The sequence below is a fragment of the Monodon monoceros genome, unplaced genomic scaffold (genome assembly GCF_005190385.1).
Source record: "Monodon monoceros isolate NGI ecotype Baffin Bay Population unplaced genomic scaffold, NGI_Narwhal_1 Super_Scaffold_12, whole genome shotgun sequence".
In the NCBI taxonomy this organism is placed as follows: Eukaryota; Metazoa; Chordata; class Mammalia; order Artiodactyla; family Monodontidae; genus Monodon; species Monodon monoceros.
The window spans coordinates 94,960,903-95,032,991 of NW_021703768.1; the positions used below are offsets into that span (position 1 = coordinate 94,960,903).

Sequence of the window (72,089 nt, forward strand, 5' to 3'; positions counted from 1 at the left end):
CTGACACTGACACACAAAAGATCATGAGAGATTACTACAATCAACTCTATGCCAATAAAATGGACAACCTGGAAGAAATGGACAAATTCTTAGAAATGTACAACCTGCCAAGGCTGAATCAGGAAGCAATAGAAAATATGAACAGACCAATCACAAGCACTGAAATTGAAACTGTGATTAACAATCTTCCAACAAACAAAAGCCCAGGACCAGATGGCTTCACAGGCGAATTCTATCAAACATTTAGAGAAGAGCTATCACCTAACCTTCTCAAACTCTTCCAAAATATAGCAGAGGGAGGAACACCCCCCAACTCATTCTATGAGGCCACCATCACCCTGATACCAAACCAGACAAAGATGTCACAAAAAAAGAAAACTACAGACCAATATCACTGATGAACATAGATGCAAAAATCCTCAACAAAATACTAGCAAACAGAATCCAACAGCACATTAAAAGGATCATACACCATGATCAAGTGGGGTTTATTCCAGGAATGCAAGGATTCTTCAATATATGCAAATCAATCAATGTGATACACCATATTAACAAACTGAAGGAGAAAAACCATATGTCATCTCAATAGATGCAGACAAAGCTTTTGACAAAATTCAACACCTATTCATGATAAAAACCCTCCAGAAAGTAGGCATAGAGGGAACTTTCCTCAACATAATAAAGGCCATATATGACAAACCCACAGCCAACATTGTCCTCAACGGTGAAAAACTGAAAGCATTTCCACTAAGATCAGGAACAAGACAAGGTTGCCCACTCTCACCACTCTTATTCAACATAGTATTGGAAGTTTTAGCCACAGCAATCAGAGAAAAAAAGGAAATAAAAGGAATCCAAATCGGAAAAGTAAAACTGTCACTGTTTGCAGATGACATGATACTATACACAGAGAATCCTAAAGATGCTACCAGAAAACTACTAGAGCTAATCAATGAATTTGGTAAGGTAGCAGGATACAAAATTAATGCACAGAAATCTCTGGCATTCCTATACACTAATGATGAAAAATCTGTAAGTGAAATCAAGAAAACACTCCCATTTACCATTGCAACAAAAAGAATAAAATATCTAGGAATAAACCTACCTAAGGAGACAAAAGACCTGTATGCAGAAAATTATAAGACACTGATGAAAGAAATTAAAGATGATACAAATAGATGGAGAGATATACCATGTTCTTGGATTGGAAGAATCAACATTGTGAAAATGACTCTACTACCCAAAGCAATCTACAGATTCAATGCAATCCCTATCAAACTACCAATGGCATTTTTCACAGAACTAGAATAAAAAATTTCACAATATGTATGGAAACACAAAAGACCCCGAATAGCCAAAGCAATCTTGAGAACGAAAAACGGAGCTGGAGGAATCAGGCTCCCTGACTTCAGACTATACTACAAAGCTACAGTCATCAAGACAGTATAGTACTGGCACAAAAACAGAAATATAGATCAATGGAACAGCATAGAAAGCCCACAGATAAACCCACGCACATATGGTCACCTTATCTTTGATAAAGGAGGCAGGAATGTACAGTGGAGAAAGGACAGCCTCTTCAATAAGTGGTGCTGGGAAAACTGGACAGGTACATGTACAAGTATGAGATTAGATCACTCCCTAACACCATACACAAAAATAAGCTCAAAATGGATTAAAGACCTAAATGTAAGGCCAGAAACTATCAAACTCTTAGAGGAAACCATAGGCAGAACACTCTATGACATAAATCACAGCAAGATCTTTTTTGACCCACCTCCTAGAGAAATGGAAATAAAAACAAAAATAAACAAATGGGACCTAATGAAACTTCAAAGCTTTTGCACAGCAAAGGAAACCATAAACAAGACCAAAAGACAACCCTCAGAATGGAAGAAAATATTTGCAAATGAAGCAACTGACAAAGGATTAATCTCCAAAATTTATAAGCAGCTCTTGCAGCTCAATAACAAAAAAACAAACGACCCAATCCAAAAATGGGCAGAAGACCTAAATAGACATTTCTCCAAAGAAGACATACAGACTGCGAACAAACACATGAAAGAATGTTCAACATCATTAATCATTAGAGAAATGCAAATCAAAACTACAATGAGATATCATCTCACACCAGTCAGAAAAGCCATCATCAAAAAATCTAGAAACAATAAATTCTGGAGAGGGTGTGGAGAAAAGGGAACACTCTTGCACTGCTAGTGGGAATGTGAATTGGTACAGCCACTATGGAGAACAGTATGGAGGTTTCTTAAAAAACTGCAAATAGAACTACCATATGACCCAGCAATCTCACTACTGGGCATATATCCTGAGAAAACCATAATTCAAAAAGAGTCATGTACCAAAATGTTCATTGCAGCTCTATTTACAATAGCCCAGAGATGGCAACAACCTAAGTGTCCACCATCAGATAAATGGATAAAGAAGATGTGGCACATATATACAATGAAATATTACTCAGCCATAAAAAGAAATGAAATTGAGCTATTTGTAATGAGGTGGATGGACCTAGAGTCTGTCATAAACAGTGAAGTAAGTCAGAAAGAGAAAGACAAATACTGTATGCTAACACATATATATGGAATTTAAGAAAAAAAAATGTCATGAAGAACCTAGGGGTAAGACAGGAATAAAGACACAGACCTACTAGAGAATGGACTTGAGGATATGGGGAGGGGGAAGGGTAAGCTGGGACAAAGTGAGAGAGTGGCATGGACATATATACACTACCAAAGGTAAAACAGCTAGTGGGAAGCAGCCACATAGCACAGGGAGATCAGCTCGGTGCTTTGCGACCACCTAGAGGGGTGGGATAGGGAGGGTGGGAGGGAGGGAGACGCAAGAGGGAAGAGATATGGGAACATATGTATATGTATAACTGATTCACTTTGTTATAAAGCAAAAACTAACATATCATTGTAAAGCAATTATACTCCAATAAAGATATAAAAAATAATAATAAAAATAAATAATAAAAATTTAAAAAAAATAAAAGAGGAAAAAATATTTCTTTTCTAAAATCCAAAAAAAAACAAAAAACAAAAACGTCAAGGTCTAGGAAAACAAGACTGAGAGACTGTTAACAGACTAAGGGAACACAATGACTATATGCAATGTGGTGGCTTAGATTTCATGCAGGAACAGAGAAAGGACATTAGTGGAAAACTGTGAACTCCAAATAAAATCTATAGTTCGGTTAATTGTTTTATACTAAAGTTAATTTCTTGGTTTTGACAAACTAAGTTTTGATAAACAGGTACCGTGTATGTGAGACGTTAACATTAGGGGAAGCTAGATGAAGGGTATACAGGAACTCTCTGTACTATCTTTGCAACTTTTCTATAAATCTAAAATTACTCCAAAATTTTTTAAAGTTTTGGAGTATTCATAGAAATAAAAATATTCTACAACTCTTACTAGTTTGTATAATTCATCTGTAAAATAAAATTTTCATAATTCAAATATATCAAGACTTGTTCAAAGTCAGTGATGTAGAAAAAGAACTAAATATGAGAAATATCAGCTTATTTTTAAGATTATAGAAAAATCAGAAAGGTTTACATGTATTATATAAGCTCTTTATGTGTAACTAAAGCTTCCATAATTTCTTTAATAAGTTGTATTTAGATGAATAGAAGCTATCCTAACATCAGCTATTTCAGAGATAAACAGGAAGGAATTGTTACCTACTGACAATGCATGTGGACTTATTTTGCTAATTGATTTTTTCGCGAAGATTACCCTGAAAGAGCATGGAGAATATGCTTAATTTTCCCTTAACACTCCATTATAAACAGGTCACACTCATCTAAATTCATTCTTGACCTAATTCTATTTTTCGAATTTTAGCTACCACCTATTGCTTTAAGAATTTGTCTTGAAAGAACTTAAGGTTTAAAACAGAACAAAAAAAAAAAAAAGAAAAGAAAACATACCTAAGCATTAACCATGTATAACTGAGAGGTATGAGATAGGTGGTTTTCTTTTACTTTCGAAAAGCTTCTACAGTGAATAGTATAATCATTTGACACAGTGTCTGTTACTGCAGGAATTCAATATTATTGACTGAATACTGAACTGGTATTACTTCTGCTATTAAAGAATCAAGGTGATCGATCGGAGCCGCCCTTAAAGGAGTGGGACGTACCCGAGCTGGGGCGCCGAAAGCCTGTGGGCAAGAGGCTCCCGTGGGGGCATCCCTGGTGGCGCAGTTGTTGAGAGTCCGCCTGCCGATGCAGGGGACACGGGTTCGTGCCCCGGTCCGGGAAGATCCCACATGCCGCGGAGCGGCTGGTCCCATGAGCCATGGCCGCTGAGCCTGCGCGTCCGGAGCCTGTGCTCCGCAACGGGAGAGGCCACAACAGTGAGAGGCCCGCGTACCGCCAAAAAAAAAAAAAAGAGGCTCCAGTAGGAGCTGGTGACCCCCAGGAAGTCTAGGGACAAGGGAATTTCTGCCTACCCTGAGTCAGTCCTTTCCACATGGGTGAGGTCCATCCACGGAGCAGCGGGAACAGTCTGCGAAGACCTGAGGTCTGTCTCTGCGGTTCTGGGTGGCTTCCATCGCAGCGCGTGCGCAGTGAAGCTCCTCAGCCCTGTACCAGCGCCACGTGGATGCGAGGCTCACGTCGGCCTGGACATCTCCGAGAACAAGTGGGCCCACCTGTGTGACATCAGGACCACCTGTTCTCCGTGCAGAACCGACTAGAACCCAACCTCGACAGCTCTCTGAACACACATGCTCCTAAGTTCTAGAAATACCCACAACCTGTAAGTACCTGCAAGAAAGTCTAGTTAAAGCAGGTCTCCTTGTGAGAACCCTGACTCCAGCTGTCCAGCCTCTTTCACTGTTGCCTTGGTTTTTCCTTAGATGGTCTGTCCTTTCTTTGTTATCTTAAGCTGTGGTGTCATTTTAGTTTTGTTTTTCAATTGTCTTTAGTTAATCCCTTGTAATGAATATGTTAACTACATTTTGTTTAGAAAAAGAAAAATCAGGTGCCAAGTTTTTGAACTAGGTATTATCACAAGTATCCTTTATAACTTTATAATCTACAAACCCATTCGTTTATATGGATGAAAGGATTTTAGAAATAAGTATCAATCCTAGGATCAATTGGTACTATAATGTAAACAAGAGGGGAACCTGCTATGAACAAAATTTTCTTTTGGAAAAGGAAAAAATTAAATTAATAAAATAAGGCTCAAATTATGTCTAAAATAAATCAAGTAGACCTCACTTTAGAAGAGACATTACTGGGAAGTTTTGTTAATGTTTTTATAATAGACTATCTTTTTTTAATTCATCTTTGGCAATGTGAAATACTTTAAACCACTCCACTCCTTGACTTACAAATCCCTCTTTAATGTGAACATATGTATCTGAAGTGTATCCCATTTTAAAGTTTAAATTTTCAATTTTTTAAGGCATGGAACTGTATTGTTTTATTTTTAAATCAGACATTCTATATTAAGAAACTAAATTGAGATAATTATTAAAAGCTGAGTTAATTTAGGGAGAGAAAATCTTATTTAAAAGAGCCTTATAATAAACAGAACGTAACATGGCACACAGGAACCAATTCACAATTCCCACAACCCCATATTACTCATGAAAGAACATTCTAAATGTGCAGAAATGGAGGGGAAAAAAAGGATATAATAACTTTTTTTTTTTGCTCAAATCCTTAAAAATATTCTTAGCCTTATATATTTGCTAAGATTTCCTTTTAAATATTGGTGGTGGTAGTTGGGAACAACCATAGCACCAAGGGTAAAGAAGACTAACGCTTCAAAGGGTCCTGTGAAAACTATGACAAAGCCTGTATTTGTTATGGATAAGTTAATGATTCAAAAGGGGAAAGCCCATACAATTGAATATTTCAATTTATGCCTGGAGTTTAGAAATTATGCATTTTCTGGATCTGTTAAAGCTTCTTATATTAGGAAACTTACAGATAAGGAAAAGACAAGGACTACTTACATTTTGCAATTTAAAAGTGATGAAAATAAATTTATAAAATTTACCTTCATAGTAATATATTTATGATATACTTCTGATACTTAATATCAAACTCAGTTAAAAAACTGAGTTAGACCAGTTAAAAAACAAGAGTTAAAAGCAGTCCCTCTCCCATGCATCCCACAACAAAAATCTTCCTGTATCTTTACTTTCTGTGCTCTTTACTGGAAAAAAAAATTAGAATAAACTACATAAATCATCTTTGTTTTTTACATACTAGTATAATAATAAATGCTAACTCGTGAGTTCTAACTGACTATAAATTACCAGTAGGTGTTTTTGAGAAAGGAGTCCACTATCATATGCCTTAAGATAACATCAGTCAAGTATTGAGTTAATAAGAATACACTAGTATTTGGCGCAAATTGAATTTTATTAAACCTTACAATGAATGTTGTGGCATATCATTTTCCATTGTGTGACAGTTTATTGGCTGGCATCTGAATACAGTACTTTTTGGAAAAATACACAATGGGAATTGACAAAAGGGAGAGAAACTAGTTGCTTAGTGATGTATGAGGGCAAAAAGAAAAAGATGACAATCAATTAATTTTAGTTTTCTTAGTAACTAAAATGGTTAAAGTTCCAAGCAATAATGCTGCTGTTACAATGCACAAGAATATGGTTATTATCTCATCCGGCCCCCACAATTCTGGGGAAATTAAAAGGATTATTATACCTGTAAAATTCAACCTAAGGCTTCTGCTGGGTAATATTATTTTAAAGAGCTACTTTTTCAAATATAACCTCAACAGTTTTCCCAAGTCACAGGAGATGGGGGCCTCGAAAACATTATACATTAAGTCACTTTACAAGTGAGCAATCACTTAACTGCAAAATCATAATGGGCACCAAATTACCTTTGGTTGATTTGGGCTAATGTCCCTGTCAGATTTATGGATAAGAAAATGACTATTTTTAAAATCTGTAATCCACTTGTCTTTATAATGTAGACTGGCATCTAAATAAAATGACCATTTCTTTTACAGAAATGATCAAGAGTGGAACATCTAAAATTCAGCAGGCCTTAACAGGGGATTTTTATGGAAATGCAACCAAAACTTATACATTAGCTCCAGCCAACATTACCATACTACAGTGTACAGCTGAGAGTACAATTAGCTCATTATTAAATTACTCATCTGTTGGTTAAAAAAAATAACACAAACTTAAGTTTTTTTAAAAATTCAGTCTCACAATTTTGTGAATACTTCCTGACAAAGGCCTTAAACAGTGTCTGAGGGCACATTTATGAAACAACCTCCTCTAAAATAAAATGGACAATTTTGAGCTTTTAAACTAAGTGATTTTTCAAGAGCTCCTAACATCATTTGGGGAGATGGCAAATAGAGAACTGTATCTTAATTGAAATAAGGCATTTCAGTTATCAAGACTGAGGAATAGTTCTAAGTTATCTATATTCAGTGGTGGGAAAATGCTATGTAAAGAAATCCTTATTTTATACTAGAGTTGCACAATTCAAATTCACCTATAAAATAGTGTGAGATGTGCCTTACTATAAGAGCATGTAAGCCCTCCTACACCCTCCCAAAAAAAGAAATATTATATCACTTAAAATCCAATTGCTCACCATTCACCCCAAAATTATTGAGATCAACTAATGTAGATTTACTGTACTTGCAAAATTTTCCTTTCTTTAAAAAAAAAAGGCTGTTCACGCATATAATTCTTATTCCAGAAGGTCAGAGGCAAATGATTTCAAAAATTGATATCTGATATTTCTAGAATAATTATCTAAATCACAAACTATTCTTAATTTATGTGGCAGTTCAAATATTTCATCAAATTTTCCTATAGTAAACAAGATATTAAAATCTCTTCATCAAAAGGTTGCAGAGCAACCATTTATATCCAAATCACCTTTTTCAATGGTGAAATTAAATATACAACCTAGTAAAATGAGTAAGGATATCTTTTAAAAAATTAAACTTCAATTATTTAACCAGAAAGTAAGTCTAATGCTTTGTTGTTTATTTACTATTCTTCATTACAAGTTTTTTACTGAGTAAAGATGAAATAAACCTAATGTGACTGTTTGCAATGATGACTCCTTAAATACCCCTACATCAACCCTCAGAATAAAATGTTAACACAAAAATCCAAGTGATCAGGCTCATTAAACTCACAGGTAAACTGAGTTTTTCCTCAAACCAATAAGGAGCTTTTTATTCAGAACAATTTCATTAAGACATTTGCAGGGCAAATATGCCATCATAAATTTTATTCTGAATAACAATAAAGTGCTGAATGATAATTACCTGAATCTTTTTTAGTACTTTTCACTTATTTTTTCTTAAGTTAAAAGAGCCCTTTCTGTGGCATTAGCAAAGCTGTGAAAAAAAAAATCCAAAAAAAAAAAAGAAAACAAAGAAGGGAGGGAGAGAGGAAAGAAAGAAAAGAAAGGAAGAGAGAAAGAGAAAGAAAAAGAAAGAGAAAAGAAAAGCTAATTTTCAGTAAGGGAAGAGGAAGCACTGCAACCTTTTGTGTTTAATTAGGGTGACAAATAATTGAGACCAAAGTAATTCATGCAAGTTATCTTCAAAGGTATACTTAAGCTTGAAGAAAGAAGGAACACTGTTACTGACCTCTGATACTATGGCAGTAAATTGCGTACTAAAAATACCTTAATTATCCTAGATGCCTAGATCTGGCTTGGCAAGCATCATGCCACTGACATGCTTCAGCTCTTTTTTGTAAATAAAAGTGATTTGCAGTTCAATTACTGAATATTTCAGTGTGACTCATTAAGCTGTGTGATAAAACTTTGAGGTTAAATTTAAGCAAGTTCTCTACACCTAATCACATCATCAGCACAAGCAGGACAATGCTGGCGCAGCATGAAAGGTGGGTCACTTTATAAAGATTCTTCCTTTTACTGCATGATATATTAAGACGACAGACCTAAATTTCAACTGGGTTAATGAGTTAGAATAGCTTTGTTTCCCAAATTTAGCACACAATAATTTCAGTGGATTAGAGAAAGAAACTTCAGATGTAAAGAAAAAAACAACAAAAAAGCTTGAGCTCTGGTAGCTAACCTGTAGCTCTAAAAATTGTCATGCTACAAGAGTACTTTCGTAAAATGAACTTTGTAACATACTTAGCAGTGTTTCAGAGTTGAAGGTGACCAACTGCTGCATAGAAAATATGCTAACATACAACAGTCAAGTTGAAGCCAGTGCATAGAAAAGATAAAGCACTTATGGTAACTGCAAATGGTAACAAGTCCATAAAGTTTGTACAACCTAACATGGATCCATAAGGGGAAAGAAATTGATAAGTAGAAATGGTTAAGTTAAAAATGAGGTGGAAACAGGGGAGAAGCTCAGAGAAGAGAAGGAAGAAGCACAAAAAAGACATTCAATTGTATAAAATTCACAAACCAGAAAAGTATAAAGACACCACTGAAAAATGGTTAACTCTGTTCCAAACACCCAACAGCAAACAAAACCAGAATGGATAAGCCTTTGGCAGACAATTTTAGAAATCTGAATATGAGATTACATTTCTCAATAATTCACAAACAATATATTATATGGTATATTTATATTAAATACTGGGAAACCAATCCTGTAAATTTGATGCTTACAATGCTTTAGCCAATGAGAGCACGATGAAATCAAGCTAAATGAATGCTGGTGTTACCACAACAGTGCTCATTTATGAAACAACTGTTACCAAGTCGTGCTTCAACAGTCAAATTATCATCTATGAAGTGAAACGAAGGTCTCTAGCTTTTCTGGGATATGCCCTTTATAGTATATTCTATGATTCACTATGACACGAGCAGCTAGACACTGCAATGTGGTATGATTTATAGGCTGGATCAAATTTTTAGCTATTTCCTTCTCGTCCAGCAAGTCACTAGCAGTTTGTTTGTGCAAGTTTGTGGCATCAAAATGTGCACCTGATTTAATAAGGAGATTCATGATGTCTGGATGGTTGTTCAGAGCAGCGATATGGAGGGGACTGTTGTCATCCGAGTCTCTGACGTTCACATCAGCACCACATTCTATCAGTATCGCAGTAACTTGCAGAGATGGAAATTTACAAACAGGGTACTGCCCTACACAGGTAGTATTCTTGTCCACAGCCAGATGAAGAGGGCTGAAGTTATTCTTCCCCCTTGGATGCAGCTTAAGAAACCTGTATATAGTTTGCTTTTTGAAATGATCCTGTTCTAGAGTACAAGGAACTTTTTCTAATATGCAAATCAAGTGCAAAATAATGGAAAGAGCCTTATTTAACTGTAATGGGTCTGCTGGACACTGAGTTTGTTTGATCGCTCGCTCTATTTCAAGGACACTTTTGCACAGTATGCCCATAAGATCATCAAATGTAACAGTGGTTCCCAGACCTTTAGCCCTATACTGTAGCATAAAAGAGAACAGTTCTGCAAAAGATAATAAGCTGCTGGCGGTCATCGGGCTTAGAGGGTCCAAATTGTTCTGCTGCATATCCAAAGCATACTTCCATAGGTTGATGCATCGTTTGAAATTTCCAGAGTCTGCATAGACAGCACCTCTATATCTAATATAGTAAGAGGTGTCAGGATGAGAAGGACCGAGAATACGTTCTCTAATTAATAGTGCCTGCATTCTCATCTCATCAGGATCAGCAATAAGACCTTCTAGCTCTTCTGCACTGTTTACCTCCTTGGCATAATCATAAGCCATTATTAGTGTCTGTGGTACTGGTTTGCTAATTATATTAGTCCTATCACTGTACCTCATGTTCATTGCCTTTTTCCAGTATTTCAAAGCCCCAAGGAGATCTCTTTTTTTGTCTACAAATGTGGCTCCCAGAAGCTCTAGAGCATTGATCCTTTCTGTCTTGCTGGTCTGTGCATGGTGAGTCAGGAAATCCACAATATTTGTGTGACCAGTCACACTTGCTGAGAGAAGGGGAGTCATTCCATAACCATCCTTTTCCATCTTGGCACAATACATAAGAAGCATCTTCATGATGTCCAAACTTCCAGATTCTGCGCAATCATGCAATGCAGTATTACCTTAAGGAGGAGGAAAAAAAGAGATAACATATTTGAGGGACCAGGATATAATGTAATACATATGTATACTTTAGAGTCTAAAGAAAAGCAGGCAGCTCCAAGCTGCCCTCAATGGGACATACTTTAATTTGATTACAAATAAGAAAAAATGATCCCCAGCACCTAAAGCTAATGTCTGACACACAGCAGGGGGAAAAAATATTGGTTAAATTCTTTGAATAAACGAAATGACAAAATAAGGCATGAAAAGATATTCAAAGTCACTAAATGAAATTCAAAATTAATCCACGGCCTCTTGATATTTTTCAGTAATGTTTTCAAGTGTATATTCTACAACTAAAAACTGATGAAATGAAATTAACCAGCTATTTACAGTTTTGCTGACAGTCACTTAACTTTCTGGGTCAGACTCCACATTTATAAATAAGAAATCTAGTCTGTAACACCTAAGAGTCTCCAATTTGATTCTAAGAGCCAGAAATTATTTTTTCAGTATTTCTGATTGCCAAGTGGACCTCAGCTGTTTTAGTCAAAAATCTTGGTAACAAAGTACAATACTTTCTTCAAAAAACTCACGTAAGAAAAACAAGTCCACTGAAACCTAAAAAATATGCGGGTGGTTCAACATGAACTTTAAAAGGAGACATCTGAAGTGTCCTTTCATAATGGATTATTTCCCACTGTAATTTAATTTTCTTAAACATTCTTTTTAAATGTACTAAATGTTCTAACACCGTCCGATTCTTCCCACACATGCATTAAAACTGACAATAGACACTGGCACATTAGTAAAAGGCTGTGTGGATGGAACATACTAAGACATAATCACTCATTTTAGCTACCTAAATTTAATCTAAACATTCTACTAATGATCAAAGCAGAAATTATCATGCAGACCTTTGATATCTACATACAATGTTTACAGAAAATTTCAACAGTCTTTTTAGGCATGTGTGTGAAAAATAACTAATATAGCTGGCTGAGACAGCTATCTTTAGAAAGACCTGCTTGCAAGGATGGCCCTGGGCTGGCATCTGGAATGTTGTCTGGTAAACAGTTCCAAGATATAAAACTTTCCCTAAATGATAAGGGTGGCTTTTGTGCTGACTACCTGCTTTCCTTCTGGGACTCTGGAATTTTGCGTATGTGCTCAGCAGAGGGTGCCTTTGTGACCAGTGCCCAATAAAAACCTGGACATTGAGTCTCTAACCATTCTCTAATCAACCAAAATGGGTTCCCCTGGGCAGGAATATTGCACACATGCATTTATGTTGCTAGGGGAAGACAGCTCTTTGTGACCTCACAGGAAGGACACAGCATAAAAAAGCCTGCACAAAGATTCCTCTAGGCCCCAACTGTGCCTTTCCTCTTATGATCCAGGTACATGTCCTTATTATACCACTGTAATAACTCTTAGCCATGAGTACAACTGTATGCTAAGTTACCTGCAAACATGGGGGTGGCCTTGAGGACCCCTGACATAGGATGTGTACTAGAAAGTTGTTTAAACCTGAATACTTCATGTAACAGATCTACAGATAAAATTCCAAAAAGCACAAGTTGTAATACATTAGGACTTTAAATCTCTTCACAAGTTTATCCTGTTTATTAGTTTTCCATGATATCTATAGGGATTATATTAAAAAATCTGGATATGTTGTGACCCAGGATTCCAATGGTCTACAATGGAAGGGTGTCTGATAGAATGTTTTAGCAATGTGTACGGTAACCTACCACTAAGAGAGCCCAGAACTTCTGACTACTAATGTTCATTTGCTCAAAATAATTTCAATTAAACATGACTACTACTAAGTATATTTTTAAAACTCTTTTGAATTATGGATCCCTAATATTCCCATTTTCTCTAAGAAATAGACAATATAATAGAAATATAAAGAGAAGGCTTAGATGGCATTCTTCTCTATTCAGAATAATAAAATCAAGAAAAAGAATGCAGCAAAAGCCAGTTTTTTAAGTAACTGAATTGACATATTAGAAAAATGCAGAATATATATATTTTGAATACACCATATACTGAAAAAATGTTGTTTTGTTTTGTTTTTTGTTTTAAAGGAATAAGAGACTCTCACATCTAGTATTGGCAGAGGTAGCATGATTACCCTCCCAATCAGAACCAGAAAAGCTGAAAACTGCATATAAAAAAAATCTGTATGACCGCCTGTAAGAGCTCACAGGGAGACAACATCCAGGAGAATAAAGAAAATTAGTTAAGTAAAGTCCAGAATTTGGGGAAGCTTTCCCCAACGACCTCTACTGATTCTGGAATAGGCAGCTAAAAAACTGGGCAGAGCTTTTGACCTTTCAGAGCTAGAGGAGAAAACTGGAGTCCAAAGCCCATTAAGAAATCCCTATACACTTTAGGTTATAGCTCTGAAGGGCTGCTCTCTAGGAGTTAAGGTGAAGTGCAAAGAAACCAGCGTTCACAGGCACTGAAATGCAAGTTAAAATCATCTTTATATTGAATTAAAGTAATCCAGAACTGCTAGTATATATGTAATCAAAAGCCAGAAGCAAATACAAATACTACTTAGATGAAGATATTATCATACAAGAGCTCAAATTATTTTTATATATTCTTCGTATATAATGTTTGGTATCCAATCAAAAATAATGGACAGAAGAGAAAACAAGGAACCACAACACAAAAACCAAGGATAAGAGCTAAGAGAAAAGCCCAACAGAAGATCTAGATAATACAGTTATCAGACACAGACTTTAAAGTAATAATTATGCTTAGAGTATTCAGATATTTTTTAAAAATTTGAGAATTAGACAGAAAACTGTAAACTACAAAAAAGAACCAAACGGACATTCTAGAACTGAAAAACTCAATGGGTGGCTTTAAAAGCAGACTACACACAGCTGAATAGAGAATTAGTGAACTAGAAAATTAAGTCAGATGAAAATACATAGAAAGAAGCATGCAAGTGAAAGAATGGAAAAACAGGAGACTATAGAGACAGAGGAAACGATGTCAGAAGGGATAACATGCTTAAAACCAGAATTATAGACTAAGAAAATAGGCCCAAAGCAATATTTAAAGAGACAAAGTCTGAGAATCTTCTGAAGCTGATGAAAGATTAAGCATAAATTTAATAAGTTTTATAAACAACAAGGATAGACAAAAAGAAAGCCACACTGAGGCACTCTACAGCAGAACCGTTAAAAACTAGGGACAAAGAGAAAAATCTTAAAACCAAAGAATAGGTGGACATGACCTGCCAAAGAACAACAATTAGACTGACAGCAAAGTTCTAATCAGAAACAAGAGAAGCCTTAAAGCACTAAAGGAAAATAAATGCCAACTTAGAATTCTGTGAAGTAAAGGACCGTTTCAGGTGAGAAAGAAAAGATGAGCCACATGGAAGCCTGGAAAGGAGAGTATCAACATTGACAGAAAGGGTAAATTTGTGAGATATCTAAATAAATATTGACGTTAAAAATAATATCTTGTAACAGGGTTTGAAACACATATAGAAGAAAAATGCTTGACAGCAATAGCATAAAAGTAAAGAGGGTCATTGGAGTTGAAGTATTCTAAGATTTCTGCCTTACTTGGAAAGAGGTAAAATAAGAAATTTATGTTAGCCTTTGATAAGTCAAAGTACTACTATCTAGAGTAACCACTAAAATAATGGAGGGTATGCATGCATATAATTACTATATCCTCTAATATAGAGAAAAAATGAAAAATAATCCAAACAAAGACAGAAACAAAGCAAAACAGGTAGACAAATAAAAATCAGTAAGTAGCTAGGAGATTAAAGCCCAAATATATAAGTAGTTATATTAAATACAAGCAAACTAAATGTTCCATTAAAAGACAAAAACTGTCAGACTGAAAATACAAACACACATAGAACTCGACTACATGCTGCTTACAAGAGAAATACCTTAAATGTAAGGATAGAAAAAGGTTTAAGTGAAAAGATGAAAAAATATATATACTTTATGCAAAAATTAACCATAAGAAAGCTGTCTGATATTAAAATATCAGATTAAGTAGACTTTAAAACAAAATACATGATTACAGATAAACATTTTATAATGACATAAAATTCAAAACAACAGAAAGATATAATTCTAAATTTGTTTTCACCTAAAAACAGCAAAATAAATAAAGCAAAAATCAACAGAACTACAAGGAAAATCAGATAAATCCACTCATGATACATTTGAACACACCTTTTTCAGTTTAGGAGACCAAAACCAATAAGGATATTGAAAATTAAATGAACACTATAGAATTTAATTTTTTTCTAAGGACACATGGAGCATATACAAATGCTGACTACATTCTGGGCCATAAAATGAGACTCACACTAATGTCAAGGGACTGAAATCACTGAGTATGTTCTAAGTCCACAATACAAGTTAGATTAAAAACAAGCGGAAAAAAAAAAAAACCTAGAAAAATCTCCACATATTTGAAATTTAAAAATATACTTTTAAATAGCCCACAGGTCAAAGAAGGAATCCCAATGGAAAGCAGAAAATATTTTTATCTGGATGGTAATAAAAATGTTAAATAAAAAATCTTGTGGGATATGGCTAAAACTATGCTTAAATGTACATTAGAAAAGAATGGCTTTTTGAAAAAACAGCTAAGTTTCCATCTCAAGAACTTACAGGGGAAAAACAATATATTAAACCTAGAGAGACTAGAAGCAAATAATAAAAAACAGAAATAAATGAAGAGAAAAGGTACCAATATGCTAGCATGGCATTTTTCCCCTAAATTGTATTAACTATTGCGAACTTATATTAATAACTATGCAAAGTAGAGAAGATAAACTTGTTCTACAAACAGAAACCAGAGAAACTGGTAGTAAAATAAAAACCCGTGTCTCCCAATTGCCATTTCAGTGTATTGCTCATTACTAAGGTCATATTTTAAATGCTAGTCATACTACACTCCAGTGAATAAGTTATTTCTAATATAAACCAAGCATCATAATAAAACTTCCACCAATCATATTACTTTCCAGCTCAAAAGCTTTCATGCTTCCTCTAAAGAAATAGCTGAAAATCTTTAAGATTTCAAAATTCTACAGCATTGATTCTCAAAGCACTATCTGTGTGAGGATGAGAAAGCAACAAGGCAGAAATCTATAGTTTTAGAAGGCATGTCATGTGAAGTAAAGCTTAATCTTGGTAGTGGGAACACACATAAGAAGATATACTCTGGGAAATAGATTTTTAAAAAGAGAAATATTTCCCTAACCTACCTCTCTAGCCTCATTCGTTGTCATCTCCAGTATGAATGCTGCTCTGTGAATCTAGCCCAGGAGCCAGCAAACTTCTTCTGTAAAGGGTTAGATAGTATTCCAGCTTTTGCAGTCCATAAGGTCTCTGTTGTAATCACTCAACTCTACCATATAACAAAAAGTATCCATAGGCAATTGGTTAAATTAATGGACATGGCTGTTTTCCAACAAAACTTTACTTATGGACATTGAAATGTAGCTTTTGTGTAATTTTCACATGTCATGATATATTACTCTTCATTTGATTTTTTTTTCAACCATTAAAAAATATAAAAAATATATCTTAGTTCTCAGGCAGTACAAAAACACGGGGTGGGCAGGATTTGACCTCTGGGCCAGAGTTTGCCAACACCTTCTCTAACCCAAAAGACATCATCAATACCAGCCACACACAAGGCAAAGAAACTGCTTAGGCTTCCCATCACTGTATTCTAAGTTACCTCTCCCAGTTCCTGGAATAGTCCCGCTTACTTCCACCTCCATGCCTCTTCTCTTAATTTTCCTGTCAATATACTCTTTATTCTTTGCCTTTTTAACTTCTCCTCCAAGTTGCACCAGAAATTTCAGCTGCTCAAAGAGGCCTTCTTGGTTATACTATGTCAATTTATCATTTTGAGAATGCCTGGTGAATAAATGTTTCATTCATCCTGGTAAGTACTCATGTTATATCTATCTACTATTATAATCTTACGTAATACCTTACATAATATGTTAGTGCTTCACAAATAGGTTTTCTTACCTAAACTGTCTATTCCTAAAGTACACAGGGCCTATGTTATATTTCCTTTATATCCCAGATAGCAGTTAGCACAATATCAAAGCTAAGGTAGATTCTTAAATTTTTAATACTTGATATCACAAAAAATGATTCAAATAAGGACAAAATAACTTTAAAAACTAAAATCTTAGGGCTTCCCTGGTGGCATAGTGGTTAAGAATCCACCTGCCAATGCAGGGGACACAGGTTCGAGCCCTGGTCCAGGAAGATCCCACGTGCTGCAGAGCAACTAAGCCCGTGCACCACAACTACTGAGCCTGCGCTCTAGAGCCCATGTGCCAAACTACTGAAGCCCGCATGCCTAGAGCCCATGCTCCGCAACAAGAAAAGCCACCGCAATGAGAAGGCTGTGCACCACAATGAAGAGTAGCCCCTGCTCGCCACAACTAGAGAAAGCCTGCACACAGCAACGAAGACAAAACGCAGCCAAAAATAAATAAATAAAATAAATACATTTAAAAAAAAAAAAGTAAAATCTTAGCAGGAGGGGATCACCTTTATTATTCTAACAGGTTAAGTATATAACCGCCACACTTTCATGCCCTGGAAGCCCTAAAAAATTTCTGAATTATAACCTAGACCATTACTTAAAAGTTAAGAAAACAGAGGTCAAAAAAACACCCCAATACAAAAGCATAATTTTACAGCAACTATGTCATGTCTCCAAGTGTCTTTACATAGTATATTTTGATAAAGTTGTAATCAGAAAATATACAACTGTTTCCTGCTTTTCACCTACATCTTAGTCATTTTGTCATGTTCCATGTATATAGTCTACATGAACTATTTACACAGATAGTACATAATCACTCTTAATGGCTTCATGGTTAAAGTTCAAGTAAGGAGGCATGTCATAATTTACATAAACACTTCTCTGTTGATGGACATCTGCATTCCTTCAGAATTTTCACTATTAAAATCAATGCCTAAAAAACTATAAGGACAGATAACAGACCAGTGATTGCCAGAGGGTGGGTGCTGAGAGAATGGTTAACTGCAAAGGGGCATACAGGAAGTTTTCATTCCACCTCTATTGTAGTGGTGGTTAAATTACAGTTTATGTTTTTCAAAACTTAGGGAACTGGGCTTCCCTGATGGCGCAGTGGTTGAGAATCCGCCTGCCAATGCAGGGGCACGGGTTCAAGCCCCGGTCCAGGAGGATCCCACATGCCGCAGAGCAACTAAGCCCACGCGCCACAACTACTGAGCCTGTGCTCTAGAGCCCGCGAGCCACAGCTACTGAACCCGTGTGCCACAATTACTGAAGCCCGCACGCCTAGATCCCATGCTCTGCAACAAGAGAAGCCACCGCAATAAGAAGCCTGCGCACCTTAACGAAGAGTAGTTCCCACTCACCGCAACTACAGAAAGCCCACGCGTAGCAACGAAGACCCAACACAACCAAAAAAAAAAAAAAAAAAGTAATTGTGGTGATGGCTGCACAAATCTGTGACCATACTAGAAATCAATGATGGGTGGTTTTTAAATGCGTGAATGGTATGTGAATTATGTCTCAAATTTGTTTTAAAATCAAAGTATTTGTTTTTAGTAAAGTATAAGTTTTGACTGATAGAAACAGCAATTAAAAGGTTTTTTATCATAACAGATTTGTCTGGAAATGCACAAAAACAGTACTTATTGTAACAGGGAACAGCCAATTTTGACTCCATGTTGGATTTCTTTGACTTTAGCCTTTGCTTTTCGTTGCTTTTGTTTTTATAATCATACATAATTGCCTGCCTCAGGGAACCCTACCCACCTGTGAATGGCTGCAAGAAAAAAGAAATTAACACATCCCCTCCGGGAGGCTGGCCATTCCAGGAGATGTTCTCCAAGACTGATGGCCCTTTTTACTTTACTTCCTCCCCACCTCTCCCTCTCTATTCTGCCTTTTTACTTTACTTCCGATTCTGTAAAACAAAACTGGCATCCAGACCCCATAAGGTGGTTTTTTTGGGGACCCTAGTCTGCCATCTTTCCGAATAAAGTGGTACTCCTTGCCTCAACACCTTGTCTCCCGATTTGCTGGCCTGTCGTGCGGCGAGCAGAGCCAGCTTACACGACAGCTCCAGCTCGCTCATCATCTCTCCTCTTTAGCCTGCTGTGCTTGGCATCCATTCTTCTACCTTGCAGCGGGGGCTAAGCCGAGTCTTTAAGAGAGGTCCACCTATAAACATGGGGGCCGGGGGGGAGGGGTGCAGTTCAACTGCATAACAAGGCTGATTCCAAACATTTTACTCCTGGAATAGCTAATTGGTATGTGTTAAGGGAGCAGGCGGGAAGGGGTAAAGAGGAAAACTTTAGGATATCAAAGGAGCACTAGAAGATTCCTCTGCTCAGAATATTTTCCTTCCCCATGTATGCTGTAACACCAGAGATACTCAAGGACAAGAGTTTGAAAAAAAAAAAAAAGAATCAAAAATAGGATAGGGGGCTTCCCTGGTGGCGCAGTGGTTGAGAGTCCGCCTGCCGATGCAGGGGATACGGGTTCGTGCCCCGGTCCGGGAAGATTCCACATGCCTCGGAGCGGCTAGGCCCGTGAGCCATGGCCGCTGAGCCTACGCGTCCGGAGCCTGTGCTCCGCAACGGGAGAGGCCACAACAGTGAGAGGCCCGCGTACCGCAAAAAAAAAAAAAAAAAAAAAAAGATAAAAAACTACTGGTATCAAGATTACCACGTGCCTTCCCCTCATTAATTCTTTATATAAGGCAGTGAGCTAGGAACACAGAGAAATTTAACAATACAGGTCCTTGAGCTCAATACAAAGTTAAATGCTAATAAATGCTCAAGATGCATTCATGTGACTCAAGCGGGATGAGGACTTGCCTTTGAAATGGGTCTTGATAGCAAGCAGTAATATCTGAGCTAAGGGATCAGGACTAAATTCAACTAATAATAGTATAATTTGATGAAAATTACACAACATAAGTTGATGAAAACATCAACATTACAATTCAGACTTACATTCTAGTTCAGACTCTCTATTCAACTGCAGCTCTACCCAAAGGTAGGGAAAAAAGAGGAAAAGAGATATTTTAATCAAATTTGCATCCATGTGACTTCTTTACCTGGGCCTCTCCACAACTCTTCCACCTCTATCTTCCAACACATGCATTCCCGATGTCTCAGTAGCATACATCTTTAGAATGCCATGGGCTTCCTAAATTTTCTTTTAAACAAATTTAATTTAATCAATGTGATTAAAATCTCATAAAGATGAACTCAGTGAGGGAACTACATGTAGCTAAAAGATCGATAAGTAAAACTTAACCACTGCCTTAAGTTTGTGTTGCTGGGGATGACTCTGAAATAGCAGTAGTGTTCAGGATCTACTCATTTTCACCATCTTCAGTTGAATCTTGTGAGGACACAGTCTACAATCCAATCTTCAGGGATAGAGGAACACAATAGATATTTCCCTACTGCACTCAACAGACACATCATCTACAGCTTAGCTTCCCCAACTAGGATGCCAAGTTTCCCTGAAGACACAGAGAAAGTGTGCCAGGAGATACAGGAGGGAAAAGGGTGAACAAGAAACAACTTGCAGGAGCAACTTGATCTGGGATTAAAATGTTAATGAATTCAACTAGTTAAACATTATTATTATAACAAAATAAGTATGGAATGTTACAGAGTAGAAAGAAATTTTAAATCCCTCTCTTTCACTCTTCTCTGCTACTAAGTGTGTTCTGAGGTAACCAAGAGCTGAGCTAGAGTTCTCAAAGAAGAAAAACAGAATATCAGCTTCCAACACTCTCAGTCCTGAAGTATACAAATAAACTACCTACATGACAATAGTCATTATCTTTGTCCATTCTCTTAATACCAGCCATTCTTAATTTACAGTGGAGATTTTCTTACATGAAATTCCTTCGGATTTACAGTGGATAAGAGAAAAAAAGGATTGCTTTTTTTTAACATTCTCTTGATTGAAATACATCTATACCCTAAACTGCCTATACTGTAGGAGAGAAAGAATGCCTGGGGTTTGCTTCAAGCTACTGCAGAGAACAAAAGGAGGGAGAAACATATTTTTTAACATATATTAGCAAATGTGGATAAATGTTGAAGCAAGGTGATAAATACATAATGGTTCAAAGTATTCTTCTCTCTTTCTCCACTTACATATAAGTTAGAAAACTTCCATAATAAAGAGGCAAATAGGGGCTTCCCTGGTGGCACAGTAGTTAAGAATCCGCCTGGTGGGCTTCCCTGGTGGTGCAGTGGTTAAGAATCCACCTGCCAATGCAGGGGACAGGGGTTCGAGCCCTGGTCTGGGAAGATCCCACATGCCGCGGAGCAACTAAGCCCTGTGTGCCACAACTACTGAGCCCGCGTGCCTAGAGCCTGTGTTCTGCTACAAGAGAAGCCACCGAAAGGAGAAGCCCGCACACCACAAAGAAGAGTAGCCCCTGCTTGCCACAACTAGAGAAAGCCCGCACACAGCAATGAAGACCCAATGCAGCCAAAAATAAAGATTTAAACTAAATTAATATAAATAAATAAATAAAACCAAGGTTTCTTTTTTAAAAAAGAATCCATCTGCCAATGCAGGAGACACGGGTTCGAGTCCTGGTCCAGGAAGATCCCACATACCATGGAGCAACTAAGTCCATGTGCCACAACTACTGAGCCTGTGCTCTAGAGCCCATGAGCCACAACTACTGAGCCCGCGTGCCACAACTACTGAAGCCCGCACGCCTAGAGCCCGTGCTCGCAACAAGAGAAGCCACTGCACTGCAACAAAGAGTAGCCCCCACTCGCCACAACTAGAGAAAGCCTGTATGCAGCAACGAAGACCCAGTGCAGCCATAAATAAATAAATAAAAGATTTATTTATTTTTAAAAACGAGGCAAAAAACTGCCTGATCTAGCTCTCTCAAACCCTTTTAAAGCTAACCATACTTACGAGCCTACATGGTTTTCTCCCTTTTCTAAACTCCTATAGAGTTCTACCTGTACCACTCACTTTTCACAATCACTGTCTTAATGTCTTCATGTACGTATTTCTGTACTACAAGGACCAGAAAACACAGTCCTTGCCATCCAAGAGCTTATAATCTTTCCTCTCCTAAATGCAACACATTCATTCAACAAACTCATTTACCAATTGCCCCCTGTGGGCCAGATTACTCTTTCTAACACATGGATACAAACACCAGGTCTCTAGCCTCACTGAGCTCACAATGTAACAGAATTAGAATGTACTACGATGGGTTTCTCTAAAAAAAACAAACAAACACCTCAGTCATTCCTCTGCTGAAAACATTCACCGACTTACCTACCACTGCATAAAGAATAAAGTCAAACTCCTTTACCTGGAAGTCAATGTCCTTTTATACTCTAGCCCTGACTGCCCTTTGGTCCAAATATGCTACTTTCCAATTTCTGTACCCTCCAAGCATATTTCTCAATGTGCCTTTCCTTATACCATTTCCTAAGCCTTAAAAACTGGATCAAATCCCTTCTGCAGATCTCAACTCCAACAATCCTTTCAAAGCCCAGTTAACTCCATGAGGCCTTTCCAGTCAGTACACTCTTCCAAAATCCTATATAATGAATTTATACCATTCCTTTAGCGGTGAACAAATGTGATGTGCTGTATCTTTTCAGAGCCTCCACAATGTCCAACACACTATCTGGCCTACAGAAAATGCACAGGAATTATCCTATTACTGATTTACTTAATTACCTTGGTATCTAAAATAACTGACCCATGCGTGAGGATAGCCTGTCCTCTGGGGCCAGTCTCCCCAATCCCAACTCAAAGAGCTGTTCTATATAGGTCTGTAGTACTCAACCAATCACTTTCAGGTGCTCAATTTCCAGTCGAATTTGGGTGTAAAAGCAGAATTGAGGGTTTAAGTAACTTTTCCATAGATATGCAAAGTCCTATTATTAGTCAAAACATAAACAAACAAACAAAAAAACCCTCAAATATAAAAGAACCAGGGCTTCCCTGGTGGCGCAGTGGTGGACAGTCCGCCTGCCGATGCAAGGGACACAGGTTCGTGCCGCGGTCCGGGAGGATCCCGCATGCCGCGGAGCGGCTGGGCCCGTGCGCCGTGGCCACTGGGCCTGCGCGTCCGGAGCCTGTGCTCCGCAACAGGAGAGGCCACATCAGTGGGAGGCCCGCGTACCACAAAAAAAAAAAAAAAAAACAACAACAAAGAAAGCCAAAGATGACTATAGCCGTGAAGTACTGAGATCAGTGTTATGGCCCTAAGATGGGCTTGTCTAATCACTCCTGAATAGCAACCAACTTTCCTGTCTCAAAAATGAACTGTTGTGTTAAACTGCAGCAGCATTTCTAAATATCTCAGTTTTTCTCCCCCTTTTGAATGGCATGGGAAAAAATGGAACCCACTGTCCCCTCAGGTAATGAGTTAGTTGGGGATAAAGCATTTCCAAAAATCTAAAACAAGAAAGCACTACTGCTGCATTTACCACAGTGTGGTTTAAGTATCTGCTTATGAACCTGTCTCTCCAAACAAGCCATGAGCTCCTGAAGAGCAGGGAATCAAGGACTGGAGATCTTGTCTTACTCATCTTTGTATATCCTAAGTCAAACAGTCTGGCACACTCAAGGGACTCAATAAGTGCTCTCTCGATTAATGAATGAATTCCACCTTAGGTTAAAACATGTTCAAAATGCCAATAGCCTGTTAAAAAGTAATGGAAAGAGGTTAGATAATATATTCAAATGTCAACTGCCTGTTAAAAAGTAATGGAAGGTAGAAGTCACATGCATTTTATATTTAAGCAAACCAAGCATAATATACTGACATTTTCCTTCTTCAGAACCATTTCCAACAGTTTACATATAAAATTTCCTAAGAAATTATTCCATTTTATCCATCATCTTATCAGTCTTTTCCATTTTTTGCATGGGGGTAAAAATGTGGGGGAAAAAAAAAATCCTTTCTTGACACTCTACCAGATCCTTCTCCAGTGTTCCTGCCTCAGTTTCAAATAGTTCCTGTTTTTTTATTACCCCCCAAACCCATAAAATAAAAAAAAAAATCTGAAAAGTCGATGAGGGAGTAATTATCAAAGAATGGAAGCTTCAGGACCAGAGTGGGGGAGGTACATACGTACTTTAATCTGCCCCCAATATTCTTTAAGACTCACTGTCAAATTTAAAAGGCACTATGCAAAAGTTAAAGTACTGCACACAAAGTGATATATTATATATACATATACTACACACGTATGTATTATGTGTATATATGTATGTATATAAAACTGAAGCTGTATGAAAACAATTTTTGGTATAAAATTGTTTTCTCTTATGTGTACTTCTTTAAACAGCATAAATACTAGATATTGATACTGAGGTTAAAAAAAAAAAAACTCTAGAATTAGCCAGAAGAGGGAGTATACACATCCTCAAGTACAAAACTATATGATGATGGTGTTAAAAGGTTTTATTACCTCTGAAATAGCAAAGGTAATCAAGTTAAATATTGTTCACAGTTTACTAAGGGAAAATGCTCACTAAAATATGGGCTATTTACAGTATAGTTCTCCCATATATTATATCTCTAGAAGTATAAAGAACTTTGAAAAAGAGAAGGAAAAATAGTACCAGTACTAATCTCTCCAGTGACCTAAGTTTAAAACATGCCCCAATTTGATTTAAATACGTGAGTTTATCAACAATCTCTACATCATTAGGCTGATGAATAAAAAGCCCAAAACAAACTAAAAATTCAACAAGCCTAAACATGCAGCCATACCTTTTAACCCTTTCTCTTCTAGGTATGATTTCAAAGCATTCCCAATACTAACATGGTCAATTAAGCAGTAATTTGTTCTTTTAAAACAAACATTCTTTAAAAGAATGGTGATTGTTTAAAAAAAAGAAAGTCATGCTGTCCTTTTACCCAACACCTACATCAAAGATTATCAGAAACAATAAATCATTCATAAGAATGTTTACAGAAACATTTCTTATAGTGAGAAGGCAGAAGCAATGTAAAACTCCATTAGTAGAAGAGTATGCAGCTACTGAAATTAAAGAGCTATCATTAATGACATTAAGGATAACATTTATTAAGCTAAAAAACAAGTACAGAAGAGCATATAAAATAAAATTTCATACATATATCTAAATGCAAAATTCAGTATCTTTGGGAGGATTATCTCTAAGTGCTGGAATTTTGTGAGATTTTATATTTCCTCAGGAAAAAAATTTACCAAAAAAATCACAATGTGGCTGTATCATTTTTATGACAAACCTTTTTTAAAAAGATTATACTAACTTCAGTAAATATGTCCAATAACTATGTGGTGCCCCATAATTGTGTGGTTTAGCCACTCTGAGAGGCAATCAGTCACTATCACAATGATAAATTGCACATTCACTTTGATTTAGCAATTATACTTCCAGGTATTTATAATACAATTATTTTCACACAAGTGTGCAAAGCCACAGATTTGTTCAAGAATATTCACAGCAGCATTGTTTATTTTGGATGTGACCTGTCTGTCAACAGGGACTAGATAAATTATGCACACTCATACAATGAAATACTGTGTAGCCATGAAACAGAATGAGGTAGCACGTGTGTTGGAGCTGAATGACATTCAAGATAAATTAAAGTGAAAAAAAAAAGAAAGAACAGTATGCATCAACTAACAAAGAAGAAAGAAGGAGAGATATATACAGACAAGTATACTTGTATTTGCATAGACTATCTTGAGGACACACAAAACACTGTAAACAATGGTAGCTGGTGGGTTGGAGGTCTAGAAATGAAGGGTGTTAAGACTTACTTTTCATACTAAACACTGTAAACCAATTTGTATTGTGTGATTTTTTTTACCATGTATGTATGCTCCTTTAAGTTTTATAGTTTTTTAATATTATGCAGTGAATTACTTTGCTGTTGTATAAACAAATATGTTTAAGGAAAATAATGTTAATGCTAAGTATTAATATTATACTATCAAAACACTTGTTTTTAAGGGTTAAAAAAATCCTAAACTATCATCTGAACAGTATACATGACCATAAACCTGAACTCTTCTTCTGGACAAAGAAGTTTACATTGTTGCTAGTCAGCAAATCCACATCTGCTTAACCTAGTCCTTGTTTTGCTCTGGGCATTGTAGCAGTTTAAAAAAATCTGTTCTCTCTTGCTATATTTAATGAAAGGATTTTCTATTGGCCACACAGTAAGTATGGAATAAGGGAACAGATTTTCTCCTTTTCATGGATATTAATCCTCCCGGGTCAGTATGGCCTAGCCATCCCTGACAGAATAACAAATGAAATGCCTACATAAGACAAACGTGACAACGACTCACTAAATATAGTAGTTTCTACTCCAAGGGTATTCTAAGAAAATAAAACTAAGAAAAATATATTAAATCAAAGTATATTCTTAAGTAAACACAAGTCTAATGGCTCAGATCAACTGCCACTAACATGCTCTAAACTTTGGGGAACCCACTTCCCATAAATTGGAAGTTACTCCAAATAAAGAGAGAAAATGCTGCTTAACACAGTGATAGAGGGTGTTTTTTTTATCACATTTGTCCCATGTACTATCAAATACCAAAGAAACAATCAACAAGGTTATACTGGAAGGGATACCTAATCAAAATAGGCCTGTCAGTGTTGGCTTACTCAACACCACTGCTTATAATTATGTATCAAACTTCCTGAAAATAAGTGGTAAACACTTAAAAAATTAAAATGAATATGAACTCACCTTTAACACTTTTTCTATTAACATCTGCCCCCTTTTCAAGTAAATACTGAGCAATCTCTTTGTGTCCTTTGTAACATGAGATCATCAAGCATGTATGCCCATGTCGGTTTGACACTTCCAAATCAGCTTTGTGTTCTACCAGGTACTTGACTATTTCCAAATGGCCATCGAAACAGGCAGCTCGAAGAGGAGTTGAATTGGTTAAAGTCGTGTTGTTGACAGACGCTCCATGATTTAACAAAGACTGAACCACCTTCAGATGTCCTGCTGCAGAAGCGGCCCACAAAGGGGGAGCCCCCTCAATGGTTTCGCCATCAAAATTGACCGAGCCCCCGACTTCTATGGAGGCACTGCACTGCTCTAGGAGAAATTCCACCATGTCAAGGTGCCCATACCTGGCGGCCATCAAGAGTGGGGTGGCCCCATTTGTTTTTTCAGAGATCAAGGAGGAAACCTCCTCTTTAGATTTGCTTGCCAACAATTTGGTGAGAAGCCTGAGTTTGCCATCTCGAGCTGCATTAAATACTGCTGTCTTTAGATCCATTTATGTCCAGTTGAGAGGCTGTGCTTTATTTATCCTTCAAAGCAAAGCTCCAGCTTAACTCTATTGACACAGGCAAGGGTTACAGGAAACAAAGTTCAATGTTAATCACGGCGCCCCAGAACGGATGTATGTTCTGTCTATTGCCGTCCAACATATGACAACCAGAGCGCCAAACTAGAGAAAGAAAAAAAAAAAAAGTAGCGGTTTTGAAATTTCCATAGGTAAAGGCGAAAACACTAGGTTTTCTTAATTTTTACTCCTGGGGGCGGGGGGAGCCACACTTTAGGGACTACTCAAAAAAAGGTGGGAAAGAAGAATACAAAAAAGATACACACAGAGACCCAAATGTTATGGTGGGAGACAGTCTCTTCTCTGTATACGGTAAATTTAAACACTACAGGCAACCGGTTTTCTCGCCTCCTAACCAGCCAAGCTTTGGGCTAGTTTTGCTTTGCACACGCCCAGAGAGAGTACAACCCAAAGAGTCAGGAGACGCGGGTGCAGAAATGTTTCCCCTTCTCACATCTGCAGAGGAGAGCGGGCCAAGGGCGCGAGGCTGCAAGGCCTCGCTGTGGCCAGGATGGCTTTCGAGAAGGAACAAAAAAGGTCGGACCCAACAAACCGCGGCCAGCTAACGCCAAAACCCTCACCCAAAAGGTTCTCTCTCCTTTAAAACTACTCGAGGCTCTCAGGAAATCCGGCTGCCTTTTAGCTAACTTCGCCCGCCCCATTCTGATCCCCCCCCCGCCCCGCAAAGGGGTCCGTATGTTCCCCAAACCACAGCCACCCCTACACAACCTTCACCTCTACCTTTTCCCGATAGGGGCAGCCCCCTCCCCAAGCTCCTCCATCAACCACGACCCCCTCCTGCAGGCCGATCAGCCTGTGGCCTCCAGCCCGCTGCCCGCCTTCCGTTCCTGAGAGCGCCCTCCTTCCCCTTCCCGCCCAGGCCTCCCCGCGGGAGCCTCAGGCCGCGGCCCGGGCTCGGCCGACCGCCGCCGCCGCCGCCGCCGCCTCCACTACCTGCCACGCGGCTAGTCCTCCCCGCCGCCGCCGGCCGCTCGAGCTCGGGCTGCCTCCTCAAAATGAGACCGCTATCCGCGCCACCGTCCAGACCGCCCAGCTCCGCCTGCGGCCGCACAGCTTCTCCATACCCCGCGCCCCACAGTAATGAATCCGGCCGCGCCGCTCGCCCCGCCCCGCCCCGCCCCGCCCCGCCCCGCCCCGCCCCGCGCCGACGAACTGCCTCCCGCCCTCCCAGTCTGCGCGGGCTGCAGCGGCTACAGCAGCAGCCGCGGCGGATGGTGTAATGGACTGCGGGACGGGGGCCGGACGTGCCAGAGCACTGCTTCACATCACCGACGCGGCAGCCTCGCCATTGGGCCGGGGGAGGGCGGCGGCTGCCGCGAGCAGCCGCCTAGGGGCGGGGCGGGGCGGGGCGGGGCGTGGCCACGCTGGAAGCGGCCGCCGAAGGTTGACGGAGAGGCTGCCGAGGTGTCGGGGGCTGCTCCGCGCTCCACCTTTCGGGCTCTGGTTTCGGGTACCTTTGGGTCCCAAGGCCATAACCCCCCAGAGGGGTGGTAGCCATTCTTTCTTTCTCGCAGACATCAACTCTCTCAAACTAGTCTCTTCTAAGGCTCCTTCCTTTGGTGGGCCCTGGAATATACCGAGCTCGTTGTGAGGCCTCAAAAAAGCAAAACAAGAAAAACGCAACAAACTTGAGAAAAAGCTTAGTTTTGGAAGCTGCCAAACATGGCTTAGTTTATAAAAATATGAACTCTAAGAAAATATAAAGCTACAAGGAATGATAAAGCTTAACAGCAGTGTAAGTCATCGAGTTCTTCACTCTGAACAGTAAAACCAGGAAATGAGAGGAAGCTAAAAAGTTAATATAAATGAAAAGAATTACTACTTTGTACAGCAGGAAATAAACTTGTGGAATTCATGACGTTAACACATGGGATGTTTTAAACTAGGTTGAGGAAGAGTTTAAATATGTTTGGAGACTTAACACCCATAGTGAATCATGATGAGAAAATAGTTTTGAAAAACGTGGTTTTCATTCTCTTGAACACTTTATTTTGGGGGACTTAAACTCACACACAGTTTTTTGGTACCGTTAAGAGAAAGAGAATGTTAGATTAGACATTATCTGACCCCCAGCATCATAAGTGTAATTAGCATTATTACTTAAAAAGTAATGCAACATTAAAGACATTTTATTTAAAAATCACTTCATTTTTGCATATTTACTTATAGTATTGTCCAGAATTTTATGTAGTTTTGTATAATTGAAATAATAATTTTCATACAACTACATATTTTGCTTTTTTACCTTACTATACTCTAAAGATTTCTCATTTTTTATGGTCTTAATAATCATTTTTAAGTGGGGCATTATATTTGCCTCAGGCAGTCAGTATATAGGCTCAACATCAGTACTCCAAAATTGAAGTTAAGGTTACTACCACTGAGAAGAAAATAAAGAAGGGCAGAATAGAAAGGATGAGGGTAGCAATCTATAAAAATCAAACAACCAAGAGGAATTGGCTGTTTTATCCCTAGTGTTAAAGGTCACAGTTCTACACTCCCAAGGTGTAAACACCAGAGTACAGTTTCCCAACCAAGGCCTAATGTGAGCTGACCTATCTCTCTTATCAAATTCAATAAGATGATGTAAAAATTTACATCAGTGGTCTTCAAATGGACATGAGCATCCCCCAGGGGATTTTCAAGGGGTAGGTGCACACTTAATTTTAAGGCCACCAGTTTCTGAATCTTCAGCTTGCATCTGTATCACTTCCTAAAACTGATCTGCTGGTAAAGGAATGCAGTATGGCATCTCCCTGTTTCGTTTCCCAACTCTTTTACAATAGCCATATATTTCCCAAATTGCAAAAATAAAGGACGTAACTTTCACTCACTGAGAATCTTCAAATGGTGCATTGTTCCAGGGTATAAAACCTCAGGCAGGGCTTCCCTGGTGGCGCAGTGGTTGAGAGTCCGCCTGCCGATGCAGGGGTCACGGGTTCGTGCCCCGGTCCGGGAAGATCCCACATGCCACGGAGCGGCTGCGCCCGTGAGCCATGGCCGCTGAGGCTGCGCGTCCGGAGCCTGTTGCTCCGCAACGGGAGAGGCCACAACAGTGAGAGGCCCGCGTACCGCAAAAAAACCCCAAGAAACCTCAGGCAACCTTTGTCAGTTCTTTATCAATTTAAAATATTGGACTGTACAGAGAAAGTATACTCCTAATGACTGAATAACAAATTCTTTTGCAAGCTAGGTGATTTCCAAATAATTACTTTCAACAAAGTATGACCTCAAGATCACTAAGTGAGTTTATAAATTGGAAGGAGTTCAAAGAATTGAGTGAATTGATGTGACAACACTTCTTACAGCCCCATATACTTATTAGTGTAAAAAAATTTTCTTAGAATTTGTAAAAATGAAAAATTGAGAAAAACATTGACGCTTAACTCTGTCTCATTCTTGTAAGATGTAGTATTTAACAACAAATGTATGCACTAATTGTAAAAAATTACATGTTTAGTAATTATAAACATTTGTAATATATTTTGCATTGTTTAGAATACCTGATCGTTTCTAATAAATATAATAATATCTTAATCTAGAAGAAAATGTTCTAGCACATAGTCTTTCAGTCATAGGAAATTTTAAAATTAAATATATTTATATTTTCATCACAGATAAATATAATAGGATGATCAATAAAATACATTCAAACATAAAAATACATTAAACTAGGATATGATCCTGAGGGATGGGGAAGTGGAATGGAGCTATAAGTGTGAAAAGAAAAATAAATTACATAAAATATACTGAAGGTAAAGAAGAGTTTGTTCATATATTTTGTAAATAGCTGATAATAGGCATAATTGCTATGGTATTTAGATTTCATTGGATTCACTTAAAAGAGTGACTATTCTAGCTTAAAATGTCATTTTTACAGTATGCAGGAAATTGTATCCTTTGCAACTGCTTAAACTTACGACGAAAAAATTTTAGATGTTAACCTAGAAATATGCAAGAGGGTAAATAATATTTCATGTATGTGAACAAAAATATTTGAAGACTACTGATTTACTCATTAACCTCCTATTGGAGGTTGTCTCCGTTCCTACAGATTTTGGCAGTATTTGTTCTTCCAATCTTTGTTTTTAGTTTTTTTATTTTCTTAAATAGAAACTCAACTAAAATTCCGTTTTCTGTTTTGCTGAAAGATCTTACATTGTGTTTCTAAACACCCATCTCCTAGGGCACCTTTTGTGATTGGGGAGGAAAAGTTTTTCGTTTGGCTTGCTTGGTTCGACTTGGATTGGTTTGGTTGCTAAGGCTTTGGACTCTGGTTTAATCAGCAATTACTGTGGTCCTGAAAGCCTCAGAATATTTTGGGGGATATAACAAGGAGAACCATGGACTCAAGGTCAAGGAGTCTGCAGGTGGTACAGGTGGGAACTAGAGAGGTAGAAAAGGGGGAAAGGACCAGAGGGAGCCTCTGAATAACCCATTCTGGTAAGTGCCCAGGGGATGGCAGGCAAAAGACGAGCCACTTTCAGGAGCCAAGGCCAACACCCAGTCTACCTCTGAGGGGAAGCCTTGTGTCACTGCATTCACAGCTCTGACTCATTGGGCTTCCCTGAGACCCAAGGCACTACAAGTCCCTAGGAGGGCACCTCTCTGCAAGGCCCCCAAGACACTGTAAGCCCAGAGGGGTCACTACCCCTTACCTGAAAGGGTGGTGGGAAGGAACTGGACTAGCAGAGACGGGGCACCCTTATTACTAGAACAACAAACATTTTCAAGTTGTCTAAGTTGTTTTCTTCTTTTCATGTATTGCTTTGGGAAAAATTTCCAGGAGTTGGATTATGGAACATCTTTCTGGCTTCTCATACATATTGTATCACTTTCCCAAAGAGTTAGGCCAATCTGCTTATACTAGTGGCAAGAGAGTGTGCTGAATTCGCCGAAACTTGTACCCACTAGATATTATATTTTTTAAATTCTTGCTACTTTGGTATGTGTAAAATAGTACATCAAAATTTCCCAAATTTGCCTGACCACCTTGTGATTTTTTGGCGTCCATATAATCTCCTATAATTAGTAAACTATTCCTTCTTAAGTTTTCCTTCTGGGGATTTTTCAATGTTTTATCCTTGCTGGTCTCTTCTTAAACCAGAAACCTCAATGAAAGATACTGCTTGCACAGTTTTGGTAAACTTTGTTAACTTCATCTAACTTCAGGAAAGGATAGGATGAATGAAAAAATACTTCTTGGGGCTTCCCTGATGGCGCAGTGGTTGAGAGTCCGCCTGCCGATGCAGGGGACACGGGTTCGTGCCCCGGTCTGGGAAGATCCCACATGCTGCGGAGTGGCTGGGCCCATAAGCCATGGCTGCTGAGCCTGCGCGTCCGGAGCCTGTGCTCCGCAACGGGAGAGGCCACAACAGGGAGAGGCCCGCATACCGCAAAAAAAAAAAGAAAAAATACTTCTTGTTTTTAGTAACTAACTGAGCACTGGTTTAATTTTATAAAGCGTGAAAGGAACCTACTTTAATGACTATAACACAAAAATAGTATAGCAGTGTGTATGCTTCCCAAGCTATTTAGAAATGCCTTTCTTATAAAAGAAATCTATTTTATTAACACTGATAATTTGTTTTGCCAAAGTAGTTTTTCATAAATTCATTCATCATGTCAATAGTTACTGAATCCTATTGTGTACTATGTTAGACGCTAAATGGATATGATCCCTGCTTTCAAGGAATTCATGGTCTGTGGGAGAAATGTAGCAATAAACGGATCAAAGTGAAATACATATATAAACAATTGTGAGAGCTCAAACGATAGAGCCACTAACTCTCCTTGGGCAAGCCTGGAAAGGAGGTGATGTTTAAACTGGATCTTCAAGGATTACTGGAAGGACAGCCAGCCAAAAGGCAGTGGGAGAGAGCAGAAGCCCCATCAAGAAACAAAGAGCTGAAAAAACACAAGAGGTGGCCCTTTCTTTCTTTCTTCCCCACTTCCCACCCAGGTACAGAGTGGAAAACTAGGCGACCTTCTGAATGTACAAAGATTTCACCCAATCCCCATAAGATGAAAAATCCATCTCCACTTGCTGCAGCAGAATGAGCCTCTACATTATTGTTTCTTATAATGTGGCCCACAAACCTCAGGAATAAGAATCACCTAGGAAACTTGTTTAAAATGAGGATTTCTGGGACACACTCTCAGAAATTCAGATTCACTAAGTTTAAATGTGAAGCACAAGAGTCTGCATTTTAAACAAATCCTAGAAATCATTTTATGCCCATAAAGCTTGAGAACCAGTCTTATAAGTCCCTGTCATCCAACTTTCTAAAGCGAAGGTGAGGGAGATTGGTTCAACATGGCAGAGTAGAAGGACGTGGGCTCATTCCCTCTTGTGACAGCACCGGAATCACAACTAACTGCTGAACAGTCATAGGAAGACACGGGAACTCACCAAAAAAGATACCCCATATCCAAAGACAAAGGAGAAGACACAATGAGACAGCAGGAGGGGCGCAATCACAATAAAATCAAATCCCATAAGCGCTGGGTGGGTGACTCACAAACTGGAGAACAATTATACCACAGAAGTCCACCCACTGGAGTGAAGGTTCTGAGCCCCGTGTCAGGCTCCTCAAACTGGAGGTCCGGCAACGGGAAGAGGAATTCCCAGAGAATCAGACTTTGAAGGCTAGTGGGATTTGATTGCAGGACTTAGACAGGACTGAAGGTAACAAACACTCCACTCTTGGAGGGCACACACAAGGTAGTGTGTGGATCAGGACCGAGGGGAAAGGTGCAGTGACCCCACAGGAGACTGAACCAGACGTACCTGGTAGTGTTGGAGGGTCTCCTGCAGAGGCGGAGCGGGGGGTGGGGGGCAGCTGTGGCTCACCTCAGGGACAAGGACACTGGCAGCAGAAGTTCTGGGAAGTACTCCTTGGCATGAGCCCTCCCGGAGTCCAAACATTAGCCCCACCAAAGAGCCTGTAGCCTCCAGTGCTGGGTTGCCTCAGGCCGAAAAAACAACAGGGAGGGAACTCAGCCCCACCCATCAGCAGAAAAGCAGATTGAAGTTTTACTGAGCTCTGCACACCAGAGCAACACCCAGCTCTACCCACCACCAGTCCCTCCTATCAGGAAGCTTGCACAGACTCTTAGATAGCCTCATCCACTAGAAGGCAAAGAGCAGAAGCAAGAACTACAATCCTGCAGCCTGTGGAACAAAAACCACATTCACAGAAAAATAGGCAAAATAAAAAAGGCAGAGGACTATGTACCAGATGAAGGAACAAGATAAAACCCTAGAAAATCAACTAAATGAAGTGGAGATAGGCAACCTTCCAGAAAAAGAATTCAGAATGATAGTGAAGATGATCCAGGACCTCAGAGAAGATGCAAGAAATGTTTAACAAAGGCCCAGAAGAATTAAAGAACAAACAGAGATGAACAATACAATAACTGAAATGAAAAATACACTAGAAGGAATCAATAGCAGAATAACTGAGGCAGAAGAACGGATAAGTGACCTGGAAGACAGAATGGTGGAATTCACTACCACAGAACAGAATAAAGAAAAAAGAATGAAAAGAAATGAAAACAGCCTAAGAGACCTCTGGGACAACATTAAACGCAACAACATTCACATTATAGGGGTCCCAGAAGGAGAAGACAGAGAGGAAGGACCTGAGAAAATATTTGAAGAGATTATAGTTGAAAACTTCCCTAACATGGGAAAGGAAATAGCCACCCAAGTCCAGGAAGTGCAGAGACTCCCAGGCAGGATAAACCCAAGAAGAAACAAGCTGAGGCACATAGTAGTCAAACTGCCAAAAATTAAAGACAAAGAAAAACTATTAAAAGCAACAAGGGATGAATGACAAATAACATACAAGGGAACTCCCATAAGGTTAACAGCCAATTTCTCAACAGAAACTCTACAAGCCAGAAGGGAGTGGCACGATATATTTAAAGTGATGAAAGGGTAGAACCTACAACCAAGATTACTCTACCAGGCAAGTATCTCATTTAGATTCGACAGACAAATCAAAAGCTTTACAAACAAGCAAAAACTAAGAGAATTCAGCACCACCAAACCAGCTCTAAGACACATGCTAAAGGAGCTTATTTAAGTCAGAAACAGAAGAGAAGAAAAGGACCTACAAAAACAAACACGAAACAATTAAGAAAATGGTAATAGGAACATACATATCAATAATTACCTTAAGTGTGAATGGATTAAATGCTCCATCCAAAAGACACAGGCTGGCTGAATAGATACAAAAACAAGACCCGTATATATGTTGTCTACAAGAGACCCACTTCAGAGCTAGGGACACATACAGACTGAAAGTGAGGGGATGGAAAAAGATATTCCATGCAAATGGAAATTAAAAGAAAGCTGGAGTAGCAATACTCATATGAGATAAAATAGACTTTAAAATAAGGAATGTAGGGCTTCCCTGGTGGCGCAGTGGTTGAGAGTCCGCCGGCCAATGCAGGGGACACGGGTTCATGCCCCGGTCCGGGAAGATCCCACATGCCGCGGAGCAGTTGGGCCCGTGAGCCATGGCCGCTGAGCCTGCGCGTCTGGAGCCTGTGCTCCACGGCGGGAGAGACCACAACAGTGAGAGGTCCGCGTACCGCAAAAAATAAATAAATAAATAAGGAATGCTACAAGAGACAAGGAAGGATACTACATAATGATCAAGGAATCAATCCAAGAAGAAGATATAACAATTATAAATATATATGCACCCAACATAGGAGCACCTTAATACATAAGGCAAATGCTAACAGCTATAAAATAGGAAATCGATAGTAACACAATAATAGTGGGGGACTTTAACACCTCACTTACACCAATGGACAGATCATCCAGACAGAAAATAAGGAAACACAAGCTTTAAATGACACCATAGACCAGATAGATTTAATTGATATTTATAGGACATTCCATCTGAAAACAGCAGATTACCCTTTCTTTCTTCTCAAGTGCACATGAAATATTCTCCAGGATAGATCACATCCTAGGTCACAAATCAAGCCTTGGTAAATTTAAGAAAATTGAAATCATATCAAGCATCTCTTCCGACCACAACACTAGGAGATTAGAAATAAATTACAGGGAAAATAATGAAACACAAACACATGGAGGCTAAACAATATGTTACTAAATAACTAAGAGATCACTGAAGAAGTTAAAGAGGAAATCAAAAAATACCTAAAGACAAATGACAAACATGACAATTTAAAGCCCATGGGAGGCAGCAAAAGCAGTTCTAAGAGGGAAGTTTATAGCAATACAATCCTACCTCAAGAAACAAGAAAAATCTCAAATAAACAATCTAACCTTACACCTAAATAAACTAGAGAAAGAAGAACAAACAAAACCCAAAGTTAGTAAAAGGAAAGAAATCATAAAGATCAGAGCAGAAATAAATGAAATAGAAACAAAGAAAACAACAGCGAAGATCAATGAAACTAAAAGCTGGTTCTTTGAGAAGATAAACAAAACTGATAAACCATTAGCCAGACTCATCAAGAAAAAAGGGAGAGGACTCAAATCAATAAAACTAGAAATGAAAAGGGAGAAGTTACAAAGGACACTGCAGAAATACAAAACATCATAAAAGACTACTACAAGCAACTCTATTCCAATAAAATGGACAACCTGGAAGAAATGGACAAATTCTTAGAAAGGTATCGTGTTCCAAGACTGAACCAGGAAGAAATAGAAAATATTAATAGAAAATATTAACCAATCACAAGTAATGAAATTGAAACTGTGATTAAAAATCTTCCAACAAAAATCCAGGACCAGATGGCTTCACAGGTGAATTCTATCAAACATTTAGAGAAGAGCTAACACCCATCCTTGTCAAACTCTTCCAAAAAATTGCAGAGGAAGGAACACTCCCAAACTCATTCTATGAGGCCACCATCACCCTGACACCAAAACCAGACAAAGATACTACAAGAAAAGAAAATTAAAGGCCAATATCACTGATGAATATAGACTCAAAAATCCTCAACAAAATACTAGCAAACAGAATCCAACAGTACATTAAAAGGATCATACACCATGATCAAGTGGGATTTATCCCAGGGATGCAAGGATTCTTTAATATACACAAATCAATCAATGTGATACACCATATTAGCAAATTGAAGAACAAAAACAATATGATCATCTCAATAGATGCAGAAAAAGCTTCTGACAAAATTCAACACCCATTTAGGATAAAAACTCTCCAGAAAGTGGGCAAAGAGGGAACCTACCTCAACATAATAAAGGCCATATATGACAAACCCACAGCAAACATCATTCTCAATGGTGAAAAACTGAAAGCACTTCCTCTAAGATCAGGAACAGACAAGGATGTCCACTCTCGCCACTATTATTCAACATAGTTTTGGAAGTCCTAGCCATGGCAATCAGAGAAGAAAAAGAAATAAAAGGAATCCAAATCGGAAAAGAAGAAGTAAAACTGTCACTATTTGCAGATGACATGATACACTATACATAGAAAATCCTAATGATGTCACCAGAAAACTACTAGAGCTAATCAGTGAATTTCGTAAAGTTGTAGGATACAAAATTAATTCACAGAAATCTCTTGCATTCCTATACACTAAGAACAAAAGATCAGAAAGAGAAATTAAGGAAACAATCTCATTCACCATTGCAAAAAAAAGAATAAAATACCTAGGAATAAACCTACCTAAGGAGGTAAAAGACCTGTACTCAGAAAACTATAAGACACTGATGAAAGAAATCAAAGATGACACAAACAGATGGAGAGATATACCATGTTCTTGGATTGGAAGAATAAATGTTGTGAAAATGACTCTACTACCCAAAGCAATCCACAGATTCAATGCAATTCCTATCAAATTACCAATGGCATTTTTTACAGAACTAGAACGAAAAGTCTTAAAATCTGTAAGGAAACAGAAAAGACCTGGAACAGCCAAAGCAATCTTGAGGGAAAAAAACAGAGCTGGAGGAATCAGGCTCCCTTACTTCAGTCGATACTACAAAGTTACAGTAATCAAGACAGTATGGTACTGGCACAAAAACAGAAATATAGATCAATGCAACAGGATAGAAAGCCCAGAGATAAACCCACTCACCTAACGTCAACTAATCTATGACAAAGGAGGCAAGGATATACAATGGAGAAAAGACAGTCTCTTCAATAAATGGTGCTGGGAAAACTGGACAGCTACATGTAAAAGAATGAAATTAGGGGCTTCCCTGGTGGCGCAGTGGTTGAGAGTCCGCCTGCTGATGCAGGGGACACAGGTTCATGCCCCGGTCCAGGAAGATCCCACATGCCGCGGAGCAGCTGGGCCCGTGAGCCATGGCCACTGTGCGACCGGAGCCTGTGCTCTGCAACGGGAGAGGCCACAGCAGTGAAACTTCCGCGTACCGCAAAAAAAAAAAAAAAAAAAAAAAAGAATGAAATTAGAATGCTCCCTAACACCATATACAAAAATAAACTCAAAATGAATTGAAGACCTAAATGTAAGACCAGACGCTATAAAACTCTTAGAGGAAAACATAGGAAGTATACTCTTTGATGTAAATCACAGCAAGATCTTTTTTGACCGACCTCCTAGAGTAATGGAAATAAAAACAAAAATAAACAAATGGGACCTGATGAAACTTAAAAGCTTTTGCACAACAAAGCAAACTATCAACAAGACGAAAAGACAACCCTCAGAATGGGAGAAAATATTTGCAAACGAATCAACGGACAAAGTATTAATCTCCAAAATATATAAACAGCTCATGCAGCTCAATATCAAAAAAACAAACAACCCAATGAAAAACTGGGCAGAAGACCTAAATAGACATGTCTCCATAGAAGACATACAGATGGCCAAGAGGCACATGAAAAGCTGCTCAACATCCCTAATTACTAGAGAAATGCAAATCAAAACTACAATGAGGTATCACGTCACACCAGTTAGAATGGGCGTCATCAGAAAGTCTACAAATGCTGGAGAGGGTGTGGAGAAAAGGGAACCCTCTTGCACTGTTGGTGGGAATGTAAACTGATACAGCTCCTATGGAGAACAGTATGGAGGTTCCTTAAAAAACTAAAAATAGAATTACCATATGACCCAGCAATCCCACTACTGGGCATATACCCAGAGAAAACCATAATTCAAAAAGACACATGCACCCCAATGTTCATTGCAGCACTATTTACAATAGTCAGTTCAGGGAAGCAACCTAAATGCCCACTGACAGATGAATGGATAAAGAAGATGTGGTATATATATACAATGGAATATTACTCGGCCATAAAAAGGAATGAAATTGGGTCATTTGTAGAGACATGGATGAACAAAGAGACTGTCATGCAGTGTGAAGTAAGTCAGAAAGAGAAAAACCAATATCGTATATTAACGCATATATGTGGAATCTAGAAAAATGGTACAGATGAATCGGTTTGCCAGGCAGAAACACAGACACAGATGTAGAGAACAAACGTATGGACACCAAGGGGGGAAAGTGTGTGTGGTGGGTGGTGGTGGTGGGATGAACTGGGAGATTGGGATTGACATGTATACACTACTATGTATAAAATAGATAACTAATAAGAAAAATAAAAATAAAAAGGAATCTTTTCTTAACCAGAAAATTCAGAAAAAATAAATAAAAAGATAAAATAAAGAGAAGGTGACATCACAGGTGTGGGTCTCAGCCATGTTTCCTCCAATTACAGCAGTGTATTCTCAGTAGGACCCATTGAGCAGAAAACCCAAAACTGCTATAGAATTCTTTAGCCCAGGCGTAAGGATATGGCTTTATGGTTGATGGATTACCCCAGCAGTGTTTCGAGAATGGCTTATTGGGGAATTTTCCAACCTGGTTTACAGCCCGATAAGCCCCACCCTAAGTGAAGAACCCCATTGTTGAGTCCTCTGTCACCACCCAGACTGGTATCAGACAGGCCAGGTTCTTGTCAGTTTCAAGCATATGAGACCCCACCCAAGTCTTAGGAGCCACACTTCATTGGAAAGGGAGGAATCAGATGGCTTCTAACCCTGTAGTCCACCTAGGTCCCCTGTTGCCACACAACCTGAGTCTAGGGCACTCCTGCCCTCTCTCCCAGCCCTGGGAACAGTGCCTCAGACATCACTCCAAAGTCCCTGTTGGCCAGGCCCTAAACACGCAAATGATCTTCTGGTGCCTTACTTCTCACAGAGCCCAGGAAATGAATTTTGCTTTCACAACCCTCACTCCTTTGGTGTTTTCACAACCTGCATCAGTTCCAGACCCTTACTTCAAAGCTGCCTTCTTTCATGCCCACCTTCCCCACTCAGGAGCTCCCAGCCACCTCCTTGGATGCTCAGCTTAAAGGACCTTTTTGCTCCATCGGTTGGGATAAATCATTACTGATGATTCTACATCTGCCAAGGTGTTGACCCCAAATTCCAGAGCTCCTTCAACACCTCCCTGGTATTTACAGTCCTAGGAACTTCATGCCATCAGCCCTCCCAGTGGAATCCACTATGTCCTAGTGTAGAATTCTGGAAGGTGATTCTGCTCTAGGTTCAGCTCCACCTCATTTACTTTCCTTCTGACTTCCTGTGCAGCTAGTGACTGTCTGCTGATTCTGTGCCTCCCACTCCACCTTTAGCTCCTTTCTACGTGGGCCCAGTGTGTTCTACTGCCGACCCTCTCTGAAGAGGCCAGTGCCACAGCAGAGTCACTTTCCCTGTCTCCAATCCTACCTGTTTCTGTCTTCTTTCTCCTGCCACCAACTGGCAGGCCCACCATGTTTGGGGCCTGCCCCCACCCTGAACTCAACCCTGATGGTGAGGACCCTGTCACTTTGACTCTTTCTTGTTAAAGCCGCTCAACACACCTTCAACCTTTCAATACTTCTGATTGGAAACCCCCTTGCAAGTCGCTGCCCCAGTTGTGACTGAGGCCGAGATATTCCTTGGTAATAGTGGCTCCTGTCTGGTTCCTCTACTGGCATTATTCTCCACAGCTAAATTGGTTCTTCAAAGCCAGTCCCCCACTAGTAGGTAGGTCTCATGCTAAGTCTCAGTCTCTCTTCCTGCCCTGTAAGGCCAGAGTACCCCACCATACTTACAATCCAATCTTGAGTTATGATTCCTAGTCAGAAGGGGATAAGGCCTTTAGCATCAGTTTTGTAAGTTCAGTACTCTTGTGGAGCACCCCTGAGAAACTGTCTGAAGACCCACATTGGTGGTAGATCTGTGTTACAGACATAAGGTTCTCCCCTTAAGAAATATAGATGCAATCCTCAGGAGAAGGCTGGCAGATGTGTCCTTGAAGCTGAGTACTGCTGTGCATCCATCCTATTGAGGCTCAGTACAATCAATCAGTTTACCGTGATTTATTTTATTTTGGCTAAGTCAATTTACTATTTTATTTATTTTATCATTTTACTTAAGTGTTTTCCCATGCCTTGGGACAGGTTTCAATTCTTTATTCTACCATACCCAATCCAAGAACACCAAAAGCATCCCTCGCCTTCTAGGTCCCTATTCAAAACAGCCCTCTGTTGGTCATTTGCGGAGGACAGGCATATTTTGTCCATCCATTCATTCACTGATTCACTCATTCTTTTTTTTTTTTTAACTTATTTGTTTTTATTTATTTTTGGCTGCGTTGGGTCTTTGTTGTTGCATGCAGGCTTTCTCTAGTTGCGGCGAGCAGGGGCTACTCTTTGTTGCAGTGTGCGGGCTTCTCATTGCGGTGGCTTCTCTTGTTGCGGAGCATGGGCTCTAGGTGTGCGGGCTTCAGTAGTTGTGGCACTCGGGCTTCAGTAGTTGTGGATCATGGGCTCTAGAGTGCAGGCTCAGTAGTTGTGGCGCATGGGCTTAATTGCTCTGTGGCATGTGGGATCTTCCCGGACCTGGGATCGTACCAGTGTCGCCCGCATTGGCAGGCAGATTCTTAACCACTGCGCCACCAGGGAAGCCCCAGTCACTCATTCTTTCAACACCTATTTTTTGGTGACTCTGTGCTATGCCCAGTAATGAGCCTGGGAGCACAGTGTATGTGAGCAAGGTCATGTCTCATGTGTCCTCCTGGAGCACTGGAAACACCTAATTTGGGCTGGGGGGACAGGCTGCAGTGGAAGGGGGCCTACCAGAGGCAGTGATGATTAAGCAGAAGTCTGCAGGGTGAGGTGGAGTTTTCACAGATGAAGAAGTGGTAACGAAGAAAAGTTCAGGCAGACCGGAAACACTCAAGAGGCAAGAGAGAGCCTGGCTGCCGAAGAGCTGAAAGAAGTTCCATAGGGCTGGGAACCAACCTGCAACAGGGACTGGTGAGACATGAAGGCAAGGAGTTATTGAGGAGTCAGGTCATGGAGCATCTGAGGAAGCCACATAAAATAATTTGAACTTGATGGCGTGGCCATATAACTTTCCTCAGGTAGAATGCGAATCTAAACAAATGGGGCAGAGCCAGGTCCAGCTTCTGCTAGCCTAAAGGGTGCCAAGTAAAAATCAACTTCCACTTTTACTGAGAGCAAGCTGGACACGATGCTGAAAACTCTCTGGTTAAGTCACTGGCTCCATAGCCAAGAAGCTAACCTGAGAACAAACCTTTTGCTTAGATTTCAAGGTCTGCCTCCTGGATCAGTGAGTAAAAACAGCAATTTGTCCATGTTCTACCGCCCTCTCAAAAACAAGAAGCGCACATCCAAACTCTAGTCCAGTGCATCTATTCAGTAGGTTTCAGTGCTAGAACCCCATATTATTCCTGCTCAGAAGAGCCCTACCTGTTAGAGTTCTGCCTCAGCTGAACTCACAACACACAATAACATCCACAGTGTGTTTTTTCATAAAATTACCAGCCTCGGTCCCTTAGTTACAATAATGTAATTTATCTCTGAGTGTAAGTCTATGCCAGTACCAAGTTGGCCTTGGGCAGGAAGACTCTGCCCTAGTTCCCAGACCAAACCAGATACAGAGCAGACAAATCCAAATGTTCTTAGTCTACTCATCAGGAAAACAGGAGCCTCTGACCTGGGGGTAGGTATATGTGAGCTGAGACCTGAAGGCGATGGAAGCTGTAGCCAGTTGTAGAGGAGGGAGAAGGGGTTCCAGGCATCTGGAGCATCTTATGCAAAGCGCGGCCCTTGAACGCTAGCACTGAGGGTTCAAGTGCTGACCATGGGTTTCCAATTTGTTCCTCGGTTTCCTCTGTTGATAATTAGTACTATAATTTGCTGCTACTGACAATACACTAAGCATTTATTTAGTGCGTCTGTGTGTAAGGGGCTGTGAAAAAAGCTTTAGGATTGTTGCTTTATTGAATTTTTATAACAAACACAGTGAGTACTATTACACAGATGGAGAAACAGAGGGATTGAGAGGTTGAGTAACTCAAGCAAAATCACATGGTCAGTCAGCAGCAGGTGGAATTGGTATCCAGACAATCTGACTCCAGAACTCAAGTTCTGAATAATGGTGCTACATGCCTCTGCCATGTACTTCCTCAGTAATGGGTGTTTGCTTTCCAAGTTGCCACCCTCCTGGCCCCCCGGGTCTCTGGGTCCTGGAGCTGAGCTTCTGCTTATAGTTGGCTCCTATAAGGACTCTGCCTCTCTGGGACCTGTCCCACAGCCTTTAGCTAGCAGGCCTGTCCCTCCACCACTGGGGAAACACCCATGAGAGCAGGCCTCCACCTGGGTCCTGCTCATGGTTTGCATCCCTTAATTGCTTCGCATCCACCTTCTCACCACTCCTGGCTCCTCCAGGACTCCTGCTTCTGGATTTACTGCCCATTTGTAGACTGATTTGCCCTGCAGATCTGACATGTGACCATGTCCCACTGGAACACCTGTGGCTGGCTCATATGGATTATGGTTTGCACCTACCCCTTTCCTTCTGCTGTTTCTGGCTTCTTTGAGTAAATACCACACCCAGGAAATTCCACTCTCTGAAACTTGCCCCTTTTGATAGGCCTCCATGGAGTGTCCACGCTAGCATAGGGCCTAGATGTCTGGCCTTGGTTGGTGGTCAGTGTACATCCGGAACATTTTTTGCCCAGGTCACTTCACCCACAAGGTGAGAAGGGCCTAGGGGCCAGATGGCAGACATCATGGTAGAGGTACTTGACCTTTTCTGTGCTTTGTTACCTATTCACCAAATCTGTGCAGAGCAGCAGTGACAGGAACACAGAAAACATGCAAAAAACTATTTGTCCAATTTCTGTTGTTATTCTTTGTGCTCTGGGAGGGGGCACGGGGGAGGAAATTAGTGGAAGAGAATTTCTACACTAATTTTCTATGTGGTATCCATGGAGTTAGTTTCTTATCAAAAAGAATTTGCACGAATGAAGAATTTTGAGAATGAATTCTTCTGAAGAGGACATAGGTCCTTTCTAGAAGGTCTTCTAATGCTAAAACTCTGCACTCTCTCTGTCTCCAGGCCCTAATAATGTCCCTGCCACATTTTTATAATGTTTCATGGCTACTAAGCTTAGGAAGTTAGCACATCATGCCAGATACAAGCACAGGTTTTAGAGGCCACTGATTCAGTTCAACACACATGTATTGCCTGCACTAGGTTCGAAATAAGATTGAATCCCTCTCCTTGTGACTTTATAGTCTGGTGTGGGCAAGAGACACTCAAACAGGTAATTTCAATTTAATGGGCAAGCTGTGAGAAAAGTATGCAGAATGCTACAGAAGCAACCATCACTGACTAATTGTGTGTCCTTGGGCAAAGAGCAACCTCTCTCAGAGCCCCAGTTTCTACAACTATAAAATGGGGTCAAAGTTCCTACTGCCTAAGGATTGCTTTGAGAACTAAATGAGACAACATTTATAAAACACATAACACGGTGTTTTACACACAGGAGGTACTCAATAAATGGTGTCCATTAGATTATCTAGTAGGCCAGAACCCAGAGTTCTTGTTCCATCTTTGCTTGCTAAGGGTGTCTGATTCTCCCACTACAAACTGAGTTTTCACACAACCCTCTCACTGTAGTAATTATAACAATAACCCACTGTAATACTTGCCCTTGTTCACAGGAGAGACTAGACAAGAAATGATGACTGTATTGGCCCAAATCTACAACTGCAACTTGAAAAATGCCTCAAAGAACGTTCTGTGCTCACAGTGGGCTTGGACCATTGTTTTAACATGTGAAGAATGAAACTGTCTACATTATCACTATAACTTCTTCCTCACCTTGCCTCTGTCTGCTACAAATCATTAGACTAAAGATCTTTTCTCTCTTTTGCCCATATCAGCTTTCTCATGACTTTGTCTAAGGGTCACACTCAGGACAGCCTTGTGTGGAAGAGGTCTCTGAGGTTGTATGATTTCAATGCCACTGCCAAAATAATCCCAAAGAGTCATCCATGTGCTGGACACTGGGCCTATATTAGGTCTTAGGGAGCTCTTATTTTATATTAACAATTTGACTACCTAAATACATGACATTTGGTTGGCTTTTTCTTATTGATGACATTTGACTATTTTAGAGAAAACTTGGCTTAAGGAAATGCTAGTAAGCTTTGTTTCAAGCATTTATTGTAAACTTTTTTTTTCTCAGTTCTTTGATTTCCTCATATTTCATCACTGAGATAATCGTCTGTCAGATGACCATTCCTAATAGATGCTCCTTACTCCTAGAAGTCATCATCTTATGAGTATGAGCTCATGCTTGGGAAATGACTCATAATCTACCAGAGGGTGGTTAATATCATTGTGCTTAAAAATTGGGGTGCCATTTTATTCTCTTCATAAACATTTGGGGACTTACCTGGTGGCGCAGTGGTTAAGAATCCACCTGCCAATGCAGGGGACATGGGGTCGAGCCCTGGTGTGGGAAGATCCCACCTGCCACAGAGCAACTAAGCCCATGAGGCACAACTACTGAGCCTGAGCTCTAGAGCCCGCGAGCCACAACTACTGAGCCCACGTGCCACATCTACCAAAGCCCGCACGCCTAGAGCCTGTGCTTCGCAATAAAAGAAGCCACCGCAGTGAGAAGCCCACACACTGCAACGAAGAGTAGCCCCTGCTTGCCACAACTAGAGGAAGCCTGCATGTAGCAACGAAGACCCAGTACAGCCAAAAATAAATAAATAAAATAAAATAAATATTTGGGTTATGCTTACTAATATATCATGTATCCTCATGTATCAGCCATGAATTCCTCAAGATACTTGAAATGAAGTCTACACAAAAAATCAAATCATTCTTACAGTAGCATTAGTCTAAGAATGATACTCAATGACCCTCAGAGGCCAGAACCAAGAGCCAAGAGAGTAAAGCAAAGAGTCAAGCAGAATTATTCTCAGGCTTTCAAACCTAATGAGCTGGTCCAGCTGGATGTCAAAACTGCTTTGAACTGATAACTCCTTTGTGCCTTCCATTTACATGCTTTTTGAGTGAAATGCCTATAACAGTTACCATGCCTGTCCCACCATTGTTTGTTGGGAGTGTGGGGACAAACAACTTGTCTCTGTAGTTCCACAGGCCCACAGATAGAGAGGAATTGTGCTCCAAATGAATTACTCCCAGGAGCCTCACCAGCACCTGATTTAGGTGATGGTATTTTGGGCTTTTGAGCTGATGATATTTAGATGAGCTTTTGGACTCTGAACTGATGCTGAAAAGGGATAAGGAAGGCCCTTAGGAACCTTTGGAGGAGGTTCATGTATCTTGCATGTGGAACACATGTGGACCACTGAGGGTGACAGGGTAGATTGCAGTAGTCAGAATCCTACCCCAATGTCTTTCAATCTTATATATATAACCAAATTCTCTCCCCTTTCAGTGTGGATGTGATGAGATATCATTCCCATGATTATGTTATGTTAAATGTCAAAAGGGAGTTCACTCAGCTGGGCCTAATCATGTAATTACATAAGCTGCGCAAAAGCAGGGAGTTTCCTCTGGCTGAAAGAAACAGAAGTCAGAGAGACTCAGAGCATGACAGGATTCAATGGACAACTGGAGATTCTCCTGTTGGCCTTGAAAAATTCTGCTGCTGCAATGCTTGAAGAGAGCTGGTGAAGGGAGACCTTCAAGATGGTGGAGGAGTAAGATGTGGAGATCACCTTCCTCTCCACAAATACATCAGAAATACATCTACATGTGGAACAACTCCTAAAGAACACCTACTGAATGCTGGCAGAAGACCTCAGACCTCCCGAAAGCCGTGTGGCTGACAGGGTCTTGGTGCTCCGGCTGGGTGTCAGGCCTGTGCCTCTGAGGTGGGAGAGCTGAGTTCAAGACATTGGTCCACCAGAGACCTCCCAGCTCCATGTAATATCAAACGGTGAAAATCTCCCAGAGATCTCCATCTCAACACTAAGACTCAGCTCCACTCAACGACCAGCAAGCTACAGTGCTGGACACCCTATGCCAAACAACTAGCAAGACAGGAACACAACCCCACCCATTACCAGAGAGGCTGCCTAAAATCATAATAAGGTCACAGACACCCCAAAACACACCACCAGACACAGTCCTGCCCACCAGAAAGACAAGATCCAGCTTTATCCACCAGAACACAGGCACTAGTCCCCTCCACCAGGAAGCCTACACAACCCACGGAACCAAACTTACCCACTGGGAGCAGACGCCAAAAACAACGGGAACTACGAACCTGCAGCCTGTGAAAAGGAGACCCCAAACACAGTAAGTTATGCAAGATGAGAAGACAGAGAAGCACACAGCAGATGAAGGAGCAAGGTAAAAACCCACCAGACGAAACAAATGAAGAGGGAATAGGCAGTCTACCTGAAAAAGAGTTCAGAGTAATGAGAGTAAAGATCCAAAATCTTGGAAATAGAATCAAGAAAATACAAGAAACGTTTAACAAGGAACTAGAAGAACTAAAGAGCAAGCAAACAGTGATGAACAACACAATAGATGAAATCAAAAATTCTCTAGAAGGGATCAATAGCAGAATAACTGAGGCAGAAGATCGGATGAGTGACCTGGAAGATAAAATAGTGGAAATAACTACCGCAGAGCAGAATAAAGAAAAAAGAATGAAAAGAATTGAGGACAGTCTCAGAGACCTCTGGGACAACATTAAACATACCAACATTCGAATTATAAGGGTCCCAGAAGGAGAAGAGAAAAAGAAAGGGAGTGAGAAAATATTTGAAGAGATTATAGTTGAAAACTTCCCTAATATGGGAAAGGAAATAGTTAATCAAGTCCAGGAAGCATAGAGAGTCCCATACAGGATAAATCCAAGGAGAAACACGCCAAGACACATATTAAGCAAACTATCAAAAATTAAATACAAAGAACAAATAGTAAAAGCAGCAAGGGAAAAACAACAAATAACATACAAGGTAATCTCCCTAAGGTTAACAGCTGACCTTTCAGCAGAAACTCTGCAAGCCAGAAGGGAGTGGCAGGACATATTTAAAGTGATGAAAGGAAAGAACCTACAACCAAGATTACTCTACCCAGCATGGAGAAATTAAAACCTTTACAGAAAAGCAAAAGTTAAGAGAATTCAGCACCACCAAACCAGCTTTACAACAAATGCTAAAGGAACTTCTACAGGCAGGAAACACAAGAGAAGGAAAAGACCTACAATAATAAACCCAAAACAATTAAGAAAATGGTAATAGGGCCATACATATTGATAATTACCTTAAATGTAAATGGATTAAATGCTCCAACCAAAAGACACTGACTGGCTACATGGATATAAAATAAGACCCATATATATGCTGTCTACAAGAGACCCACTTCAGACCTAGGGACACTTACAGACTGAAAGTGAAGGGATAGAAAAAGATATTCCATTCAAATGGAAATCAAAAGAAAGTTGGAGTAGCAATTCTCTATCAGACAAAATAGACTTTAAAATAAAGACTATTACAAGAGACAAAGAAGGACACTACATAACGATAAAGGGATCAATCCAAGAAGAAGATATGACAATTGTAAATATTTATGCACCAAACATAGGAGCACCTTGATACATAAGGCAAATGCTAATGCTAAAAGGGGAAATCGACAGTAACACAATCATAGTAGGGGACTTTTCACACCCCACTTTCACCAATGGACAGATCATCCAAAATGAAAATAAATAAGGAAACACAAGCTTTAAACGATACATTAAACAAGATGGACTTAATTGATATTTATAGGACATTCCATCCAAAACACAACAGAATACACTTTCTTCTTAAGTGCTCATGGAACATTCTCCAGGATAGATCATATCTTGGGTCACAAATCAAGCCTTGGTAAATTTAAGAAAATTGAAATCATATCAAGTATATTTTCCGACCACAACGCTATGAGACTAGATATCAATTACAGGAAAAAATCTGTAAATAATACAAACACATGGAGGCTAAACAATATGCTACTAAATACCCAAAAGATCACTGAAGAAATCAAAGGGGAAATAAAAAAATACCTAGAAACAAATGACAATGAAAACACGATGACCCAAAACCTATGGGATGCAGCAAAAGCAGTTCTAAGACGGAAGTTTAGAGCAATACAATCCTACCTCAAGAAACAAGAAAAATCTTTCTTAGGTCAGTCTCCCAAGACAATAGAAATAAAAACAAAAATAAACAAATGGGACCTAATCAAACTTACAAGCTTTTGCACAGCAAAGGAAACCATAAACAAAATGAAAAGACAACCTACAGAATGGGAGAAAATATTTGCAAATGACACAACTGACAAGGGCTTAATTTACAATATATAAAAATAGCTCATACAACTCAACAACAAAAAACAAAACAACCCAATTAAAAAATGGGCAGTAGACCTAAATAGACATTTCTCCAAAGAAGACATACAGATGGCCAAGAAGCACGTGAAAAGCTGCTCAACATCACTAATTATTAGAGAAATGCAAATCAAAACTACAATGAGGTATCACCTCACACCTCTTAGAATGGGCATCATCAGAAAATCTACAAACAACAAATGCTGGAGAGGCTGTAGAGAAAAGGGAACCCTCTTGCACTGTTGGTGGGAATGTAAATTGATACAGCCACTATGGAGAACAGTATAGAGGTTCCTCCAAAAACTAAAAATAGAATTACCGTATGACCCAGCAGTCCCACTACTGAGCCTATACCCAGAGAAAACCATAATTCAAAGAGTCATGTACCACAATGTTCACTGCAGCACTATTTACAATAGCCAGGACATGGAAGCAACCTAAGTGTCCACTGACAAATGAATGGATAAAGAAGATGTGGCACATATATACAATGGAATATTACTCAGCCATAAAAAGAAACGAAATTGAGTTATTTGTAGCGAGGTGGATGGACCTAGAGTCTGTCATACAGAGCGAAGTAAGTCAGAAAGAGAAAGACAAATACCGTATGCTAACACATATATATGGAATCTAAAAAAAAAAAAAAAAGTTCTGAAGAACCTAGGGGCAGGACAGGAATAAAGACGCAGACGTAGAGAGTGGACCTGAAGACATGGGGAGGGGGAAGGGTAAGCTGGGGTGAAGTGAGACAGTGGCATTGACATACATACACTACCAAATGTAAAATAGATAGCGAGTGGGAAGCAGCCACATAGCACAGGGAGATCAGCTTGGTGCTTGGTGACCACCTAGAGGGGTGGGATAGGGAGGGTGAGAGGGAGGGGATGTGGGGATATATGTATACGTGTAGCTGATTCACTTTGTTATATAGCAGAAGATAACACAACAATGTAAAGCAATTATATTCCAATAAGGATGTTAAAAAAAAAAGAGAGCCTGTGAAGAGGAATGCAAGTGGCCTCTGGGAATGGAGAGTGGTCCCTGGCTGACAAAAGGAGGACCCCTGTCCTATAACCACAAGGAACTGACTTCCGTCAATGACCCATATGAACTTGGAAGCAGGTTCTTCCTTGGTCAAGTCTCCAGAGGAGAATTCAGCCAGTTGACACTTTGATTTCAACTCTGTGCAGCTCCCAGCAGTGGACTAGCTATGCTTTCCAGACTCCTGACAGACAGAACTGTCAGCTAATAAATGGGTGTTACTTGAAGACACTAAGTTTGTGGTAATTTACCGCACAGCAAGAGAAAACGAACACAATTTCTAAGTATGTATTGACTATGTACAATGTTAAGTATGCCTTTCTATAACTGAAGTCAATTATTATTCATATCATCAATTTCTCATTGTCCTATTAGCTATGATGACAACAGCTAACAACCACATACTCCTGCTTTCAAACTCAATCAAATCACACAGTGCTGTGTCCTTCGAATTCCCAAGGGAACTCTAATTCATTACGGTCATCACAGCAATAGAACTGAGTGAAATCAGAGTTCTGTAGGTGGTAAGCTTCACAAGGGACTTAGGTGATAACAGGACATGGCAGGCCAAGAATGGCTGATGCAGACAGACAAAGGCTGGCAGGCACTGTAAGCCACGTGGGTGTGGGAGGCAGGCTGGAGGGAAGGCCAAGAGAAGATGCTTCAAGGGTCCAGAGTCCAGGCTAAGATACTAGAGAAACAAAGGGTCAGGGACATGAGCAAAGAACCTGCCAAACTAGTCAGGATCCAGCCTAAGAAGACGCCAAGCCCCAGGCTCTAGACAAGAGGTCCAGGAAACAGAAGCTAGCAACAAGAGGGGAAGTGAGATTAGGTCACCCCCAACTTATCTCAGCATGTTGAAAGGCTAGATGGGAAGGGAGGAACCTATAACCCACACAGCTGGGGGTTCAACAGATAGAAATTTATCAACAAGAGTCAAGGTTTTTTAAAATGTGGTGTCTCCCTCCTACACTGTTGGTGGGAAAGTATATTGGTGCAGCCGCTATGGAAAGAAGTATGGAGGTTGCTCAAAAAACTAAAAATAGAACTGCCATATGATCCAGCAATCCCACTCCTGGGCATATATCCAGACAAAAGTGTAATTCAAAAAGATACATGCACCCCGATGTTCATAGCAGCACTATTCACCATAGCCAAGACATGGAAGCCACCTAAATGTCCATCGACAGAGAATGGATAAAGAAGATGTGATACATATAATATATAAAATGGAATATTAGCCATAAAAAGGAATGAAATAATGCCATTTGCAGCAACATGGATGGACCTAGAGATGATCATACTAAGTGAAGGAAGTCAGAAAAAGACAAATACCATATGATATCACTTATATGTGGAATCTAAAATACGACACAAAGGAACTTATCTGTGAAACAGAAACAGACTCACGGACATAGAGAACAGACTTATGGTTCCCAAGGGGTAGGGAGGATAAGGGAGGGATGGATTGGGAGTTTGGGATTAGCAGATCCAAACCGCTGTTTTATATAGAATGGATAAACAACAAGGTCCTACTGTATAGCACAGGGTAACTATATTCAGTATCCTGTGATAAACTATAATGGAAAAGAATATGAAAAAGAATATATATATATGTATATATCCATATATATATATAAAACTGAATCACTTTGTTGCACAGAAGAAATTAACACAACATTGTAAATCAACTATACTTCAATAAAACAAATTTTTAAAATATAATAAAATGTGGTTCCTGTATCAGCAGTATCAGCATCACCTGGGAATTCACTGGAATTGCAATTTCTCCAGCCCTACCTGAGACCTAAGGAAACAGGAACTTTAAGGAAACATCAGCTCAGCAACTGATGTTTTAACACACCCTCTGGTCATTTTGATGCACAATGAAGTTTGAGAACCCCAGCAATAGTGTCTTCACTCTTACCTTCCACTGACAAGCATCTTGAGAGCCGTAGAACCAAACCACTAGCCTAGCTTTCTCTTCCCTCATTAGCCAGCTTCCTCTATTTTCACACTAGAACCTCTCTGTCAGGACACGTGGAAGGGCAGCAACAGTCAAATGCTGTTTATTTTCCTTTTCATCTCGGGTATATCATAAAGCAGATTATTGTTGAGCTGCATGTATGCATATTAATTCAAGACAGGTTTATAATAGATTATAAATTATTATTGTGGAAACAAATCTGAATTAAATATACTCCAGAAGAGAAGGGGAAAAAACAATCAGGAAATTACTATCGCCAGGCACAAAAGAAGGAAAACAAAGCAATGAGAAAGCTTGCAGGTAATCCTCACCCTTGAGATCTCTCACATGAACAAGATTTTAGAATACGAGTGTTTAAACAGTTTTTCTGAATGAATAAAATTGTTTTTGCAATGTAAATGAAATAAGAAAATCCTGTCTAAGTTAAAAATCACATATATTAGGAGTGTTGCCTGTGAGAGAGATTTTTGTGCTTATTTTGGGGCAGTAGCTGAACATCTATTCTCTTTATCATCCAAGCACTATTTACTTTTTTTTTTTTCAGAAATGACACTTACTAAAATGCCTTCATTAAGTGTCTCCTAGACTTTTCCCTGTATTTTCCAACTTTTAATCCAGAATCTAACTGCAGCTTTTATCATTATTCCTACCCCTATGTCTTCATGGTTTATTTTCAGTTTGTAACTGGCCACGTGGCATTAAAATATTTCTAGAACTGAAACACATCAACTGAAGCTCATCTTTACTTATAATACCATTTCCTGTACATTGCTTAACAAGTTATCATCATTATCATGGTCTTTTGTAACCAGTTGTTAAATATATAAACAAGAATAGATAGAAAGGGAGAGACCAAGGACAAAGGTCTTTTTAAAAGTAAACACCAGGGACTTCCCTGGCAGCACAGTGGTTAAGACTCTGCACTCCCAGTGCAGGGTGCCTGGGTTTGATCCCTGGTCAGGGAACTAGATCCCATATGCATGCCGCAACTAAGAGTTCGCATGCCACAGCTAAGCAGCCAGCGAGCCACAACTAAGGAGCAGGTGAACTGCAGCTAAAGAGCCCGTGAGCTGCAACTAAGGAAGCATGCCTGCTGCAACTAAGATCCGGGGCAAATAAATAAATAAATATTAAAAAAAAAAGTAAGCACCACATTTAAAAGAAAAATAAGAATGATAGCTGGGATTTGATTGCCAAAAAATAAATGTGAATGAATAAAACATAAAGTAGAAATTCCTTTTCTATCTTTTGTCTTAGGATGAAGGAAGATGTGGCCAGTCTGAGACTACATCGTTTCTGAGGAAGTATTTTCCTGCTATTATTGGGGTATTCCTAGTCTAACTTCCTTACATCAGCCAAAAAGAATTACAGAATTTTCCCAGCATGGACCATTAATAGAAACAACAGTATTTTGCTCGCTTTATATTAAAGTACCATCTCCATATTGTTTTTTGTTCTGGGTTTCAAAACACAGCATTACATATAGAAAAGCATGTGTGTGTCTAATATTGTTGCATTTTGAATTGAGAAAAAAACAAAAATGACAGCCGCTGACATCTAAAAACTTGACTTATACTCACAGCGAGGCCATGTTATTCTCCTGTTAGACATGAATCATCTCACAGAACATCAACTTCAGGCAAGGTTACTCTTAAGACCATAATAAAATGAGATCAAATAATGTCCCTTCATAATTTTGTCTAAGCACAGACAGCAACAAAGGCATTGTGTTACCTGCAAAATGCCAAATATCTCCTTACTTGGCCAAGATGACTGATTGCTACTTATTAGCCAATTACAACTCTACCCACTATCTAATCTCTCCTCTCTATAGATAAGATTTATTGATGACCAGTCATAGAATTGCTCCCGCTTTCTTACAGCCTCTGATCTGGAACAAACCCCACCTCCTTAGAGCCTCCCCTAAATTACCTAACCAAAGCCCCAATCCTATAATACATTCTTTCTAATATCCTTTTACTGAGATGCTCCATCATTCTCCATGATGTATGTTCTCCCTTTCTGCAGTGAGTAATAAAACCCACCTTGTCTAACTACAGGTGTGTTCTCATTTTTGCTCATAAACAACAGAAATGTATTTCTCACCATTCTGGAGGCTGGAAGTTTGAGATCCGGGTGCCAGCATGGTCAAGTTCAGGTGAGGGCCCTCTTCCAGGTCGCAGACTGATGACTTCTCCTAGTATCCTCACGTGGTGGAAAGTGGAGGTCCAGGTGCATCCTTGATGGTCAATTGTACGTTATTTTAATTTAAAAAGACAAAAGCCTCTTCATGAGGATGCCTATAATCCTTTAATGCAAGTTTTAGAATGGATATGGAAAGCAATTAGTGATTGACCCAGCAGCTCATCTAATAGTTCAATGCTCTGTGCCAACTCACCTAGTTCTTACTTTGCACTATGCTTAATCCCTTGAGAAGTCAAATAGCATCAATGATTTTGTTTATATATTACTTATAAGCTTAGATTTGGTCGATCTAGAAATATTATTTAAAAAGAGAGAAAACTCCATATCTTACTAATGATCAAAAGCTACAAACTTTTTAGATAACTTTGACCAAGAAGATTATAAGACCCTCTATCTTGAGCACTTACTCTATGCAGGTATTATACTAAGTGCTTTATACAGCTTAGCTCACCTAAAACTCAATAAATTTGGAGTCACAGATGTCCAATTAAAAGTGGTTTAAATAAGGAAGAAAATGCGCTGTCCACATAGCTCCATGATGTTAACACAGACTCCTCTGCTTACCGCCATCCAGAAGCTGTCCTCAGTGCGTCCATGGCGGCTCTTTTGGATTGCAAGTTGGCTAGAGTAGTATTGGGCTTCACACCGCAGGAAATGAAAGTAGATTCCTAGCATTAATTTTTATTAGAGATGAAATGTTCCTCCCATTGATTTCCCCCTCAGGTCCCATAGGCCAAGACTCGGTCATGTGTCCAGGCCGTGGTTACAAGGGCAACTGAGAACATAAGCATCTGGAATATTCAGGCTTAATAATTGGAGGTGAGCTCTATCGGCATGGAAGGAAGGAAGGAGAGGTAGCTGTCAGGTAGGAAGCAGACAGCATTGTTCACAGGTGTTATTATTATCGCCATTTTACAAAGGAGGAAAGGAAGCTTAAAGAGGTGAAGTAATTTACCAATTAATACTCAGCTAGAAGGTTTAGTGCAGAATTCAAATCCAGTATGCAGAATTTCAAAGCCCAAACTTTTTTAAGGGCTTGGGCTCTAAATCAGATGGACCCAGGTTTGTATCTAGACTCTGCATCCTGTTTCCTCATTTGTAAAAGGAAATTATTGTATCACTTACTTCTTTGAACTATGGCAAAGCCTAAACAGATAATGTATATATAAAGTGTTGAGCACAATGTCTGGCCCTGTTATCACTGTTGTCTTTGCTATCAATCAGCAGCAGCATTATTACCCCATTCCACTGAGAATGCCACTCACTGGGTGAAATTTCTAGGTGGTTATTCGGAGTCCAAGTGCTCCTCTTCCGTCCTTCACACTACCCGGTAAATGGAGTTTACTCTGTTACTATGACCATACTCTTACATGGCTTGTGCCCGTCACTCATCTGAACCGTCCTGGGAGCAGGGATCATGTCTCATTTATCTTTGTATCTTTAGCCTCTTGCACAATGTGTAATGCATAGTATGTGCTCAATAAAAGATTCTGAATGAAGGTGTAGGTGAGGGTGGAAATAATTCTATACTTCAACAATTGAGAACCGAGTCCTATTTCTCAACCTCAGAAAAATCATCATTTCCTAGAAAAACATTTGATTACAAAAATCTCATCTGGGAAGGCCTAACTGACAAGGCTCAGCACTGAATAAAAACCACATGTATTTAAAGAAAATTTTTATTTTCCCCAACCCCCAAAGGGTTGCTGCTGTAAATCTTCTCTCATTTTAAACCTTGATGTTCTTTCATTGATTAAAATTTACACTAATGTGTCAACAAAATTTCAGCTCACAGTAATTACTCAAGACTCCATAAAAAAATCTATGTATCTTACAAGGTGAAGTTCTTAGAAAATTCAGGAATAACATTTAAAAACTCAGCAATAAGATACTTTTGGGATAAAAGGAAAATGCATTCCATAAATATTTTGAATAGAACCAAATGAAAAGAAATGTTCATTTCTTAGGATTGAGTTCAAGTAAGTTTCCATGTTTCCTTGTGTCTGAGGATAGTAAACGAAACACAGGATTAGCAGCAGACAGTTGACAACACTCACCCTGAGAACATATAAACACGCTATGGGAAGCAGGTGCTGCTGTACGTGAAACAGGAATTTCAGTGGCAGTAAAAACAGGGCAAACATATGTTGGCGTCCTCACCTGCTCATGATCCACATCACAATCATGTAATTAGCCTCTTTTTCTTCTCGCTAATTTATAAATGGTTAAGACTTTTTTTTGACAGTAAAATTGTTGATTTCTCTATCATTGTTATTTTGTTTTGTTTTACAAAAAGTGTGCAGTCAAGCTACTGGCAAATAATAAAATTGTCCAATATCCCTTTTCATTCTAATTTTGCACATTTAATTTTACTATTGTGTTTCTTAAACATTTTTTCTATAAGCCACCATTTTTTAAAATAAATTTATTTATCTATTTATTTATTTTTGGCTGCATTGGGTCTTCGTTGCTGCGTGCAGGCTTTTTCTAGTTGCAGTGAGTGGTGGCTTCTCTTGTTGCAGAGTACAGGCTCTAGGCGCACGGGCTTCAGTAGTCATGGCGTGCAGGCTCAGTAGTTGTGGCACACGGGCTCAAGAGCGCAGGCTCAATAGTTGTGGCGCATGGGCTTAGTTGCTCCACGGCATGCGGGATCTTCCCGGACCTGGGCTCAAACCGGTGTCCCCCGCATTGGCAGGCAGATTCTTAACCACTGCGCCACCAGGGGAGTCCTAAGCCACCATTTTTAAAGCTATATTTTTATATATCAGGTACTCAGTAGTGGAACCATGATTCCAGTAAGAGTTCTTTCAGGAAGGTGACTATGTCATAAAGTGGAGGATCATTCAGCATTTATAGGCTGCTCTGATTTCAGAAAATATTTTTCAACCATTGATACACTTCCTATGCCTGTTATTCAAACACAACCTTGTTATGAAAGCTAATTGTTAAGGATTTCATTAAGAATTACATTATTATAAAATAATACTGCTTCTTGTAGAAAAGGGGGAAATACAACAAAACAAAAAAAATTAAAATTATGCACAATCCAACCCTGTAGCTGGCTAATGCTAACATTTTGGTTTACTGCCTTCCTGTCTTTTTTCAAAGAATACATAATATGTACACATTCAACTTTTAAAAACAAATTAGAGGGCTTCCCTGGCGGCACAGCGGTTAAGAATCCGCCTGCCAATGCAGGGGACACGGGCTCGAGCCCCGGTCAGGGAAGATGCCGCAGAGCAACTAAGCCCATGTGCCACAACTACTGAGCCTGCGCTCTTGAGCCCATGAGGCACAACTACTGAAGCCTGCGTGCCTAGAGCCTGTGCTCTGCAACAAGAGAAGCCACCACAATGAGAAGGCTGCGCACCACAACAAAGAGTACCTACCCCTCGCCACAACTAGAGAAAGCCCGCTTGCAGCAACGAAGACCCAACGCAGCCAAAAATAAATTTATTTTTAAAAAAACAGGGCTTCCCTGGTGGCGCAGTGGTTGGGAGTCCGCCTGCCGATGCAGGGGACGCGGGTTCGTGCCCCGGTCCGGGAGGATCCCACATGCCGCGGAGCGGCTGGGCCCGTGAGCCATGGCCGCTGAGCCTGCGCATCCGGAGCCTGTGCTCCACAACGGGAGAGGCCACAACAGTGAGAGGCCCACGTACCAAAAAAAAAAGAAAAATTAGAAACATGCTAATTATACTTTGGTTTCTTGCTTTTTCATTTAAAAGTATAACTGGAATTTTTATGGTAATAAATATTTATGAAAAGAAAAATTTTGACTCAGTGAATGGTATTTTAAGATAAAGATTTCCATAATTTAATCAAGCCTCCACTGGTGTACATCTACATCATTTTCAACTTTTGTTGTTATAAAAAATACTATAGTAAGCATCCTTGCACATAACATTTCTATATATCTCTATTTTCTTGCTTTGGAACACTACTAGAATATGAATTTTTAAGGTCCTTAATATATATATTTAAATTTAAAATGCTTACTATTAATTTTAGAGATATAACCATAACACAGAGAGTCAAAATGTCCTAAAGTAAAAATTACTGGTGCACTTGTACAAGGTCCACTTTAGAACCTTGGCACATAATGCATACGAAAGCTTGTCATTTTTGTTAAAAGCTCCCAGAACAGTACATCCATGTTGCTCTTTGGCATAAGATACTGCTAGACAGGAAGACACACATGATATCTTTATCATCAAGATACCAAATCATCTTATCATACTAAGTGAAGTAAGTCAGACAAAGACAAATATCATGTGATATCACTTGTATGTAGAATCTAAAAAAATGATACACATAAACTTATTTACAAAATAGAAATAGACTCACAGACATAGAGAACAAACTTATGTTGCTAAAGTGGGAGTAGATGGATAAATTGAGAGTTTGGGGTTAACTGATACACACTACCATATATAAAATAGATAAATAACAAGGACCTACTGTATAGCATGGGGAGTTATATTTAATATCTTATAATAACCTATAATGGAAAAGGATCTGAAAAAGAATGTATGTAAATATATCTGAATCACTTTGCTGTACACATGAAACTAACACATCATTGTAAATCAGCAATACATCAAAAAATAAAGATATCAAATCTTCTTAAACTAAGCCATAATATAAAAGTACAAAAGGATTTTTGAAGCAATATAAACATATTTTAATAGTAATATGTTAAAATATTTCATACTCATGAAATATAATATAGAAAAGAAAATTCTGAAAATGAAAAGTAATAAGCATCGATTAGCTTTCTCAGATATTAAAGCATATTATAAAGTGCCAATAATTAAAACAGTATGATAAGTATGCATGAACAGATTGACAGATGAACGGGAAATACTACGAAGTCCAGGAATAGACCCAAAATTCGTACATGAACCCTTATTATATCATAAAGGTGGAATTTAAAACTATTGGGGAAAGACAGATTATCACAAAAAGGTGTTAGAGCAACTAGAAAAAAATTACCCCAACATCTCACACTTTACACCAAAATAAATTCCATAGTGGTCAAAGACTTTTAAATGTGAACAACAAAACCACAGAGGTATGAGAAGAAACCACAGGATAATTTTTAATAATCTTCACATGGGGAAATCCTCCCTAAGCATGAAAAAAAAAAGAAAAGAAAAAATAAAAAGCCCAGATAAAAGAAAAAATTGATAAATTCTATTATTTTCAAATAAAAAAGTTTCCATGGGAAAAAATAAGCAAAGTCAAAACCTACACTCAGAATAATATTTGCAGCTTAAATCATAGACAAAGGCTAATTTATCCCACACATAAAGAACTCCTATGAAATCCATACGAAAAGACCAATAACCCAATAGAAATTTGGGCAAAAGGTGTACACAGATAGTTCACAGAAAAGGGAACACCAAAGGCTCTTAAACATATGAAAAGATGTTCAGCCTCACTTTTTTAAAAATGCCAACTTAAACTTGGACAATACTATTTTTTTGAGATGCTATTTTTTACCTATCAGACTGGCAAAGATCGACACATTTGGTGACACATTCTCAGAAGGATCTGGGGAAACAGGCCCTCTCACATAATGTTGGTGGCAGTATAAATTGATGCAACCTTTGTGAAGAGCACTTTGGCAGTACAAAATCTACAAAAAACGTTCATTAACCCAGCAAGTCAACTACTAGGCTTTAATCTTACTGATATATTCATTCATACATGTACAAAATTTCATATATACAAGGTTGTTATAAGAACATTGTAATGGAAAGGATTGAAAACAACCTAAAAGTCCATCAACAGGGGCTGGTTAAAGGAAATGATACAACGAAGCAATGAAATATTAGACAGTCAATATGAATAACGAAATGAGGAAGCTCCTCATGTACTGAAATGGGATGACTGCTGATATTGATTGGTAGGTATGACAGATGTAAAATCATGTACATATGCACATGTGTTATTGATTGTATATGCATCGAGTATCTTTGGAAGAGAACAAAGAGGTGATGATATTAACTGGCTTTGAGAATGGAAACTGGAGTGCTTCATTGTACCCTTTGAATTTTTAAGTATTTGAACATATTATGTATTTTAAAAATTAAATAGAACTACATTAAATTTTTAAAGTTGAGTAGGTTATAATCACAGAAAACAGCTTGGGTCCTAATGAGTTAGTACAAAGAAAAATGAAAGAAATATCTTAGCAAAAGGATAGTAACCAGGACCTATTGTTCCTCTAAGTCCCCAATTGTTGGGTAGTCTGAATTATCTACTCCCCAAGCCAACCATGTAGCAGAGCACTAACCAATGCCAGAAGCTCCCCAGTGGTTCCAATCAGGCCTAGAGCTGCCCTCACCTTCCTCTCTTTGCTTGAAGAGAAGAATGAAGAAGCTACTACAGCACACACTTAGACTGACCAATGAATGAATGGCTGGGAGCCTTCCCATTCTTCAGCCAATATAAAACACAGTGAAGCAAAGAAAGTATTAGAGTCACTGGGTCAGTGACTACTGATCCTTTTGTTACCTCCCCTTTAGAGCACAGCCTCTGAGTCTGACAGCCACCCAGTCAGGGCTAGAAGGAGGCATGTAGATGAGGCCCACAAAGATGGAGTTCACCTTTACAGACATTTTTTGTTTTTTAAGTTAAAAGCAATAAATCTGTTCTTGTTTAAGTGGCAGATGGATTGTTCCTTGGCTTTAGGCAAACTTATCAAAGGAAAGTGAACCAATATGGTCTGGAAGGAAAAAAATAGAGCAACTATCAAGATCTGGATCTAATTGCTTAGCTAATAGCTTAGCAGTCAGCCTTGAATAATGGGCTAAGCCAGGATGAAAGAGTTATTCCCCCTTTCTTAAGCACTTTACCTGTATTAACCCATTTACTTTTTTTTTTTTTTTTTTTTTTGCGGTATGCGGGCCTCTCCCATTACTGAGCACAGGCTCCGGACGCGCAGGCTCAGCGGCCATGGCCCACGGGCCCAGCCGCTCCGCGGCATGTGGGATCTTCCCGGACCAGGGTACAAACTCATGTCCCCTGCATCGGCAGGCGGACTCTCAACCACTGAGCCACCAGGGAAGCCCCAACCCATTTACTTTTTACAACAAATCTAAGATGTAGTCTTTACTATGATCTCCATTTTACAAATGAGGCAACTGAAGCATGGAGAGTTTAACTAATTTGCCCAGGTACCCAAGGAGTAAATAGTAGAACCAGGATTGAGCCCAGGTAATGTGGCTCCATAGGCTGCACTCTCATCAAAACATACGACGTTCTATGTCATAGTAATTTTACCTATAGTATGATCCAAGCATTACAAAACTAATTTTTGTTGGAACTAGGCCCTTCTGAAACTCATAGACCAGAGTGTATGTGAACGTCCTGTATTTGTTTCCTTTAGTCAATGTTTCATACATTGCTGAACAACCTTTTTGCTTTAAAGACCCAACAAACCACATAGTTACATGTATCCAGGAGCTTTGCAACACTAATTTTCCTGAAATAAAAGTGATCCCCACTTATCAGTCCCTCTAATTTTTCCTTCTTCCCTTTAAATCAAAGCAGTGTTTCATTTACCATATTTAACACCTAGCGCGAGCAAAGAAAGCAAATAAAACAAAGCAAAACAAAAGTCCAAAGCAAAACTTAGGTCAAAACCTCCAGCCTAAAGACTGAAGACTGGAAACATTAGCTAGACAGCAGCACAGTAGGGTTAGGACATGTATCTCCTGACTCCCAGTCATGAGCTATTCATACCAGGCAAAGAAGACTAAAAATAGGGCCACCTCACCATGTCACTTCTTGTTTTTACTTAGAAATTGCCATGGTTTTCTCTTTGTACTACAGACCTCTCCTAAGATTCTCCACTTTGAGAAAACAGATCCATTGAGAAGCCGCATTATGGAGCCTAAGAACAACCAAGACTTGGAGCCAGACCAGTTGATATTCCAATGACTTCATTAACTACCAGCCCCTGATCTTGGCTTATGACTTATGTCTCCAGCTTCAGCTTCCTGTCACTCATACTGGACAAAATAAGACCAGCCATATAGAAACTGGGGAATATTGGAGATAATGGAAGTAAAGTGCCTGACACAGTAGGTGATAAAAAATGAAGCCTATTAGTACCAGCATATGATTGATTGATTTCTCTGTTGAGTCTTCCTCTTTTTTCCACTCCTCAAATCATTGCACGTGTAAGGAAATTCTCTAGCACTTAACATGACCATCAGTGTGTGTGAACTTAAAAAATGATTATTAACTATTTCAAACATACAGAAAAGCATGGAAATAATATACCACCACCTATGTGTGTCTCCATTAAAAAAATGCCACCTTGCATTTCATAACTTCATATAAATGGTATGTTTGTCCATATTATTCTACAACTTGCTGTACCCTCTCCAGCATTATGCTTCTGAGATTTACCCATGTTGATATATGTAGCTGTTAGTTATTTTAAATGCTCTATAGTATTCAACTGTATGAACCTTCCATCATGTATTTCTGATAGAGACACAGATGTAGAGAACAAATGTACGGACACCAAGGGGGGAAAGTGGCGGGGGTGGAGATGGTGGGATGGATTGGGAGATTGGGATTGACATGTATACACTAATATGTATAAAATGGATAACTAATGAGAACCTGCTGTATAAAAAATAAATTAATTAAATTAAATTTAAAAAAATTACCATATGATCCATCATGTATTTCTGAGTTCTCCTACTGATGGACATTTAGATTGTTTCCAGTTTTTTACTATTACAAAGAATATTGCAGTAGACATCCTCCTTACATGTGCTTCTTTGGGTACCTGTGAGAGGGTTTCTCTAGGGTACAAATCCAGAGGAGGGACTGCTAGATTCACAAGATACTGTCACTTTCAACATCACTAGCTATTGCCAAATTGTTTTCCAAATCACTACAGCACTTCGTTGTTGCACCTTGTGGGGTTTTGTTTGTTCATTCTTTACTGAGCAATATTTTATAGACCATAAAATTTACCCATTTAAGGTGTACAGTTCAACAGTTTATAGCATGTCTGTGAAATTGTGCAACCATCAGCCCAACACAATTTTAGATTCATGTGATAGTGTTTTTATTTATAAAATATACTTAAGCAATCTGTAAAGCGGGTTACATGTCCTATCCAATGTAACCACGGAAATCCCCTGGGAGAAGCTAGTTAGTAGAGATTCCCTTGTTTGAACCCTGTTGTTTGAGGCGGTAGCTGGAAGGCACATTCCCAATTAGATTACGATTAAACGCAAGTTCTTGTTATTTGCTAACAAAGACATTCCTATTTATTCACCTCAGAGTAAAATGACTCAGAACTGACTCTATTTGGAGAGAAGGGAGGCATGCTATACCAAATAAAGCAGTTCTTTTCCCCCAGAACTTTTCTGGCTCCTGCCAGAAAGGGAGGGAGGTGTGAACCAGGGTAGAGGATGGAGTAAACAGTTGTGGAAGCCAGGGTACTGGCAAAGGGGAGGGGGAGCCACCACCGTCTTTTATTTTCCTCCACAGGTTAACTTGCTGTGCTTTTCATCAAATCATTTTTGTACTCTGAGTTATTAATTAACGGCACTTTCAAGTATTATTTACTCCATCTCATACTTAATGTGTTAATTGTCAACGCAGGTTGCCAAGTATGACTTGGAATACAAATTTAGGTAAGAATATTGTTCCCACCCAGCCACTAAGTGTTCAAAACCTAACACATTTCTTTCTACTTGGAATCTCCTGAGAAACATCGGTTTCATGGACAAAAACACTGGTCTCCTGTATTCATTCATTCCTTTCCGTCATTGCTTTAAGGACGTCAATTTTCAGATACTATGGTTTCATTTCATCAGGTGCCTGGCAGCTTTCTGAACTCTCCTCCTTACCCTTCAGCCCTTCCCACAAGTACAGAGTACACAGTCATGTTCCGTGATAGCCCATCAGGTGACACAGACTGGGCAATGTTAGAGTGTGATGTGGAGGAGAGGCGCTGACACCCAGGGCAGACGTGTTAGATCTCACCTCACCAGCTACGCAGGCCTGTGATTTAGGAATGAGCTGCATGGGATGGGAGGACCCAAGGAAGTTGTTTCTGTAACTACTTCCCTTGCTCCTTACATGAGGAGGCCTGAGGCTCTGACAGGTTTTCAGTCCACTCCAAGGCCCAACTAAGGCTTTAGGACCCGCAAAAGTGAACGACATGGGACTGAAGTGGAAAACAGCCCTGACTTGCACTGGAAGGGATTAAGGCCAGCAAGCAACCTGGAACGCAGGGTAGAAATCCAGTTAGTCAGGACAGGAAGAAGCAAAGCAGATGAGTGCCTGTCTCACTACCCCTCCACCCACCCCAAGGGGAAACAGTCTAACCAGGCTTCATCCAGCCTGTATCCCCAGCCAAAACAAAATTATCTGCCAGTTCCTGAGCCCCAGGAGAGGGCTGAGTTAAACGGGTTACCCTGCTCAAATGCAAATATATGCAAAATGTACCTACCTCTTCTGAGCATCAAGAGCAAACAAACACAGCTGAAGTCATCCGCACCTGGGCGGGCCATTCCCCTGAACAGGCTTCAGAGCTGGTCTACTTTCCTGCTTTTCTAGTCTATGGCCCAACTTCCCTAACTTGTTACAGTCATGGGGCCCCGCTGCCGCGTTTTCCCTGACCCCAGCTTCCTCCATGCCAACAGCTATAGCTCACACATCTCCTGCGGATCAGGGTGCTCCTCTCAATGTTCAGTGCCTGGAGGGAACTGTCCTGCACACGGAAACGAGGCCCAGCATCTCGCTTCCTCTTTGTTTAAAAATCTATTCCTTACGAGCTACAATGGTTCCAAGAACAAGGTTGCAAGTAATTATATTTTCCCTCTGCCCCATCCCATGTTGCAGAGTCAATGTGTGTAGGCCACAACAATAGTTCTAGTAGGATAGAACTGGTATGGTAGTTATGTGTGAGGCACTATTTGAGTACCTCGCAGGTTTTATTTCATCTAATCCTCAAAATAACCCTACCAGGGAGGCATTATTATCTTCATTTTTGGATGAGAACACTGAGACCCAGGAAGATTATGTGTCTTGTATAACATCACAATTTATAGACGATGCAGGTGGGATTCAAACCCCAATGTTCACTGCAGGACTATTTACAATAGCCAAGACATGGAAGCAACCTAAATGCTCATAGACAGATGAATGGATAAAGAGGATGTGGTACATACATACAATGAAATACTACTCAGCGATAAAAAAAGAATGAAATAATGCCATTTGCAGCAACATGGATGGGCCTAGATATTATCATACTAAGGGAAGTAAGCCAGACAGAGAAAGATACACATCATATAATATCGCTTATATGTGGCATCTAAAAAAAACAAAAAAAGATACAAGTGAACTTCTTTCAAAACAGAAAAAAAATCATAGACATAGAAAACAAACTTATGGTTTGTTTTCAAACAGGAAAGGGGAATGGGGGGAGGGACAAATTAGGAGGTTGGGATTAACATATACACACTACTATATATAAAATAACCAACAAGGACCTACGGTAGCACAGGGAACTCTACTCAATATTCTGTAGTAACCAATATAGGAAAAGAATCTGAAAAATAATAGATATATGTATATATATAACAATCACTTTGCTGTACACCTGAAACTAACACATTGTAAATCAACTATACTTCAATATAAAATTTAAAACATTTTAAAAAGATATCTGTAAAGATGAAAATGTAAAATACTCAAATACCATAGAACTGAAATAAAGATACACGGTGAACATCAAAGAAAAAAACACCAGGGCATCTGACTCAACAGTGTGAGGGAGGGGGAGGTGATGGGAGAAGTCCGCCTGGATGCAGGTGGAGAGAATTTTAAAATAATAATAAAACCAAATAGAAGTCAGATGGCTTTTTATTATCACCATAAGCAGTTTCCAACAATGCAGTGAAGAAATATTTTTCCTCACTTGGGTGAACCACTCCCACTGTCTTATTAGGCTGGATGCTTCAATATCTGTGCCTAACACTGGTGCAGCCATAGTACAAGTCTAAGGAAAGCCCAGCTGGGAAACTGAGGATGGCAGAACAAAAAGATGGAAAGACCATATGGGTTTTTAAAAAATTACTGTGGTAAAATATACATAAAATTTACATTTTAACCATACAATTCAGGGGCATTAAATACATTCACAATGTCATACAAACACCACCACTACCCTCTTCCAGAACTTCTTCATCATCCCAAACACAAACTTTGTACCCATGAGACATGACTCCCTATTCTTCCCTCTCCCCTGCCCCTGGTCACCTCTCTTTTTTTCTCTACGAATTTGCCTACTCTAGGTACCTCATATAAATGGAACCATACAGTATGTATCATTTTGTGTCTGTCTTTTTTCACCTAGCATTGTGTTTTCAAGGTTCATCCACGTTATAGCATGTATGAGAATTTTATTTCTTTTCAAGGTGGCACAATATTCCACTGTATATAAGAACTGGGTTTTTAATGACACCTTTGAGGCACCATACCTTAGGGGACCTAATGTTAGGTGAGATAGTAAGTTTACCTTATAGTGTAAAAGTCACATGGCATCGGCTTTTCTGTTTCTTACAGCTGAAAGAATCCTGACACACAAGGCACAACTCAGGTTCTTTTTTTTTTTTTTTTTTTTTTTTGCGGTACGCGGGCCTCTCACTGTTATGGCCTCTCTCGTTGCGGAGCACAGGCTCCGGACGCGCAGGCTCAGCGGCCATGGCTCACGGGCCCAGCCGCTCCGCGGCATGTGGGATCCTCCCGGATCAGGGCACGAACCCGTGTCCCCTGCATCGGCAGGCGGACTCTCAACCACTGCGCCACCAGGGAAGCCCATAACTCAGGTTCTTCTGTGAAGCTCCAGGGTGGGCAATGAGACCCACAGACAACCAAAATGGATGCTCTCCAGCATGTGGCAAAATTTTACAGAATTTCCCTCTAAGTCTGAATCTATACACGTGTACACGCGTATACACACACTCACACGACTAGCGTCACAACTTTACCTCTTCTCATCCTCAGTTTAGCTATTTTGATAATCCCTTATTACAACGGTTAATTTCAGCATAGACAGTTATTCAGTACTTAACATTTTTATTCATCATAAAAATATATATATGTAACTTCAAATCGAGTGAGACATTGTGCCTGGTGCTCTGTAGAGTACAGATTGATGCCTCTTTTCAAAACACTTTTCCACAGTCTTCACTGGACTTGGAAATAATCAAGCTTAGTCAAAGGTAAAAAACAAAAACACTTATTTAAAAAATACCATCCAGCATTAAATGTGCCAACTTTGGCAGGCAGGCAGGGCGGGTGGTTAATGTTTTATTTGTATATGAAATTGGAGATACAGGAAGCAGTGTGGCAAAAAAAAAAAAAAAAAGAATGCTTATCATTAGAACTGAAAGAAAAAGTGAGTAGTATGCTAATATGATAGAAGGGAACTTTGAGTCACCACACAAAGAGAAGAATCTCATCTTTGATACGTACTAGGTAGTGGGGGAGGTTTGACTTATTTGCAGGATTATGAAACGTGTTGATTCATGACTATGAAGAGGCAGACTGTAGAAAGCTGTGAGCAGACCCTAGTGTTAGTAGGGGATATGGAGAAGTGGGAATAAAGAGAAAGAAAAATAGGGCAGAATGTTTTTGCTCAAGGGTCCCTAGAAAAAAATTTAAAAATTAAAAAAAAATCTGAGGGGCTTCCCTGGTGGCGCAGAGGTTGAGAGTCCGCCTGCCGATGCAGGGGACGCGGGTTCGTGTCCCGGTCAGGGAAGATCCCACATGCCGCGGAACGGCTGGGCCCGTGAGCCATGGCCGCTGAGCCTGCGTGTCTGGAGCCTGTGCTCCACATCGGGAGAGGCCACAACAGTGAGAGGCCCGCGTACCACAAAAAAAAAAAAAAAAAATCTGAGTAAGCACGTATTGTAATATTTTTCTGTGACTATAAAAATGTAATGGGAAGCATTAGAAATCAATTACACTGTAAACATATACAATATCCTTTCATCGTGAGCATATATATGAAGCCTCCTGCAACTATTATAAAATCACGTTATAAAATTCTACCTTTTTTTTGCTTGTTCCCTTTTCTGGTTCCTAGTTATTCACATGCTGGGAGAGGACAAAGGCCTTTAGAGATTCATCAATCCAATCCTTTCTTTTCACAGATAAAGCAGGGTAAATAGCTTGCCGGTGGTCCCATTCATCCTCAGTGAAAGAGACTGGACTAGAACAACCAGGTCTCCTGATTCCCATCTGGTGCTTTTCTCATTACAACATGACCTGATTCACACTCCGCCTTGTCCCTGGTCTGTACCTGGTGGTTCTCCCTCAATCTCAGCTGGGGCAGAAGGGCTGTGAAAGACAGGACCCGGTCCTCTTGGGGCCTCTGGTTTGCTATGAGTGTGGGGCACTAGAAGAGGACGCCAGAAAACGCATCGCCCACTTCTATCCCAAGTCTGAAAGTGATCTACAACACACACACACACACACACACACACACACACACACACACAGAGTCAGGCTCTGTGATCACCTAGCTGAGAAATATTTCCTTGATGGGGCATTGTGTGAGAGAGGAATTTTTAACAGCTGCCATAGGAGAGGTTATTGATTTTAAAGGAGAACATCTGGCCAAGGATACATGCACCTTTCAGAAGCTCCTGGTCACACACAATGACCAACAATGGAGAGCTTCCAGCTCCAGGGGTCATGTCAACACCAGGCACGAAGTCCCTGACCACAATACCATCAAATGGGCCACTAGTCAGTGGTGGGAACTGCCTCCAAATATGCAAATTCAAACAGAACGGAAACACATTTGATTGGATTCTTCCCCGCCCCCGCCCCCGCCCCGTACGCGGGCCTCTCACTGTTGTGGCCTCTCACATTGCGGAGCACAGGCTCCGGATGCGCAGGCTCAGCGGCCATGGCTCACGGGCCCAGCCGCTCCACGGCAGGTGGGATCCTCCCGGACCAGGGCACGAACCTGCATCCCCTGCACTGGCAGGCGGACTCTCAACCACTGCGCCACCAGGGCAGCCCCTGATTGGATTCTTTTAAAGAGCCCTACCATTCTCACATCTATTTTGGGTTTCATATTTATCAGCACTCAACATTCTAAATGTTCTAGTCTGGCTATCCCTATTTCTGGGTGACAACACCGGGAACACTTTATTGCAACATTCATGAGAGGTGCCTTGAAAGTGAGGGCGCTCGGATCTCTCGAGGCCATTTTTTTCTGCGGTTCCTTTGAGAACAAAATCAGTGTTATTGTATTTTTTAAATGTCTATCATATAAGGTTTTGATCAAGTTCAATACGAGGAATATGAATTTAAAATATCCTTTGTTGTAATCATGAACTAGGAAAACTGAGAGGAAACAGAGTTCTTTTTTTTTTTTTTTGGAAACAGTTGAAACTCTGACAATTTCAAGTTTATGGAAACATTGAAAAGTACCACAATTCTATAGACTGTCCTGCAGAAATTTATCTTTCTTGGGCTCCATAAGTTTCTGTAAGAGTAAGGTTCTCTTTCATCTAAACTCTTCCTAGAAATTTGCTTTCTCAAGTGGAGATAAATCATTTGTTTTACAAGACAAGAGCCTGCTGTGTGTTGTGTGTTCCGTCTCAAGCAATAAATTGCCTTTGTACCGTATTTCTGGTCTCTTTCCATATAGCCTGCTGTATCCTATATACAGAATCCTTAAAAATCCTTTCCACTTGTGTAGGAAAGCCACGACTTTCTTCCTCCAGGGCGTTGATGGTTCGCAGAGCAAAGGGAGTCCTTTCTCGGGGCAGGGGGTTGTTCAGAGGCCGCATGGGGATGACGGAGTTGTACTTGTGCTGCCTGTTAACAGAGTTCATGAGGGACGTATAGAACTGGAACTTACACCAGGTATCTCTTAAAAAGTTTTTGGTCAATAATAAGATTGTCCAGGCAGACCCATTGACAGCATCATCCAAATTCTGTAAATGCTGCCTGCCACCTGGCATCTCAGCAAAGATTATTCCAGGTTTGATGCCGAAGTCATTTTCCAGCAGATTCTGGACTCGGAGGGCTTCGTCTGTGTCTTCTTCAGCATGCAGTATCACAAATTTGAGGAACACCTCTTCTTCTGCTTCCTCTTCTGGCATCTCCTCCACTCCCTTGGCTCCCTCCTGCTCCCCTGTTGGCATCTCTGCTGTATTGCTATGAGCAGCAGCGTCACTCAGGGACATTTCTTCAGATTTCTTGGAATCTGACTTGTGCTGTCTTTGACTCGTATCCACACTGTGGCTTTTACCCCAAGAGAGAGAAAGAGGGCAGGGATCCGTTTTAGACTTTCCGATACCCATTATAAAGATCCAAATCAGAATAGGAAAGCTTTATTTCTCAGCATTTCATTTCATTCTAAAAGGAGAAATAACAAAGCAGAAGAATACCGTAAACTTAATCAAAACATTAAAAATGGAAAATTTCATTCACCCCGAAAACCTCAAAAAGATTATAATATAAAGTTCTCTAAGAAAGAATTGCCAAACAGATCATTGGGAAATGAAATCACTAGTCTTTTTTGAGCTTCACAAGGGCTACCACAGGTAGTCAAAGGTAAGTTAAACAGAGGGTCCAGTTTAATATAACAGGAGAC

The 72,089-nt window shown here is 39.7% G+C and overlaps 2 protein-coding genes across 7 annotated transcripts in view; both read right to left on the reverse strand.

Annotated features, from left to right (window-relative positions):
- Window positions 1-8,007: 8,007 nt before the first annotated feature.
- Window positions 8,008-57,911, reverse strand: FEM1C (fem-1 homolog C). Of its 4 annotated transcripts, XM_029218160.1 has the most exons (6): window positions 57,587-57,911; window positions 55,991-56,064; window positions 55,328-55,460; window positions 28,943-29,082; window positions 26,855-27,572; window positions 8,014-11,066 (listed from the first exon to the last, which is right to left on the reverse strand). In XM_029218160.1, exons 5-6 carry the CDS (start codon window positions 27,396-27,398, stop codon window positions 9,760-9,762), a joined length of 1,851 nt encoding a protein of 616 aa, XP_029073993.1. In that variant the 5' UTR covers window positions 27,399-27,572; window positions 28,943-29,082; window positions 55,328-55,460; window positions 55,991-56,064; window positions 57,587-57,911; the 3' UTR covers window positions 8,014-9,759. The 4 variants fall into 4 exon arrangements, with proteins under 4 accessions (XP_029073992.1, XP_029073993.1, XP_029073991.1 ...); XM_029218158.1 differs by having other exon boundaries at window positions 55,991-57,911; XM_029218159.1 differs by lacking the exons at window positions 28,943-29,082; window positions 55,328-55,460; window positions 55,991-56,064; window positions 57,587-57,911 and adding an exon at window positions 28,422-28,586 and having other exon boundaries at window positions 8,008-11,066.
- A 12,912-nt stretch (window positions 57,912-70,823) lies between these two features.
- The window catches only part of LOC114891959 (TIR domain-containing adapter molecule 2), a 14,116-nt gene continuing 12,850 nt past the window's right edge, over window positions 70,824-72,089 (reverse strand). For 2 of the 3 annotated variants that reach the window (XM_029216559.1, XM_029216558.1), the window contains exon 2: window positions 70,824-71,851. In XM_029216559.1, coding sequence (XP_029072392.1) covers window positions 71,089-71,796 — 708 coding nt within the window. In that variant the 5' untranslated portion in view covers window positions 71,797-71,851 and the 3' untranslated portion in view covers window positions 70,824-71,088. The remainder of the gene's footprint in view (window positions 71,852-72,089) is intronic. The other variant, XM_029216560.1, reaches the window with a different exon arrangement.

Coding starts and splice junctions, on each gene's coding strand:
- FEM1C (XM_029218159.1), bottom strand. CDS start 27,398: ATGGATCTAAAGACAGCAGTATTTAATGCAGCTCGAGATGGCAAACTC. Junction 11,067..26,854: donor TAATAGAAAAAGTGTTAAAG/GTGAGTTCATAT, acceptor CTCCTCCTTAAG/GTAATACTGCATTGCATGAT.